Source organism: Rhinolophus ferrumequinum, chromosome 4 (assembly GCF_004115265.2).
Source record: "Rhinolophus ferrumequinum isolate MPI-CBG mRhiFer1 chromosome 4, mRhiFer1_v1.p, whole genome shotgun sequence".
In the NCBI taxonomy this organism is placed as follows: Eukaryota; Metazoa; Chordata; class Mammalia; order Chiroptera; family Rhinolophidae; genus Rhinolophus; species Rhinolophus ferrumequinum.
Window position 1 is genome coordinate 86,585,536 of NC_046287.1, and position 72,089 is coordinate 86,657,624.

The following is a 72,089-nucleotide window of genomic DNA, read 5'->3' on the forward strand; positions in this document are numbered from 1 at the left end:
CTCTTATTCTACATATAGGTTACCTTTTCACTCTGTTGATTGTTTCCTTTGCTGTGCAGAAGCTTTTTGATTTGATGTAGGCCCACCTGTTTATTTTGTTTTTGTTGCCTGTAATTTTGGTGTCATATCCATGAAATCATTGCCAAGACCAGAGTCATGAAACTTCCCCCTATCGCATGTTTTCTTCTACGAGTTTTACAGTTTCAAGTCTCACATTTACAGTTTCAGGTCTCACATTGAAGGCTTTGATCCATTTTGAGTTGATTTTTTGTATGGTGTAAGATATAGGTCCAGTTTCATTTTGTTACATGTGGATATCCAATTTTTCCTATATACCATTTGTTGAAGAGACTGTTCTTTCCCATTGTGTATTTTTGGCACCCTTATTGAAAATTAGTTGACCATATCTTGTAGATTTATTTCTGGGTTCTTTGTTCTGTAGGAATAAAGTTAACTGAGAAGGTAAAAGATTTATATATTAAAAACTACAAAATGTTGATGAGGGAAATTAAACAAGACACAAACAAATGGAAAGCCATCTTGTGTTCATGGATTGGAAGACTTAGTACTGTATTTTTAAAATGTCCATACTATACCCAAAGCTAGCTACAGATTCAATGTAATCCTTATCAAAATTCCAAAGAATTTTCTTTTTACCGAAATAGAAAAAGTAATTCTATAATTCATACAGAACCACAAAAGACCACAAATAGCCAAATCAATCCTAAGGAAGAACAAAGCTTGAGACATCACATTTCCTGACTTCAAAATATATGATGAAGCTGCCATAATCAAAATTGTATGGTACCGGCATAAAGGCAGACATATATACCAAGGGAAAGGGAAAGCCCTTTTCTTCTAATAGAGCAACCAAAAGAAGATCACATCACTTCCACTTACTTTCCATTTGTCAAACTTTGTTACATGACTATACCCTGTTTCAAGGAAGGCTGGGAAATGTAACTTTGATTTTGGGAAACATTTGTTCAGCGAAAGTTGAGAGACGAGAGAATGGTTACTAGGGGATAACCAGCAATCTCTAGCAGGTAAGACTTTACAAGACAATGGGAAACTGTCATTCAATTTAAGTAACTGATAATCTAACAAATTGTATATTAACTGAACCTTGCACAGGTATGTTTTCTTGTCTATGAAATAGAGATGAGAAATGAGAATTAATGTTTACAAGGTATCTGTTAGAGATTCTGGCACATAGTAGGTGGTCAACAACGAAGGGTCCCTTTCTTCTCCTCTTTTTAGAAAGTATGAAACTCTGGCCATTTTATTGGGAAGGCTGTATTGTATAACTAACTGAAGGCTTAAAACCCAAATATTTGCATGGGAATTTCATCTTCTGGCTGGAACACACTCTGAGAGGCAGCAGCTGGAGAGCTTAGATAAATGATTTTGAAAGCTTCTCTCTGAGCATACAGAACTCAGAGAGATTAAAAATAAAATCCATAAGGTAGCAGGAAGTACAGTACATCCAAAGCCTGGTAATCAAGTTAGAAACTTGTGTTATCTTCCAATATACCTGAGTGGAATCAGAAACCCTTAGAGTTGATTTGTTGAGGTCCAATCAGGTATTTATATCTATATAAAACAGTCATTTACCCAGAAGATTAAAAATAAATAAAGGGAACACTGAGACTTTTCTAACCATGGAAAATTTAAAGGCCATTTGTCACTTTCCTGTCATTTTGCCTTACAAAGGGACTTGCAGTCCCCAAGAGCAAGCCTAGTTGTACAAGCTGTGCAGTAGACTGCTGTACCTTTGCTGGAAGGGAAGGTCCAGGTCTTCAGTGGCTAACCCCTTAAACTCTGTTTCAGGGATGGATTTGGGGAATCCTAGAGTTATGGGTTTTATGTCTATTGCCATTAGATATCTAAAGAGAGCTTTTCAGTTTCACAAGGTGTTTTATACACTTTCTTCCAGAAATCCACTCTTTCCTCTGACTTGTCTAAAGACACACAATGCCCAAGTCATCCTCCCAACCCTCCCAGAGAGGTGTATGTAAAAACATGTGTATGTGTAAGAGAGAGAGAGAGAGAGAGAGAGAGAAAGAGAGAGAGAGAGAGAGAGAGAGAGAGAGAGAGTGTTTGAATGCATGTATGTGCTTGTACTACCTTTCAAATGCAGCAAACTCTTGGTAGGTTTCTTGGACAGAATTACTTGATATTTGAAATTTTTATTTTAGTCTTTGACATTATAGACGATTGAATGTTTCATATTTGAATATAGGATTGAGACTTGCTGTGGCAATCATATTTATCATATAGAAAGTTTAATGTCATTCTTAGTTTTTTAACAACATTTTTAATTGTAAATTCATTTGTTTGCATTTTGAAGCCAAAAGAGAAAAAAATGTGTTGGAAAGAACCAGTGTTTTGTTTAAATGCCAGCTTCTCCACTTCCTAGCTTTCTGAGCTTGGGAAAATGATGTAACTTCTCTGTGTAGTTATTTCAACCCTACCACCAGAATGTAAGTTCCATTAAAGCAGACACTTTTGATTACTGCTTTCGATTACTTATGTATCCCCTACATTTAGAATAGAACTTGGATCACAGTATGTTTTCAACAAATATCTGTTGGATGAATCAGTTAAATGGGAATAACAATTCTGTCTCACGTATTTTGAAGATTAAATACGGCACTAGATGCAAAGCACCTGGCCCTGAGTAAGGCTCTTAGTGCTTGTTTAATGGTGGCTGTTGTTATTTGGGGGGTCTCCACTGTTGCACAGTGCTGTGCTGATTAAAACATGGCTTAAATGTAGTTTCCGATCTAATTTTTCAGAAACTAGGATTACTTACTGCCACTGGGAAGAAATTAGCAGAATCTGCACTCATTTTCTACCTGTGACCACCGTACATGGAAACATTCCATCAGCATTCCCCTGAAATTGCTTTTGCAAGGTGATCAGTAACTTCCAGGTTGCTAAACCAATGGCACATTCTCTGTCAGTCCTCACCTCACATGACTTATCAACACCATTGGCACAGTTGGTCATTCTTCCTAAAATGCTTTCTTCACTTGGTGTTTAGGATGCCCACACTTTCTTGAGTTTTGTTCTTCCTCCCTGGTTGTTCCTTCTTGGACTTCTTTGTTTGTTCCCATTTTTCTTCCCAGCGTATGAAGCTAACAGTCCCAGCCCTTTGGTGTCTTCTCGATCTGTATTCTCTCCCTGCGTTGGTCAGGGCCCTAATGGAAAAATCTAGGTAATCTGAGGTGAGTTTAATAATGTGATTTTTGTGACAATGTGAACACAGGTTAGGAGCATTAACAGTCAACAATCCAATAATTCTGGAGTTACAAATGGGGAAGTCTGAGGGGATAGAAACAGGAGTGGTTATTAGAACTCAGAAGGGGTAGCTGAGTGAGCGGGCTGACAAGTGGGAGCGATGGCCTTTGACACAGGGTGAGAGGACAGGTGGGAGGATTGTTCTAGATTAAATGAGAGTAAGACAATATGACAAACAAATGCATGTGTGAGCCTTAACGAGATCCTAGGTTTTTGAAAGTCGGCTATAAAGAACTTTTATTAGGACAATTAGGGAAATTTGAATATGGATTGGTAAATAGTTGATATCATTGAAACAATGTTAAATTTTAGGGGTGCGATTTAAAAAAAATTTGTCTGCTAAACAAAGCCCAAAATGACTCTTGTTTAGCTGGTCTGAGTTCTCTCTACCCTACGTGTCTTAGATGATCCAAGAGCAGATGCACTCTTGATAAATAATATAATGCAGCAAACTACCAGGGACCAGAACCTTATTTTTACAAGGCTCCTATCTTTCATTGGTCATCCAGTCCTCCTGTTCTAACTCATTGCAATTACATTGCTTAGTGGCTGTGGCTGGTAAGCTCAAGAAGGCAGGGCTCTCTGCCTGTGCTCTTCATTGATATACTACAAGTACCTGGAAAAGTGGTACATACTGTGTTTCCCCAAAAATAAGACCTAGCCAAACAATCAGCTCTAATGCGTCTTTTGGAACAAAAATTAATATAAAACCTTGTTTTATTTTACTATAATATAAGACCCCGTCTTATATAATTAATATAATATAATATAATATAATATAATATAATATAATATAATATAATATAATATAATATAATATAATATAATATATAATACCTGGTTTTATTTTATTATAATATAAGACCTAGTCTTATAATATAATATAATATAATACCTGGTATAATATAATATAATACCATCAGCTCTAATAAGTCTTTTGGAGCAAAAATTAATATAAGACCCGGTATTATATTATGTTATAGTATAGTATAGTATATTATACTATATTATATTAGACCAGGTCTTATATTATAGTAAAATAAGACCAGGTCTTATATTAATTTTTGCTCCAAAAGACGCATTAGAGCTGATTGCCTAGGGGTCTTATTTTCAGGCAAACACGGTAGTGCTAGATACATATCTGTTGGCTAAAGGAATGTGGAGTGCACTTATTAGTTCTACTTAGTTATAAATTATTTCTTGAGTTTTCTTTGTGGACAAGCATACCAACTGTGAAAAATGACAGTTTGTATCTTTGTTCCTAGTCCTTGTTACAGATTTAATTTTTCTTACTGTACGGGCAGGCTCACCGGTACAACGTTGACTAGAAGAGCTGGCCTCAGGCCTCATTGCCCTGTTCCTTATTTCAGAGAGAATGCGTTCTCTGATTACCACTAGGAATAGCACTCTTTGTGGGATCTTAGCAGATACCTTTTTAAAAATCAGGTTAAGAATTTCCTTTCTATTTCTAGTTTGCTATGAGGTGTTTTATTATTATTATTAATGTATGGGTATTCCCACTCGTTTTACACCTGCCTTTTTGAGGGATGTTCTAACACCATTGAAAAATTATCTGGTTTCTGGTGCCTCAATTCACCATTCCTCATTAGTTTTCAACGAAGGAAGCCTGTTTCCTGCCTTGTATTTTGTGCACCATAAAGTACGTCAATATGGAGGAGTAAATCAAATTTTTTTAAAATTGGCATTGTGTCAACCCAGTCTGTATGTCACACTATGTTACATGTGAGTTGCCAGGAATTAGACATTCCACGCTATATAAAATGCCTAAAAATGTGAAATATACATTGCATATTCCAAGTCAGCTGACATGGGGCTTTATGATGAGTGAGACCCCAGGTCCTTAGGATCTTTTTCTCTTTTATTGTATGTGAGAATTTCAGTTGCTCCACTTATTATAATAACCCCAAGATCTCAGCACAATGGGATAACAATGACAGCAGCAAAGATTCAGAGGGAGAGAGATTGATTTTTCTTTTTTTGAGTCAATAAAAATTCAACTATAATCTATTTCCTGAAAGGGGCAGCAAGCTGGTCTCTCGCTGTGGCTGGAGGAAGCTTAAGAGTTCAGCAGCTCAGGGTTTCAGAATTCTCTGGACTGGACTCAGCTCTCTTTCGTTTCTTGTCATTTTACACCTCCCACAGCAACCCTCTTACCCTCCCATCCTCATCCTGACAGCTGTTTTTTTCATCACTGTCAGTGAAAACAAGTGTGGTGCTGTCTGAAATCCACAAAAAGCAACGTCTAGGGAAGAAAATATAAATCATATATGTGTGAACCATCACCCTCAAGAGTTGGCATACCATTGACTTGCCTGAGAGTCTGAATTTTCATTTAATGCTGAATATCAGCTTTTAGGTGAATGGGTTGGTGGTGGTGGCAGGGAAGACATAAAAGACAATGGTTTCAGTGACTCAGAACTGGCAAAAGTCTGTGTGTGTGGAGACAGCGATCCATTGTTGGAGTCATTTCGGTACCTAAACAGTCCCCAAGAACAGTAAGAAAAGGGAACCAGCCAGCTTATCAGCATATTGACATACAGTGAAAGTCCCCTTAAATACTCCTCAATTCCCTATGCAGAAGGAGTTGATGAGTAAAGCCACTGTCACAGGAAAAAAAAATTATTTGCCTGAACATTGTCTTTACTGAGCAGGTTCATTCATTTTTCTGGGGAACACACTATCATTTTGTCTCTATCGCACTAAAAGAACCGGCTGGTGCAATAAATTCCCCCAGAACACCCATCAATTCAGTTAAACAACCAGTGGGGAGGAAAAAAAAACCATCAATAACAGTTGTTTCATTGAATTGATGGGTTACTTCACGTCGTTCAGATCCATCGCTGGCCTGTGTGCTCAGTTGCTGCCAGGTCTGTGCAGTGTGGTGTGTGGGGACTTCAGGACCCGGCAGATCTTGCTGGAAGGCTACGAAGTGCCAGGTGACAGAGGATGCAAGTTCACCATGGCCAATAGGTGCTTCTCTGGCTGGGAACGAACTTACTGCGGGGTGCAGCCATTATCATCCTCATGGGCAGCTTACCTCTAGTTTGCATGGCGGTAAATACTCTTAACAGCCACCATTAGCCGAGTACCTTCTGTGACAGAAGCACTTTGCAAATATTATTACTTACCTGTAACAAACCAGTGAGGCAGAAGTTGTCATCCCTCCCTGTTCTTCTATTGCTTCAAAATTTTAGAGAAGTCATTTACTCTGTTAGCCAGCAGTGAGAGGCAGAGGCAGGATTTGAACCCACCTCTGTCCATTGCCAAAGCCACAGTTCTCTTTGGGATACCATCTGCCCCTCATCTGTGCATAGTGTGGTGGCTGGGAGCATAGGTTCTCGAACCGAGCAAAGATGGTTCAAATCCTGGCACCTCTACTTATTGTGGGACCTTGGGCAATTTACTTAACCTTTCTGAATTTCAGTTTTCCCATCCATGGAACCAATGAATACGAAATCTGTTGTATAAGGCCTGGGATATTATAAATGTGGAAAAGGCCAGTTATTATTATTTTTTCCTGAACCATTATTCTTAGTAATACCTATCAGTAAGGGTAGGAACATGCGATTGTTTTAAACTCATGTGATGGGTAAAAACCTTCCTCTTTTTTCATCCTTGCCGCTTACAAATCCTTGGAAAGGTTTTTTGTGAGAGACATAACACAGGTATCAATATTTAATTGCCTACCTCTGAATTTTAGTGAACATTTAGTTCATGGCACACTGGGATTCTACGAAGCTTGCTTTATTCATTCCGCATTTTAAAAATGCCATTTTGTTGTTTCCTCATGCTGTCATGCTCTGCTCCTGCCCAGGCTGGAGATGGGAGTGCAAGGACAAAAGGGCTTTCAACCAAGGGTTTCTGGGGACTGAGGTCCTGAACATCAGGGCTTGGCGGTGCTGGCCTCCCGGACCTGTTTTTGCTGATGGCAGGAGAAATAAATTGAAACTCAGTGATCTGAAGACTTAGAAATCATCTTACGCACTTTTAAGGGTGCAGTTCGGTGATGTTCAGTACATTCACATTATTGTGCAGCCAATCCCAGAACTCTTAGGGAAGCACATCTCTTAAAGGCCACCTCCCCAAATTATTGAAGTTCTAATTTTACTTCCTCGGGGACTATCTTGCGCTTATTCCCAGCATGTACTGAAAACAAAGCCCAGTATCTGTTTCCCTCAACTTTCCCAATAGGTGATGTCTCGTGGCTGTACATTTGAGTCAAAATTGTGAAGTGCGGTGTGACCCACTACCCAAAGCTGTTTGTTTGCAAAATGACCACGTTCTCAGAGACGGCCCGTCAAAAATATCCCCAATCCTGGGGAAACGTGGGGGGTCCCTGCAAACAGGTTCCTAGTAAATAAACATGTGAACAATAACACTTTATCATCTGTTTTTGTCCCACAATCATCTTCAACTCCTGCTGGTGACCGTTTTGGGGAGTCCTGTGAAGGCATTTCAAAAAGGAGGTCTCTTTAAAACTGGTTTTGTATCTATGAAGACTTCACATGTCGAAAGTTTGAGTTTGCTTGTGAAGGATTCTGTTTATACTCATCCATGCAAAGTTCTAATGTGATGTAAAAAGGTATATCTTTATTGTTTTCTGGAGAGTTCTGTTTCTGGGGCTAAAATGTAGACTCTGAAGACAGAGTTGGTGTCTTTTCATTTTTATTATGCCTCGCACTGTCTCAACTCTGCCCAGAAAGCTAAAAAAAGGCATCACCACCCTCGTTCTTACGTCAGTCTTCTTGATTTGTGTGTCTGGCTGGGGCCTGGGGTTGATCAACCAGAACCAGGCTGCCATTGATCAAGCAAAATGATAACCAGGCCAAAGGGTGTGTTCAGCCTGATTGTCCGAAGTTAACATCTCTGGCCTGTCTCAAGGGGCAGAGCCAGAATCATTTTCTAGCTGACTCCATTTGTATCCATATTTCAGATTTGTTAGGTTTCTTTGGCAAACATCATCACCTTTATCATGTTTATTAGTTAGGGAAGATACAGGTGGAAACAGAACTCAAAGGTTTCTCCTATTTCAGACCGTGGCCAGTTCCTATAAAAGAAGACATCTCTCTGCTTTGAAGACATTTCAGAGCAGCCTTCAAATCCAAATTAAAGGATGGGAGCTGTGAACTCTGGAGATCAAGGACCCCATCTAGTGGGGGAAATAGGGAGCTGCCACCGCAGTTAGTGAGTGAAATTAGTAGGACGTTTAAAATTCCTGCCCAGCTCCTCCCGTGGAGCCCACGGGAGGCCTCTGCATAAGCCTGGGTTCCAAATGTCAAGGGTAGCAGCCATTCTCCTTGAGCTTGCATGACAGGAGTGGGCGGTCCAGGACATGCTTTGTCAAGGGAAGGAAAAGGATCTTCCTCTGTGGAGCATGAAGATGCTCCCTGTGCCCTTCTCCAGAGTTAAAGGGAAGCCTGATCAGGAGTCAGGAGGAGTCAGTCAGCCTGTGGGGAGGCTGGGCCATTGGAAGATTCCGGAAATCCCGGAGCCTCAGCATTGGGCAGCACAGGCTCCCGCGGGGAACTGGTAGAGCCGAGGCCTGAAGCCTGCGGGGCATTTGTACCCTCTGAAGGTGCAGGAGTTTTATTCTTCTGTTTCCTGCCCCGTTGGGAGTGGATTCCTGTCAATAAGGCAGAATCCCACCAAACACTGGAGGAAAATCCTTTCCTTCTCATGCAGGAGACCTGATCCCTAGCTGGTCACCTCACCCCCACGGGGCTTTGGAGAGTCCGTGCAGCCTGCTGGCCACATGAGAGTGTCCTGGCTCTTCTCAGGCTGCCTTCCTTTTGGGTAGTATAGCTCCCCTGTGGAGGCTTTTCACTGTCTGTCAGGAAGACTTGTCCTCTGGTTGTCACCATAGTTCTCTGCATGGCACCTGTGTTTTCCTTCCCAGCGCTTATCACAACTTGTCCTAATGTCACATGTCACCATGTTTGTTGTGATCTCCCCACTGGGGCAGAGACTGTGATCTCTGTGTGGCTGGAACCTGTGCAAGGCCTGGCATTGGGGAGGTTCTCTGCGTTTGTAAGAAGGGATGGGCATCTGAGCCTAAAGGCTGGGAGGCTGGATGGCGGAAAAGGCCCCCTTTTCCCCGAGGGAGAGGCGTGAATCCTGGTGTGATTCTTCCCTACTGGAGGTAATACCAGTGGGGCCGTTTACCGAGGTTGTTACGGAAATCACTTGGGTCCACCGTGCTCTGCAAATACAAAGCATTATCAAGTGCTGCTTCATTTCCATTTGCTTAGTTACGTTTACTGTAAATGCCCCTGCTTTCTGGATCCCTTGACTAGGGGAGAAGAGGTGTAAGGTGTGTGTGGGGTGGTGGGGCACCATCTCCCAGAGCCCAGGATCATACAGGGAATCCCAAAAGTCAGTGATGGGAGGACCACGGAGGTCCCCCAACACAGGGCTTCCAACATGTCTGCATGTTAGAATCAACGGAGAAGTTTGTGTGATCGCTTCACACTCAGGTCTCACCCCAGAGGCTCTGATTTAATTGGTTGGCAAGGAGGGGAGGCACAGTTAGGAAACAGTTTTCCAAGTAAGTCTCTCATGAGCCCAAGGCTGAGGACCCTGATGGGACCCACCAAGATTATAGATAAGTAAGCAAAGAGCAGAAGGCTATCTATATATAGTAACTGTCCCTCGAGCACCGTGCACAGGGAGGGACCCTGGCCACAGACACCAGGCAGGATTTGTCCCACAGCCAGAGTCTGAGAGGCCAGTCTCTTGCATTTAGTGTGAGAGAAAGTCTTATTAGATAAGACTGGTAAGACTGGGTCCACATCACACCCTGTCGAAGGTCCAAGAGCAGTTTGTGAACGCCACATAGACTGGAGCAGAAACTGGTGCAGCATATGTGTCTGGGCAGAGCACCTCGCATGGGGACAGGTGGTCAGCACCTGCAACTTCCTGCCTGGCACGGAGCCCCTCCCTAGGCCCTGGGCCTGTTGCTAAAGGTTTTAGAACTCCCAGCTGTGGCAGATGAAGCTGTTTCACTGCTTCCAATAGGGCACTTAAAATTGGTATAAGCCAGGGAAAAGCTGTGGGCTTTCGTGCTGGGCAGAGGATCAAAGCAGGTTGGGAAACTTGGTCAGGTAATGGATACAGGCCAGACAGACACTGAGAAATCCAGAGCCCTTCGCGATTTAGTTTACATTTCAGGGGACACAAGAGGTTTGTTTTGTTCCAGATGGAACACAGCTCAGGGATGTAAAAGGGGGTGAGAAACCCTTCCCGCACCTTTGTCATTGCAGATCACAGCTAGGTTCTCAAAGGTCTTAATTCTGCAGACACCCAGTAATTAGAGGCTCTGAGGTGTAAAGGAAGAGCAGGCCGCTTGTATTTTTTGAAACACTTACTATATAAACAACTGATGAATTCCAAAACAGATGAACAAATTAGTGCATTTTACGAATGCTTTTAACACACATCAAATGTGCAATGCAAGATAATTGCACTGTTTATAAGATAATCATAAGATTTATAAAAGTATGAAATCATAACACACTTCAAGTGTTGTGGTCTGATAATGGGCCACAAATGTAAAGTTGTGTAGTAAACATCTTTTAATTTTGTAGGTGTACCTAGCTCTATAACTGGGTATCTTCGTCTGTTCGGGCTGCTACCCTGTTTCCCTGAAAATAAGACCTAGCCAGACCATTAGCTCTAATGCGTCTTTTGAAGCAAAAATTAATATAAGACCTGGTATTATATTATATTAGACTGGGTCTTATAGTAAAATAAGACTGGGTCTTATATTAATTTTTGCTCCAAAAGACGCATTAGAGCTGATGATCCGGCTAGGTCTTATTTTCAGGGAAACACAGTATAACAAAACAACATTGACTGAGTGGCTTAAACAACAGACATTTATTTCTCACAGTTCTGGAGGCTGGAAGTCCAAGATCTGTGTGCTGGTCAGTTTGGTTCCTGATGAGGCTCTTTTTGGCTTGTAGACAGCCGCCGTTTTGCTAAGCCCTCACATGATGGGGAGAGAGGGAGGGAGGGAGGGTGGGAAGGAGGGAAGGAGAGAGGGAGAGAGAGAGAGAGAGAGAAAGAGAGAGAGAGATCTCCAAGATCTCCAGTGTCTTTTCCTATAAGGACACTGACCCCCATTTCTGAGGGCTCCACCCCCATGACCTAATCATCTCCCAAAGGCCTCAACACTAAATATCATCACATTGGGTGTTAGGGCTTCAATATATGAATTTCAGAGGGACACAATTCAGTCCATAGCATTGGGTGTATCACAGTATTTGGGAATTCTATTAACTGTCTTTATCTTGAGACCCTTTGTGCAGCTTGAGTCTAAGAGTCCCCTGTCCCATCCTCCTCTCCAAGGCCTGTGCTCAGCTTTTATTCTACAAGAACGGAGGACGGAAAATAGGGGAAAAGAGATGGAGCTGGGGGTGCGAGGGGGTCAGGGACACTGTTGATTACATAGATCCTGATACTTTTATACCATAAAATACTGTGTAACACTTAAAAGTGAAGTTGAAGAAAAATATTCAATGAGCTGAGAAAAGGTACAGTCCATAGGGTATTGTTCAGTGACAAAAGCAGGCTTCCAAACTGTGCACACTGAGCCCGTTTCTATAGAAGGCGTATACAAGGTATGATGAAAAATACAGTGAATATTTACATTAAAAAAATTATTATAGTAAAAGACACATTGCCATTAATACACCACAAAATACTACCCCTCACGTTGAACACACTTATCCCATCATTCTTGCCACTTTCTGAAGCAGTTCTGGAAGTCCTCTTTCATGAGTGTCTTTACTTCATCCTCCATTGTGACAATGTGCCATATCACACATCACTTCTGATATGGCAATTTCTGTTAAATAAAAACATTATGGTGTGTCCTCATCCACCTTATTCACTGGACCTGGTTGGCATCGTGCGACCTCTGGCTCTTCCCCAAAGTCAAAATGACCATGAAAGGTAAACGTTTTGAATCGATTCAGGACATTGAGGCAGCCACGACCTCACAACTAAGACAATCATGAAAGAGGACTTCCAGAACTGCTTCAGAAAGGGGCAAGAACGATGGCATAAGTGTGTTTGAAGTGAAGGAGAGTATTTTGAGGGGTTTAATGGCAATGTATCTTTTACTGTAATATATTTTTTAATGTAAACATTCACCATTTTTTTCTGAGCACACATTGTATGTGCCAAAGCATGGAAATGGAGACTAATAATATATGCACCCATCGTGGGCTTTACATGGGATTTTCAGTTTATTTGTTGTGCTTTTCTGAAATTTGTAGAATTTCTATAATGATTATTATTTTTGCAATCAGATAAAAATATATGTTGTTTTAAAATTCTGATATGAAAGAAAGGAAGAAAGAAGAAAAATGGAAGGAAGGAAGGAAGGAAGGAAAGAAGGAGGGAAGGAAGGAAAGCAGGAAGGAAGGAAGGAAGGAAGGAAGGAAGGAAGGAAGGAAGGAAGGAAGGAAGGGAAGAAAGGAGGAAGGGAAAGAGGGAGGGAAGAAGGGAGGGAAGATGGGAAGGAAGAAAAGAGCTCACCCCTCCTTTTGTGCTTGGTTGTTGTTTGTCCCTCTGTCCAGGCACCAAGAAGTGGGAGACAGAAAAGGACAGAGATGTCAGGGATGGAACTGGGGGACACCCAGGGGGCAGAGGAGACACACAGTCCTCAGGTCAGGTCTGTCCCTCTTCCCTTCCCCATCGTGAGATGAGGCAGACATTGTCTGTCTTCTTGGTGGCCCTGGTCACAGCCCTGTCCAGCATGGCAGGACCGTGGAATCCACAGATCAGATTATAGCCTGTGAGTGGTCTGCTGAGCGTCTGGGGTGGGGGAGGGGCTGCACAGCCTCTACATCCAGAGGGCTGTTCAGGGTTTCATTCCATTGCTGAGTGCCTAAAGCCTCAATTATTAGTTATGGAGCATTATTTAGAAGTTCAGCACACGTCATAATTTTGGTTAATTAATCTGTATAAACACATATGTTATTTATCAACATAAATAATTTGCCGAATGAGTTTAATTTTCCACATGCTCTCTCTTACATTGTCAGGATAACCAAGAGTCACACATGTATGTGGCTGTACTACACGCACAGACACACACACAGAGACACACATACACACATATAGACACACACACATACAATTCTCCTCTTTTATGAGTCCAGGTGCCTAACTCTTGCTGCTATTACCCCCGTCTCCCTCCCTTCCAGCTATATTACCATGTCCCTGAGGGGTTTCTTGCCACCAAGAAACCTCAAAGGAGGAGTAGGGGCAGCAAGGAACTGACATGAAGTTTTTCGACAGCCAGGACACAGTGTCACTCCCCACTGTCTTCCCGGTATGAGCATCTTGGGTGCTTGTTGCATGTTTTCTGCATGAATGCATTCTCAACATCGCTTCACTTATGGCCCCTGGGGTTCTGGCCCTGGGAGGTCACCCTCCTGACCTCACACTCCTCCTGGTGTCACTGTGCCTCCCCCAGGGCTGGCGAAGAGGTTTGTCTCTGTCTTGGTGTGCCCTTTTCCCACTAGGTGGCCCTCTTCCTTAGAGGGGTCCAACTCTCGGAGGCTAAGGACCATTTAGGGAGCCTGTCAGTCCTCCGAGGCTGAGGCCCTGGAACCTGCTCTACAGTCAGGCGCTTCTGCAGCCAATGCCCTTTCAGGAGCAGCATTTTACTGTTTCACTTCTTTTGACAGCTCTTTGGAAGGGAACTGACCAAGCCTTCACTCCCAGGGCTAAATGATCTGGAATCTGATTAGTTCAATAACTATTTCTTGAGCCTATGATTCTGGATCCAGGAAGACAAAGATAGGGTCTCTGGAGGATACATACAGCTAGGGTTTTGGATCTAAATTGATCTGGGTTCTTATTATTTCTTATTTGGGAGTGGGTGGAGTATTATCTATGTGTCCCATCAGTAAAATGAAAATAACCCGCCCCAGGGTGGCTGTGAGAATTACATGAGCTAACAGAAGAGAACGGGAAGCCCAGCAGTGAGAGCTGGTTGGTAGGAGGGGCAGGTGACATTTGCTAATGCACGTATCCCCTCTAGCTCCTAGGTCCCCAGTGACCCTGGCCAGGCCTCCGGTAACACAGGGGTCCTCTCTGTCCCCTAAATGCCATTTTAAGGAGCTCATAGCTAATTTATCGCTATTGTCAGGGCTCAACGAGTCAATAAATTGCCTAGACTGATGCCTGGCACATGGGTGGAACTCTGTAACTATTGCTTACTATTCCTTCAAGATGTGTGTAATTTCCCTGCAGACCTTTTCTTTTGCTCTTCCTCTCACCTTTTAAATTCTTCAGACACCTATCACTTGATCCGTACTAAATTTGTCATTTGTCACAACAATCAAATCTGGTCTTGGTCCATTAAAAAAAACACAAACAAACAAAACACTAACAATCACCCACCCCAGTCTTAGTCTGGAACCCCCTTAGCAATCTCCTTCTGTCCTCCTAGGCCCTCTGTTCGCTCGGAGGCCAACTTCCTTCGCCAGGGCGATGATGACAATACTCGCACAAGTCTCTGTTTTGAACCCTGTGAACGGCTCCCTTTTTGCATAGCACCTTCCATTTGCAAATGCATGACTGTTTGCAAATAAAACATCACAGAACCCTGGGTGCCAGGGGACAATTTAAAAAACGGATCAGAAGCTGATGTGTTTTCAAATTAGTACTCAATTTGAGAATATCTTAACTTCAAAGACATAATTTTAACATTCTCTCCTGTATCCCTCTCTCATCACCAGAGCATTAAAATAGTTTTGCCTGAATGCAATGACTCTATTTATTCTTTTTATGTTATTATTAAAGATCCTCTGTAAGACCATTAAATGGCAGTCAACAAGGTTAGAGGGAAATGCTTATTTTATTTAAGTGTTAAGACAAATGGATTTCCTTGGAATTTCTCTTCATGTGAAGTACTAGTTACAACTAATTCCTTACTAAAAGAAAACAATTAAAGCAAGCAGCACAGTGTCTGGTACATATGGTAGGTGCCCAATAGTGACTGTGCCTTGGCTGCAAATTATAAGATGTGAATACACACTTGCAGCTCCATGCAGTCATACACACACAGGCCCACACATACAATTTGGATACACTTGCTAATTTGGACAGGTTTCCTTTCCCTCCAACACATGCTCACCTTTATATCAATGGCAAGGGTTTTCTTGCTCTGCTCTTCAAGCAGGCTAGAACTGGGCTGAGCGTGTGAAGGTGCTGCCCTCTGGTGGAAGTCAGAAGTGTTGGATGCTCAGCCCAATGAAAGAAATTGCAGTACCACAGTAAGAGCTCGGTAAATATTAGCTCATCATGTTGCAGTTGTATTTATTTAATGAATGACAGAGGAAGAGAAGGAGCAGTCAGAGAAGAACCCCCATAAAACCTAAGACAGCGATGAGCACAGAGTAGCCTCCAGTAAGTGTTTGTTGACGGATTAAAAAGATAAGCCTGGGGGGTGGGGAGGTACATGATGTTGATTCACCGACGGGTGGGGCGCTCAGTGCCAGCAACTGAGGTGAGCTGACTGATTCTGCACCAACAGTGAGAATCCTGCTGAATCTTGAAATGTTTCAATATTCACTTTCAGTAATCGCTTAATCCACCCAGCACTGTTACAGAGTGTGAGGCGTCTCTCCATCAGCTCTCTGAGCTAGAAATGCCAGCCATTTTCCACTCAAGGGGAGTTAAAGGATTTAGAGATGAAATATGCATTCTCGAACAGTGCACCCTACACCTCAGACATGTCAATTCAACCAGGCATCAATATTCGATACACAGTAGCAATTTTACTCGGAATCCAAGAAGAGGGAAATATTAATAACATGCTTTATTGGAAGGGGCAAGTGCGGAGCTGAGAATTTAGTCAGAATTTAGTATGTAATTATTGGTCAGAATGGACAGGTCCCTGATACATTTGCTAATCTTCTTGCAAACCTTGAAGTTTTACTGCCTCTAGCTACACCTGTTCCTAATTTACTTGTCACAAATAAGAGTGGCACCTCTGCCCAGGAGAGAGGCTGTCACTGAGTGGAGAGGAGAGACAGGTTGCTAGCGGGTCCTCTTCAGAATCAGAAATAATTTTTTCAGGCCCCCTTTCCCGCTGAGACTTGAGGAGGAAAAGAATAGCAAATCTTACATAAGAGTAGAGGGTTTGCCTACAGAGTGAAAGTAACAGGTTTCTTTGGAGTATGACAAAAAAAAAAAATCCTATTTTACTTTTGGGAAAAATAAAGGAAGATCTAGTATTAAAACCACTCTGCATGTGATACTAATAGGATTTAGGGCACACACAAAGTGAGAAGAGCTGAGGGAGTGAAAGCAGTTAGAAGGTCATAGAAACAGCTAGAAGGGCAGCCTGAAACACCTACAGTGTTTCCCCGAAAATAAGACCTAGCCGGACAATCAGCTCTAAAGCATCTTTTGGAGCAAAAATTAATATAAGACCCAGTCTTATGTTATTTTATATTATATGAGACCTGGTCCTATATTATATTAAAATAAGACTGGGTCTTATATTAATTTTTGCTCCAAAAGACGCTTTAGAGCTGATAGTCCGGCTAGGTCTTATTTTTGGGGAAACATGGTAAGTGGACGTTTCTCTAAAGTTTGGTGGGAAACTGCTACAATTTTCAATAATCTCTGGGAAGTCTCCCACCCAATCTCGTACTTGCCAAAACCCCTAGAAACCATTATAAACCTTGTTTCTGGTTTGGTCCCCGTGACGTCCTAAGGATAACCGTCTCTCCTCAATTCCACCTTCCAAAGCTCAGGCCAGTTCCTCTCATTGGAAATCTAAGCCTGAAATGTACAAGGAAGGGGATTTCGGAAAAGGAAGACCCACTAAGAGGTCGGCAGTAGTAGGGAAAGTTGACAACTGACAACACAACACAACACTAAAACTCCTAAGTTCCTAGATTTACTTCCTCATCATGTAAGACAAGTTATTAATTCATTCATTCAATAAACATTCAGTCCTTTCTGTGTGCCAGGCACTGGGTTAGGCGATGGAGGCAGATTTAACTATGAAGGAAAATAGATTCCTGCCCTGCATGAACCCATAAGGGGAAACTAGAGGTATTAACAAATTATGAGCATGCACAGAAGTTATTAGGGCTGCTTACAAGTAGTCTAGGTCTCCTCCAGGCACATGCTAGAATTGTACTGCCCCACCTGCTTGGAAGTTGGGAGAGGATGTGTGACTTACTTTGATCAATGAAGTGTGCACAGAAATAAAGAGTGTAATTTCACTGGGAAGGTTTAGGAATGAGAACCTTTCACCATGGTCTCTTCTCTCTGCCATGGTAAGCTTATTTGGATGGAGTTTCTGTCAGCCGGAATCCCTGAGCAGAGCCCCCCAGCCAACTGCACTGAACTTGCAATGTGATGGTGAGTGAAATATGTGTAACAAGCCTGGGAGAGTATGGGATTATTTATTACCACAGCAAAACCAGCCCATGCTGACTGACATAAAACACACAAGTGAGCAAGGAGTGCGAGGGTAGCTGGGAAGAGGGAGGGATTGTGGTTTCTGGATTGTCTAACACACTGATCTATCATTCACCACATGTGGCTTTGATTGAACTGACTCTCCTAGAAGATCAAAGAGAGCTGATTAATGAAAGAGAGACAGCAGTGAATTAGACCTCCGAACAAGCCCTCCTTCCTCCCCATTGTACTTTGCAGCCCAGCTGCCTCTCCCTGGTTTGACTTTAGACGATAGTGAACTGATTGATACAAGGTTGCTGGGGATCAGATAAGGACGCATTCTTTAAAAAAATTGTGTTAAAAATGATAATCAGAAACAAGGGTAGAACTGAACGAAAGTACCAAGGATATACGTCCAATTTTAAGACTAGTCAGGAAGCAGGATGCACCACAGATTACCTGGGGTAATTGATAAGCCTTTACCTTGCTGTATCCATAAGACCTATTTACTTAATTAAAGAACAAAACTACAGAACTAGCACTTTATAACAAGATGACGACAGTTTTAAAAAATTATTTTAAAGTTTACAAATGCTTTTATTTTTTGATCTTTTTTTGGTCATCTATTCTGATATATATTCTTTATATAAATATGTAAATAAATATATACAATATTTGTATTATACTGCATTTACTATTTCACATTCTATTTTCTAACCTTCTTTTTCTCTATATACTATAAATATACTATATACTGTAGTATATACTATAACTATTTCCTATGTATTTAAATATGCTTTCTCTACATGACTTAAAAATAACACATTTGTACTTATAACAGAAACAATACATAGTGGGTTTACTACACAGATCTAGGCAAAAAGGAGTATATTGCACCTACTTTTACACTGGAGCTTTTTCACTTGTTACGTTGTGAACATCTTTTTCATATTGTTAATGTTGTTCTAGGGCATCATTTTTAATTCCTGTGCTGTGTTCTATTATATACGCGCACTTTATTTAGCTAAATTTCAGCTGTAAGAAATTTATGGCCAAATATTTGTGCACATGCATGATTTATCTTTTTAGGATGAATTACTAAAAGTAGAATGGTTGGATCCAAATGAATGCCAATTTTAAGGATTTTGATATGTGTTTCTGAACTAAGCCATAGACGTTATTCCAATGTGTACTCTTATTAATAGGGTATTAGGGTATCTTTTTCCTGTCAACTTTTCCCACCCTTGCAACACTAGGTGTTATTTTTCTCAAAGCCTTTTCCAACAAGTGATAAATGTTATTTTAAGTTAAGTGTACTTGGTCTCCAGTGAGGTACGCAATTTGATATAATTTCATTCTTTCCATTGCACAGTTCTAGGTCTCTGGGTTCTGGGTCTGCCTCGTTGAATTCCTTGTCCCTTCCTTCAGGACAGCTCTAGGTTCTCGTAAGTGCAGGTGACTAACTCCTCATCCTGCCTTCAACCTTGAGCTCAGCTACCGACTGCCGCAGCCTGGGAGGCATGAGAATCCTTAAAACCCTTCCTGGGAAGGGCAAGGTAGGGCAAAGTTTATTATGATTATTATTTTACTAAAGAGAAACCAAAGGCTTTCCCAAGGTCACATAGCAATAACTGACAGATCTGAAAACAGAACATAAAGCAACAAGATGAGGGGGGCCTGGGCCCCTGGATTGGCACATGGAGCAGAGGCATCTAGCCACATGCCTTCCTCCACACTGATACACAAGAGAGAAAGAAATGGCACATTATCTCCATTATGGAAGCCAAGCTGATACTCTAACAAATATAATACCCTCCAATTGGAAAGAAAAGGAAATGAGAAAAAAATGGTAGCGGCGAGGAGAGTATGGGAAAGGAAACGGAGCTGCAGGAGAAGATGACAAAAAAAAAACAAAAAACAAAAATGGACAGATAGCTGATCTCATTCCAATCCCCAAAGCACCCTCAGGCTTAGCCTTCCCCTGGGGCTTTGGAAAATCACACCCAACTTTTCTATTCATAGTCATGTAGATGTTTGATAAAGAAACATACAAAGACTATTTTTTTTTGAGTCTTAATACATGCTGCAGTACCTCATGAAAATAATTCAGAATAAAATTATGTCCCTAAATTTCTTTCTAATTATTATATAATTAACTGCTAATTATCCACATTCCTTTCATATTTTGGGAAAAAATGAGACCTATTCCTATAGTGATTTATGACACTTGATTTTGGGTAATGTAATCTATTTTGCCATTAATCTTAGCTGAACGTACTTAGAAGGATAAAGTGGTAGGGTACAGAATACATCCCAAGTGAAATGTAAATAATTTGGAGATTATCCTTAAAAAGAAAAATCTGCTCACTGGCTGCCCTTCACTGAGGTTCTCACCACTTTACCTGGCTCGCCACCATAGCTTCCTGACAGACGGTGGCAGTCAGTTACACTGGTGGTCCCACTGAGTCATGCCTTGTATAGTTCCCCACCCCCCTTCATTCTGTCCTATGATTTGACTTGATCAGTACAATGCAGCAGAAGAACATGGTGGTTATTCCCAGTTTAAGCCTCAAGGCTTGGCAGTTTCTGCCTTTGCACTGTTGGAAGCCCTGAGCAGCTATGTAAGAATTCTGGCTGCCCTGCTCGGGGCACTGTGTGGGGACGGGGAGGCCCTGCTGTCCTGCTCCCAGCTGAGCCCAGCCCCAGCGTACCCACCAGTTGAATTCAGGCACAGGAGTGCCACTGACATGCCCATCAAAAGCCCAGCTAAATTGTAGAATTGTGAGCAAACACAATGATTATTATTTTAAGCCACTAAGTCTTGGGATGGTGTGGACATAGTAATAGGTAAGTGAAGCATTAACTTTTCTAAAATCTTACAGAGCTACTTAAGGTCTCTAGGTAGAATTTTCTCATAACATTATTTGCCACACTGTCTTCTGCTCTAAGATCTTAACCAGTCAGTGTTTGTGGTGGCACAGGTTGTGCACTGTACCAGGGCACCCACCACAGGAGCCAATGGGAACTGCTTGCCTGGCCTTTGCCTAGAGAGGACACTGTTTCTAAATGGCATGAAGATGCCTTACGGGCGCCCAAAGCTGACAAAGAGTATTCAGTCGAATCAAACCCAAAGATGTTGACGTGGCCTCCAAACCTCCTTTAAGTGCTTGATGCCACTTTTGCTCTCCCCTCCAACTTTTTTTTAAATTAAAGTTTATTGGGGTGACAATTGTTAGTAAAGTTACATAGATTTCAAGTGTACAATTCTGTATCACATCATCTATAAATCCCATTGTGTGTTCACCACCCAGAGTCAGTTCTCCTTCCATCACCATATATTTGATCCCCTTTACCCTCATCTACCACCCCCCACCCCCCTTACCCTCTGGTAACCACTAAACTATTGTCTGTGTCTATGAGTTTTTGTTCATTTGTTTGCCTTGTTCTTTTGTTGTTTTCAGTTTTATAACCCACATATCAGTGAAATCATATGGTTCTCGACGTTTTCTTTCTGATTTATTTTGCTTAGCATAATAATCCCAAGATCCATCCATGTGGTCGCAAATGGTACTATTTCATCTTTTCTTATGGCAGAATTGTATTCCATTGTGTATATATACCACAACTTCTTTATCCATTCATCTATCAAAGGACACTTTGGTTGTTTCCATGTCTTCGCCACCGTAAATAAGACTGCAATGAACATTGGAGCACACGTGTCTTTATGGATAAATGTTTTCAGATTTTTTGGGTAGGTACCCAGGAGAGGGATTGCTGGTAATCCCTGGTAGTCATATGGTAATATGACTATGCTGGTAGTCATATGGTAATTCTATTTGTAATTTTTTGAGGAACCTCCACACTGCCTTCCATAGCGGCTGCACCATTCTGTATTCCCACCAACAGTGTATGAGGGTTCCTTTTTCTCCACAGCCTCTCCAACACTTGTTACTATTTGTCTTGTTGATGATAGCCATTTTAACTGGGGTGAGGTGATGTCTCATTGTGGTTTTTATTTGCATTTCTCTGATGAGTAGTGATGTTGAGCATTTTTTTATATGTCTGTTGGTAACCCCTCTAACTTTTTCCAACCCAAACTCTTGTTACTTGTCTTTAGTCTTGGCCCAGCGGAGTTACCCTACCTCCCATCCTCAGATATGTCCATTCTGCCTTCCAAACAGCAGCCGTTCCCAAACTGAGGCTGAACATTGTAGGGGAGGGTTCAAGTGCAGCCAGCAAAACCTCTGTGTACTCAGGCAGCAGGGCATTTTTAGTCTTGTAAACCTCAGGGGGTATGATATTTGCTTACAGGTATATTTTGGGGGGTATTTCCAAGCATGTTAAAGTAAGAAGTGGCAGTGAAGCCATCCACTATTCTGTTTTAGGTCTTCATATGTGGAAGGCCCAGCTCGGGGGGTGGAGGGGCCGAGAGGTTCTCTGCCCCGGAGGCAGTGCTTCATTGGACAAGGGTCCAAAGGCACAGGACAAAGGGAGGCAAAGGAAAGTGGTTTCCAGGGGAAATTCTTTTCCTCACAATTAATAGCACAACCAGAAAGCAAAATGTTCAAATATGCTGTGCAAATGGGCCAACATGACATGGGATATACGTTGTCGAACTTTGTAATCTTACCCTTCGTTAAATATTCAACACTGATGATTCGATCTCTTCCTTTGCTCAGCTTCCCCCTTCTTCCTCTGCATTCCCTCCGCCTTTGTTTCTCTCTCCATCTTCCTTGACTTCTGGGAAGTGGTGACTCACAGTCGCTTTCCTGTCAGGGACACAGCCGAGGGGTTTTCTAGACCTGGACCAGTGAACAGATTGTTTTCTTTGACTCAGGCTTCTTTGTGGGAACTCCAGGTGCAGCCTGGTGGGACTGAAGGTGGATCTACCTTGAGATGCGTGTTCCACTGAGACTATCCCAGATGATACCATAGTAATAGTCAGCGCATGACTGTGGGGGCGGGAGGTGATCAGGTGCTCAGGGGACTTCATGCTGGAAGAGGATGGAATGTCTGGCATGTAGCCCCTCAGCATGTGGGCTGCTTAGGTCAACTAGCATCTCAGGGAAACTCAGCATTATTCAAAGCAGTGGCCTACACTCGCCATTTCTAAGCTGATCACTATTAAGGCTGGCTCACCTCAGCCTGTGATCTCTACAGTTATTGAAGGAGGTCTGCGTACAAACTAGTTGCCTGGGACAATAATTTGGCAACTTGCTGGGAACAGCAAAATAGACGTAGTAGTATTTTTATATTATTGTAAAAATAATAATTGTTACTTTTTATTGAGCAATTGTGACACGTTCCATGTTCTCTATTACCTCACTTAATTATTACAACTCTATGAAATAAATAGTATCTAACTTTTGAAGATGAGAACACTAAAGCTCAGACTTGAAATGACTTTCCTAAGCTGGTAGGTGGCAGACATGTCACCGTGCGCTGACTACTGGGCTGTGAGCATTACCACAGCTCCCGCAATGCAGGCTTGGCTCACCCAGGAGCAGACAGAAAAGCTCCATCAGTCTGCCCAGAGCCTCCAGGGCGCCGCATCACCACAGAGCACATTCTCTGGACTACTATGCCCCTGCCCTGACGTCTTCCCTTTGAGTTTGAAAAATTCTGGAATAAAGCCAACTTTGTTGTGCTGAGTCACCTTACACCAGTTCTCTGGGGTCCTGGTGAAGCCTCAAGGCTCTTGACACTACACAAACAGCACGCCTGGTCTATGTGAGTGAGGAGCACTGCTCCGAGGGCCGGCTCCCTTCCAGTCCACTGTGGGGCTGGTGTGGGAGGGCTGGGCTGGGGGTGAGGACACAGGCCTTTCCCCTTCCCCACTTAGGTGCTTGCCCAGCGTTTCCCATGATGCAAGGGAAGAGTCAAGCCCGGGTACCTGATTTGGGATGGGATGGGCATTTATAATGTCTTTGAAATACATTTTTTTAAGACCATGAGGTGACTTCACACCCATTTCTTCTAGTGATGCCATGAGAAAATCTAAATATGGCATAAAGGCAGTTGCCACTTGGAACAAATTTTCTTGAGCAGAGCTGACAAGTACTTTTGTAGGGAGAAAGCATTCTCTCCCCTGGACTCCCTCAGTAGGAGCTCCAGAGAAAGGGATGGCTTCCAGGACAGAAGGTGAGCGTCAGCGAGCTGGGTCATGGCTGCTGTGAAAGCCCTGTTCCTTAGTGTTCATGAAATATTCTGCAAGTGATGTCACTACAATTTTCTTCATAAGTCTGGCCCCCGGGAAGGCTCTAGCAGGGAGGTAGGAGTGGAGTGGAGAAGAACACATAGGAAGAATACATAGGAAGATAGTTTTATTCTCTTTGCAATCAAGAGGTTTGGTTCTTATGAGGTTCTGGATATGATATAGATTATACTTCATTTTTTAAAAATCTACTTAAAATTTCTAAAAAATCCATGTAGACTAAGTATCATTATAGGCCCACTGGCAAAGCTACTGAGAAAGGTGGTATAGTCACAGTCCCTGGATTCTCTAGGAGGAAATCTTCTCAGTGTTTTTCCATCCTGGGTGCTTAGATATTGTGCCTGTGCAAAGCCAGAGAAATGGGCTGGATAGAGAGCCTCCAGGAGACATTGGAGCATGTGACTTGGCATGTCCGAGGGGCCAGTCTGACCAGCTTCCCTTGAAGCTAGAACACTGGTCTGGGGGCTAGTTTCTCACTGATAAGATTTAGACCTGAGACAGGTCTCCTAAGATCTCCAGGCTCACCTTCTTTATTTGTGAATTGAGGACCAGTCATAATCGTAATGGAAATGATCCTTCTTTCCCAAGAAAGCCATAACACGTCAATAAATTAACCTGTGTGGGAGTGCTTCATCAGCCCTAAAGCACTCTGCGTCAGGTGCAAATGCTTCTACCTCTTTGGGGCCATCTCACCACAGTGTCTAGGAGAACATTTCATGCAGAGGAAGCGCTCAATACAGATGCAGCAATAATGTCCTTTTATAGCTATATTTTAAAAAGCAAAGTTATAGTTCTAGAACAGGATATAAACATTTTTTAATTTAATATTTTGTATCCAAGACCTCTTTGAATATCTGATAAAAACCATCTGATAAAACCATGAACAATTTCTCTCTCTCTAAAAAAATAAACAAACAAAACAAAACCAAAAAAAAAAAAAAAACCGCAGCAAAAATAAACCATGTTAACACATACATCCAATAACATTTTCCATACAATTTCTGGGGGCTCATGGTCTCCTCTAATGTCCTTCTCAGCTCAAGAAAATGCTGTGCTAGAGATTTACAGGCTTCAGCTCTCTGAGTGAAAAAAAATAGGCTGTAGAAAAATGAGTGCAATAATGATGTTTAGCATTTATCTGAGAAAAATCCTAGAGCGAACATCCCTGAGATTCTAATGTTCTCAAATGATGCTTTGGAACAAAATTTGTGTCTGATCATAACTAGTCTATTTAAATGAAAATGTACTCAAGCTAAAGAACAGGTCTGCCCCATATATGTGGCCACCCTCAGCTCACTGAGCCTTTTGTGCAGAAAGTTGTGGTCCAGATACCTGAATCCTTCCGTCTCCACAATGGGCTGCTATCTGGTGACGGTTGTGAGGTCTCGTTACCGGAGGTGAGGCGCCTGCAGGGCGCTCGGATACCTGCTCAGAGCCCAGCTTATCGGGGATCTCCGAGCCTCCTGCCAACTGCCCTGGCTGTGTGCGCCCTGGCCCAGCTCGGGGAACTAGATTTTACCTCAAGCAACACACTGCTTTTGGCTGAGGGGTGTCTTTGCCAAGTAGGATTTCATTTTGGATACAGGAAATTCAGGACCAGGGCCAGCTCAGCCGAGGTGGAAACTTAAAAATCCACACCAAGAGCAAGTCAAACCAAGCGAGACCACTTCCAGCAATGGAAAATGAAAAGGAAAGAAAATAGCTGAGCAGGAAAAGCATTGTCAGCTTTCCCTCTCCAGTTGGACGAGCACAGAAGGTATTTGCCCCAAATGTGCTTAGAACCAGCCAGGGCGCTTGCTTTTGAACTCATGTCTTCAGGTGCTTTATGGCATCTCGGTTATTGGGTGTAAACGTCCGCCTTATGAGAGATGCCCTGGTCGCCCGCCTGACTGAGCCCACACTTGCTGGGATTCCCGAGATCGGAGGCCTCCGGGACGGCAGATGGCGAAAGGCCTGCATGTTGGCTCCTTCACCCCCAGCTAGATCAAGTGGCGCGGCTCAGGCAGCTGGAAGGCACCCACAGAGAGAAATCGAGCAGCATGTTCAGAAAGCTCCATTCCATTTTTAACTCCAGCCCGCAGAGGAAGGCGGAGGTGGCGGAGAGCTCCTACTATGACCGAGCAGCCCCTACGGTGCGGTTGATCCGCAGCAGCTCCATGTACGTGGTCGGGGACCACGGGGAGAAATTCAGCGAGTCCTTAAAGAAATACAAAAGCGCCAGCAGCATGGACACCAGCCTGTACTACCTGCAGCATGAGGGCGACCGGGCGTGGATGTACTCACGCACCCAGGACTGCCTGCAGTACCTGCAGGAGCTGCTGGCCCTGCGGAGGAAATATCTGAGCAGCCTCAATGACCTGAAGCCCAAGCGCGTCCAGGGCTTCTCCTCCACCTCATCCAAATCTTCCAAGGGAGGGAAAAAGGCCCTTGGCCAATCCACCTCCAAAGAAATAAAGGTAAGTGCCATTGAGAAGTGCAAGTGAGATGAGAGATGTTCCAGGAGGCTTCCACGCCGGTTTGAGGCCTGGCCCCTCCAAGCACAGCTTAATTCATCTGTACATTCTGAACAGTGGCTTAGTTGTCCTCAGAGGCTCTTCATTGCCAGTGCCCAGCCTGGGAAGAGGGGCTCGTCCTGTGTTGATTTTCCAACGGGGGAGGCGCAATTCCTGGTGTCCCACAGCGGTTTTGGGGAAGGGCTTGGCCTGTGGGGTCAGAAAGCTCTGCGCTGCATGGTGCTCTGTCCTTTACCGCCCATTTCACGGATGACATTATGCTTGTATGGTGTTCGGATGACAGCACATCATTTCTCAGCAAATTATTGTTGTTATTGTTTTTATGATTGCAATCGTATCTAAAAATCCCAGGAGATGGTGAAATCTTCACATGAAATAGATGTTTTCAAATATCTCGGTGCTTAACCCCATGGGAACCAAATAACTGGAGGATTTGCTCCATCAGGACCCTGTACCCGGGTATTCTGGGGACTTGGGAACAGCCACAAAGAGAATCTGTGCCTCAAAGGAGATTGCATGACAGTTTTGCTGGGCACTGGAGACTTTCAGCTCAAATAGACTAAGCAGGAAATTAGGGAAAGAAATAGCTTGCATTTATCTGCTTGTTTATGCTCATCACAGTGTTTGTACACATTGCCTTTCTTTGAGCACCCCAGTGATTCGTGAGAAGAAGGGGGAAGCAGCTCCCTCTGTGTCACAGAAGAGCAAGCTGAAGCTGGGTGACCTGATTCCGACAGGACCCTCAATTCATTCAGTTCTTCCTTCCTTCATTTCCTCAGTTTTTGTTTTAATGCCTGAAGTTTTAGATTGTTTTGTTTTATATATCCATCAATCGTTTTCCTGATGATGGGACTCTAAGTTGTTCAGAGCAGGCCTGTCTCTCCCATATCCTGGCTGTCTCCCCAGAGTGTCCCACAGGCTGTGCAAGCCCCATTAAGGTTGAATGACATTGGCCTGCTATCAAATCTCCAGGGCTTGGCCTCATCCAACTGGTTTCAACTGTCTGCTTTTTATCCCAGGTGGGAGCAGTTAAAATAATCAATTTAACTCCAAAAGTATGTCAGTGTTGGATCGATACAAAGGGTCCTACTTTTAGGTCCCAGTACTGACCCTCACCATCCAGCTGTAGGCCAGTCACCCTTCTTTTAGGGCCACCTCTGATGACAGGGGGGTGAGGGAGTTGTAGTGGCTTCTGGACTCCCTTCCAGCTTGAGTATCCTGGGTTCTGGCTCTGGTTAGAACCCCCTCTAGGCACTACGTTTTCCTGCAAAATGGAGTCCTTTCTTTGCAGAACCAAGCTCCCTTCCAGCTGTCTGAAGACAGAGAGAGGGTTAGAGGCAGAACAACCAGCTGGCTGAGGAGGAATGCTGTGAGGAGGAGCATGGGCACGACAGAATATAGGGATTTCTTCAGGAGATGCCTCTTACCAGGTTGTAACCAGGAAAGAGTTTGGAAAGGACCTCGCAGTCAGTCAGAACAAGGCCTGAATTTTAACTCTGTATTTACAAATAAAAGCTGTGTGTCTTTGTCAAGTTAAGTTTACCTCTCTGGGCCTCTGTTTCCGTAGTGTACAAATGGAAACAAGAATATACCTTGTGAGGAGGAAGCAAGACCCTGCCTGTGAGAGGACCTGGTACATACTAGGTAGTCCAGTGTTTACTGACAGAAGTGTAAGGCGCAGGAGGCTTTTCAGCAGCCTTTAGACAAGCTGCTGTTCTTCCTCACACCTAAAGAAGGAGCTGTATACTGGGCGTGCCTGAGACATAGTGGGTGTAGGCTCCATGGCCTCCGTGAGGATAGGCTAGCAAGGTGGCTTGTACCTACCTGCCTCTCTGTGAATGCAGGGGCAGGGGACCAGGTGAGCTTCTTTCTTCTGCAATGTCATCACCTTCCTGCATTGGTAGAAAATGCTTGCTGGTGTTCAAGGTTTAGGGCACATAACATTCTTTCCCCTGATCCCCTGTTATGTGCTTAATTGTGATTCCCCCAAATCCTATGTTTAAGTCCTAACCCTGACTACTTCAGAAGATGACCTTATTTGGGAAAAGGGTGATTATAGATATGATTAGTTAGGGTGAGTGCATATTGTTAGGGTGGGCCCCTAATCCGACACCACTGGTGTCCTTATAAGAATGGAAAATAGGGACACATGCATACACACAAGGAGAATGCTGTGTGACGCTTGTAGTTATGTTGTCACAAGCTGAGGAAAGACCAGAAGCAGGGAGAGGGGCCGGAACATCCTTCCTTAGCACTTTCAAAGAAAGCATGACCCTGCTGCCACCCTGATCTCAGACTTCTGGCCTCCAGAACCGTGAGACAATACATTTCTGTTGCGCTAAGCTGCCCAGTTTGTGGTACTTTGTCAGAGCAGCCCTAGGAAATGAATGCACTCCTGGATAGAAGCAGCCTTTTCTCTTCTCAAACATTAGTCTAAACGCGTCTCTGTTCTAGCTTCTACCACGTCCTTTGTGGTTTGTTAGCATGTGTGTCTTCCCCAGTGGACTGCAGTGAGCTTGGTGAGCTCGATGAAGCTGAAAACAGTATCTTTGTCAGTTTTTCTGTCCCCAGAGCACAGCAGTGAGTACTTATGGAGCACTTATGGATGCTTAGTAGACTTAATGTCTGTGGTCATTCATGCTGTAGATCGGGGAGAGCTTGTTTTCATGTAGGGAGTGAGTAGTGTTCCCTGTGGCCTGGACACCATGGCAGCCTCTCCCTCTCTCCTTCCCTCCCTCCCCACAAATACCAGCCCCTGGCCTGGCCCCAGAACCTGAGTTCCTTTATCTGTGTTTCTTTGGGGAAAAGATAGTGGCTTTTAAACCCTTTTGTTTAAAACCCTCACTAAGAAATAGATTTTTAGATGTTGACCCCATTTACCCAAACACACCAAAACAAAGTTTCATGAAATAGACTTATTCCTGTTCTCTGTTTGGTACTCTGATGTTTTTCAAAGTATTCTGTACCTTTTTTTTTTTTAATTGTTGGTCATGTTATACTAATTTGCAAGCTATAGTTTCTCACAGCCTGGAGTAAGGCATTCCAATAGGTTCTGTCACCATGCTAACGTGTGTCTGGGGTATGATGCACTAGGTGCCAAATGGTTTGCCATCCTAGTCCTCTGGAGATGCTGAGAGCCTAGAAGGGCAGCTAGCTACGTGGGTTGATGGAAGGAGGAAGTGAGGTGAGCCTGGGCTAGGTGTGGGAAGACCCCTGGGTCCCTGCCAGGTGGGTCTTGGCCAGGCCCTGTGATAATCTGCTCTTCCTTCAGAATAGGAGGTCATTATAAAAATGAATGAAACACACTTTCTGCAACATTGTTAAATCAAAACAAACAAAAATGTCATATCTGAGCAGTTTTGTGTCAGTGGTGGGCATGAGCTGCAGTTTGAGACTCACTGTTTGGATGACCAAATGTGAAAATTTCCAACACGGTACAAAATTCATGTGGCGGAAACATGGCATATTTGAAATAGTCCTGTCCTGGAATATAGAGTTTCTGAACTGATAGGGCAAGACACCCCGGCCCCCCTGCCCTGGACACCTGGGGTGTTTCTGCCAGCGAAATGGAGCCATGGGTTCTCCTTCACACCCACCTCCCATGCTCCTATGCCAAAGCCCAGGCACAATCAGGAACAATCAGCAGTTATCCCTGATCTCTAGTCATCCTCCAAACCCAGTGTGTTAAGTGTTAGCCCCACTCTGCAGATGAGAAAACGGGGGCTCAGAGACATTCAGTGATTTATGTAAGGTGGTACACCTGATGAAGAGAGAGCCAGGATTTACACCCAGGCTCTGTCGTGCCAGAACTCACACTCTCATTAACGTGCCCACAGTGCTTTTCAATTGGATAACATATTTTGAACTTGTATAGTATATCAGAGGCAAGAGTGTGCACCTCAGGAGGAGGTGAGGATGCTGCTTTGTTCTGCGCATCTGGGCCAGGGAGAGGCATCAGGGAGCTACCTGTCTCCTACCCTGCATGGGTTCTGTGCTAAAGTGAAGCTCCCCCATGAGGCTGCGTGACCTGGGCCTCTCTTTGTCCAGGAGAAACCGGACCGGAAGCAGGATGGGAAGGCATGTTTTAGACTCTTGTCTCTCCACAACCCATGAGTAAAAATTCCTTCTATCTCGACACCTTCTCTTCACATGGCTAACTCTGATTTCATTTTTACTCTTGGTCTCCTTAGCATTGAAATATTGAGTTTGTACTACCTTCTTTTGCACTAGGAAGCAAGCTGGGGGGACAGTGTGTGAGCACTGCTGCAACAGGAACTCCATGATGGGTAGGTATTGTGAAATATTTTCATACTTCCCAACTCATTCTACAAGCTATCAGAGTGAGCCACACACCAGCCGAATAATGGAGCAACAGAAACTAGAAAATTGGAGGAGAAAAAATATCAACAGAAAATCAAGACCACGCAAAAGAATATGCAGCTCATGCAGTTAATTCCGATGCTATGGGTGAACTTTAGAGTTGGCTCTGCACTTTCTGGAAGCTACAATAAAAAGAGAGCTGGACTCGTTTCAAACTTCTGACTATCTAAGAGGAAGAACCATACCCATTGCTTAGGGGAAGTGAGATTTTTCCCAACTTTACATTTCAAAATTTCTCATTTGGGACTCAATACAGGGAACCGTGCGTGATGCGACTTGTAATGCCCTCAGTAACATTTTAGTAACAATTCATCAATAGATGTAACATTCATTCATTCTCTTCTTCATTCCCCAACACATATTTGTTGAGCACACACTATGTGGCAGGAACTATTCTAGATACTGGTAAACAAGTCAAAGTTCCTATTCTCATTGGTGATCATTCTGTGGGAGAGTGAGGCAATGCACCAGCACACATCTTCCTGGTGGCGTTTTCTCAGAGCCCCTGCTGTGACAGCCAAGGGTGCAGCATTGCCTTGGGTCTTAGTGAGGGTCTAGGGAATGCCACCTGAGTATTAGCTTCTGCCGGTGCCTTCTGGATGCAGCTGACAACTCAGATGCCAGAGGCTTGGAGGGACCGCACCTTCTTCTAAGATTTTTTGCAAAATCCTCTGACGATGTGGCTTACCTTATGAAAAAAAAAATGCCTGTAAAAAGCAGAAAGTTGTCTTATTGTGTTTCCTCCTATTTTCTGCCCTCATCCCAGCACCTGGGAAAGCAAAAGCAGTCTGCAATCTGTTTGAGGACATGACTGGGACCTGACTGGCTTCAGCCTCTGCATGTTTCTCCCTGCCTTCTTGTTCCCTCGGAAATTTCTTCAAGCTGCTGGGAAGGGTTATCTTACTTTTCTCTTTTCACTCCTCCTCCTGAACACCACTTTTCTCAACTAGGCGTTTTTTTTGTTTTTGTTTTTTGTTTTTTTACAACAACTTTAAGTCACATGCCATAAAACTTACCCTTTAAAGTGTATAATTGAGTGACTTTTAGTATATTCAGAGTTGTGCAACCTTCGCCACTATCTAATTCCAGAACAATTTCATCACTCATTTCAGCTTCCTTCTGTTGTTGTTGCGGTAAAATAAACATAATATAAAATTTACCTTTTTAAACATAGTACTTCATAGTTCTTTAAATGAGTGCTTTTTAGTGTTCCCAGATTATGGGTAATGAAGTCTGTCACAGTAACGCATTCTTAAGAAGTTACGTGCTTTTCTTTAAATGATTTTATATGAATTTCTTTTAAAGAAAAATGTATACCTTTTCAAATTGTTCATTGTCAGAAAATAACCAGAGTGCTTCACACTAGACTTCCATGAACCTTTCCAAATTACCATTTATATAAACCCATAATAATTCATCAGAAAGACTATTAAACGCTAATTAATATATTTTTAGAAAACTTTAAGAAATGAGTTCCTTCAGAGGTCATGGAAGCTCTAAAAATACATTACCTGGGAATTAGGAGAATTTTTTATCAAACGTTTGACAATTTTTCACTTCTTAAAATACAAAATAGTCTTTTTAAGTAAAAAACCTTAAAATTTATTTTTATATTTACCATTCTAGTCATACTTATAGGTACAATTCAGTGATATTAAGTACATACATAAAGTTGTATAGTCCACCACCATCCATTTCCGGAACTTTTTTGTCATCCCAAACAGAGAGTCCTTATCTATTAAATAATAACTCCTCATTTTCCCACCTCCACCCCTGGTAACCTCTACTGTTCTGTCTCTATGCATTTACCTATTCAAGGAACCTCATATAAATAGAGTCATACTGTATTTGTCCTTTTGTGACTGGCTTTTTTCACCTAGAGTAATGTTTTCAAGGTTCACCCACAGGGTAGCAGAACTTCCTTCCCTTGTGTGCCTGATGAGCTTGGGTTTTGAAGGGAGGTGAAGAGAGAAAGTTTGAGATGATGCTCTGACTCTGACCAAATGCTTGTTGGCATTTGGGGTCCTCACTGAGGGCAGCTCCTCAGACTTTTAGGGCCAGATGAACCAGTAAACAGCCAGCATCCCACTATGAGAGTGGCCATGTAAGTGGAGCCTGGCTTGGGCGGACCACAGAGAAGAGCCTCAGGGAGACTGGCCACGGAACCAGGCTGGCCTGAGGAGGCAGCTGGGCTTTGGCTGCAGCACCCCATGCATCACTGATCGGATGGTCTGGGTATGTATTTTCTGAGGCCAGTCGCCTACCACAGCCAGAAGAAATTTCATTAATTCTCCTGTGGATCATGTAGTTCTGAGTAGTTTGGATTCCTGATTTTCTGCCTGGATGAACTAGCTGCAAAACGTATACCCCTCCTTGCACCACCACCCTCCCCCATCCCCAACTAAAGAAATTCACTTGCTACAAGAAGGATTTAAAAAGGGCCAATGGAATTCTGGGGAATGCCTGCCAAAAGTGATTGATTTTTATTTAAAGTAGTTTTATTCTGACAATAGTTAGCTTTCAGAATCAATTTTCTGTAAAGGCCATTCAATCCTGATTCATGAAATAAGACCACGTCAACAGCAAATAGGAGATTCTTTCTCCTCTAAGGCAGGAGGGTCGTATCCACGTCATCTAAAAGGTTCCAAATTATCCATATATAAATTGCATGTGGGGAGGGAAGCAGGTTCTGGATCTGTTTTAAATAGCTGAGAAATATTTTTCAGATCCATCGGTGAGAATTTCTGCAAACACAGTGATATTAAAATGCAGGTTTTCGGTGAGCATCAATTATGAGGAGGGGGTGGGGGTCTCTATCACTTGGCCTGTATCTGGTGTCCAGAGTTGAAAGGCAGTAAAAAATCAATATGAGTTGCAAACAATATTCCATTATGCTTGGTAGAGTGCTCCACAAATGTCAGATAGTATAATAATGACTGATAGCAGAGCACATAATTCCTGCAGCCCTTCTCAGACCATAGATTGGTAATTATATTTTCCAGTCTATCTTCTAGGCACGTGCTGTTTGCTCAGTCGAGAAGCAATACTTCCTCCTCCCTTTTTCTTCCTCATCACATTCGTTCACCTGGCTAACATCTTGTCTTTTTTAGGCATGCAGAGAAAGCACTTCCCCATTTCTCACATTCATAATCTAATACAGTGGATTTTCCTCCTCCTTTGTCCGACCTGTATCTTAGCGCTCAGCACTCAACACTCAGCACATAGCACTGTAATTATCTGTTCATTTGCTGTTTCTGCACTGGCCATCAGCTCGTTGAGTGGGGGCACCATATTTTACTTATCTTTTTAATCTCCAACCTCTAGCAAGGTTCCAGGCACATAGTAGATGTTCAATAAACCAATAATCAGAGATGTTCCACTGTAATTTAAGAAGGAAAGTGTTACAAAGTTTGATGAAAGATCTGAAAAATAATAGATGTGTGGTTTTCAGTGAGTGGAAAATTCTCTTTTGTTTTTCACAGAGTAGATACAGTTTGAGTATATTCATATGGAATCATATCCTAATGATTAAAATATCCAGGGTGTAATGGCTCAGAGCTCATCATCAAAAGGACATGTTGTTAGGTAAACATTTTTTTTCTGATGATAAGGTTATATTTATTTCCTTATTAAATGAAATTTGTAAAACACAAAAAAATATACAGAAGAAAGTATAAATAACTTAGAATCCTACTATTCAAAGATAATCACTGTAAAATGTTTAGGTGTATTTTTTTCAATCATTTATTTCTTGTATTTTTGCATATATGTTTATTAGGGTTGCCAGATAAAATAAAGGATGACTATTTAAATTTGAATTTTAGATAAACAATAAATTTTTTTTAGTACAATTATTTCCATGCAATATTTGGTATATATTTATACTAAAAATTTATTCATCGTTTATGTGAAATTGAAATTGAATTGCTATTCTATATTTTTATTTGTTAATTTGGCAACTCTAATATATGTATATGTATGAATTTACTAAATTTGGTTCATACTTTTTATAATATATTTTTTGTAGGTTCTTTCCCATTTCATTAACTAGGTTTTGAGAACTGAAGTTTTAACAGCAAAAATTTAACAACTTGTATTCTTCAAACACTTGTTAAAAACTATAAATACATCTTACTCTAGGTCTATAAGGCATTTTTTAGCAGTGATTCCTAGAAGTGTGATTAATGGATCAAAGGTTAAAACTCATTCTTTTTAAAAAATTCTTCTTCATATTGCTTTTTAGAAACATTTTATAATTTATACTTTCATCAACAGTGACTTAGAAAGTCCTTCTAATTGCATTTAATCAGCACCAAGCATTGTCATTAATTTAAAAAGTTTACTGATGTAATATGTAGATAAACTACATTATTTTATGTACTTCTTTTTATTATTGCTTGAGCAAAGAATGACCCTTTTATTTTATCAAACCAATGTGTATTTCTTATTTAATGGATTGCCTGTTTATGTCTTCATAAATTTTCTTTTGGCTTTATTAAAGATTACATGAAATCTTCTTATATTAAGGATATGAGTACATTGTCTGCCATCTGTGTTAAAAATATTTTCTCTAAGTTATTATGTATCTTTGAATTTTATTTGACATTTTCTGATGTATGAGTACTACTGATTTTTATATAGTCAAACATACCAATTTTTGTCTTTGATATTTCTTCCATTGTTTTCGTGCTTAGAAAGTCCTTCTATGTTTCAAGGTCAAATTGCATATTTGCCATTTTTCTCCATTATTAATAGTTTTATTTTTTTAAATAAAACCCCAAGTCTTTTGTCTATCAGTAATTCCTTTTGACACTTAGTAAGAATCCAAGTTGAATTTTTCCCCAATAACAAAGTTTCTCAGATCATTTATTGACAAATCTATCCCTTTTCTCATTGGAATGTGATGTTTCATTTATCGTATGTAAAGATTTTACACTGTGTTTCAAGGATGTTGATTCAATTCTGTAAGTCTGGCTTCTAACAGTTTGATAAATGTGAGCAAAAATTTTTCACTCAGTGTTTTGTTAAAGTGAAATGATCATTTAGATGACACGTACGTGAAGGAGTTACCAGGTGCTAGAAAAGAAAAAACAATGGCCTTAAGATTTTAAAGCTGAGAGAAAAAAAGACTGAGCTTATCAGCCTGTGAATCTAGAGCCTATAAAACCAAAGACAGAAGACGAGCAGCTCTGCTTCTAAAACGACTAATGTTTAGTTATGATAGGCAATACCAAGTTTTAGTTGTACTAGAGTTCGTGACAAACCTCTTGCTTCTTTTTGTCCCTTTGGGCTTATTTTCTTAGCTCCATTATCTACTTCACTGATTTTTTTTCTTCGGTTCTGGCAAATCTACCATTTAGGTTATCTATTGAAAATTTGAATGTGGGTCTGTGTATGTATATATTTAAATTTCAGTGATTATATGTTTTTCCAAGTTGTTTATTTCTGATATGTACAATTCTTGTTTCATAAATCTCCCCTCCCTTTTTTTTCACAAACGCCTATTCAGTTATGGGTGCACATTTCCTTAGGTGATCTAATATAGAAGGGACAAGGTAAATGTCACTTTGGACTTGGTCTTGAATATCCATCGCAAAATTGGCAGAAGGCAAAGAGAATGTATTAGTCAGAGCTTTTAAGGTTTATTCTGAATAGCTTCTTTTAATGTTATTAAATTGCTTGTGGATACATTTGAGCTGTTTTGCATTTAACTTCACCAGCTGAATGATGCAAGGGAAAATTATCTCTCCAATTCAGACTAACTCCACATTTGATCCTGGAAATTTTATCTCAATTGTTGACTTTCAGATTTCCAGGTATTATTAGCTCAAGAGAGTATTATTAGTACTCCATAAAAACAAGGAGTTCAGAGTTCTCAAAATTTGCCAAGTGAAATCCAAAAGTAGACAGTAGCACCGTGCAATGCAAACGGGTTGGAGAATATAAACATTAGGTAATGGCATGGGGACTGTGTACATTCATTCACTCAAGAAATACTTATTACTCTGTACCAGCCGCCAGAATAGGTGCTTAACATTCATAGATGAACAGACAACCCGTCTGCCCTGACGCAGCCCATAGTCTGAAGCTGTCATTCTCAGCCTCACTGCCTGGACCTCACTGTGTGTTTGGGTTCCTAGGAAGAGAAATGGGTGGCATTACAACTATTAATGTTGCGTTTGTGTGTATTGTAAACCTGTCTCATGTAAGCAGCGGCTGGCAGTGAGCATTTAGCGAGTCGTTTCTGTGATGTTGTATGCCAAAGCTATGTCAGAGAAGCACTTAAGGACCACTGGTCTGCTGGGAGCTACGTGGGTACAACACAACGTGCTGGAGCAGACGGTTCACAAGGTCAGATCGTGAGCCTGGAGGGTGTTCCTAGGTCTGTTTGCTGCAATGAGTGAAGGCATCAGAGAGGAGGTGACGTGTAAGTTGGCTCCCTGAAAAGGTGAAGGGGATTGCCAAGGAGGAGAAGAGAGAAGGAGGCAACAGGTTTAGTAGTGGTCCTCTTGACTTTGGGTGCGTTTAGAATGTCACCCTGCCCTAAACTCTGAAAAAAAGTATTGCTGTTTACAACTGGAAGTGCATTTTGTAGAATCCAGATCACTTGTCTACAAATACTGACAGATCCCAGAAGAAACGAATAGATTGGAGAAGACCAGGGACTCCCAAGGCAGGTGAAACCAGCAGGGTGGCAGCTGGTATGAAATACAGAAAAATATCATTAACTGCCTTTGGTGGCACTTAGAAATTAAAATGAGAAATACAGCGGAGCTTCGTTTGGAAAAATGCAAAGGGTTCCATCTGGGCAAAGTAATCTGAGACCCAGGCCTGGTGTGAGAGGGTGGGACAGGGAGGTGTGGAAAATGATCACCCCAAGGCCACTGAAGGTGAAATGTGAAAGGCAAACTGGAGTGGAGTCAGCAATGCAATACAGAGGCTTTCAGAGAAAGTACTTTCTCCCTGGCTGTTGTGGGGCTGCTGGTGAAGGAACATGAGCCCTGTGAAACTCAGGCCTGACCAGGTGCAACAGGATGCAAGCTGCTTGGCGTGCAGTCTTTCCAGAAAAGTACTGAAAATGTCGTGGGCTAGAAAAAAGTCAAGGTTGGGAGGGAAGCAATCCACTTTTACCCAGCGTTCTGAGTTCAGAGGGGGAGGACAATTTTGGATCTCAGCCAGGGGTGTTGATGACAGACGTCTCATTTTGTACAACCACCTCTTTGTGAAGTAGATTATCCCGTGATGTTTATTAGCCCGAGTCTGGAAACGTGAGCCTCGGTTGGTGCGGTCCTCGTGCTCATGGTCTGTGAGTGTTGACCAAGAGAAGGTCCTCACAGAGGAGAGAAAGGCCCATGGAAGCTGTGGGAAGGCTGAAAAAGCTAGACTTAGCCTGGGTTTAAAATAGGACTTGAAAAGGCCCAGAAAGCTCAGACTTGTAGCTTAGCCTTGGTGCGCAGAAAAATCACCACACAATTCATGCGGAGACACTTAAAAGTGTAACTTATCAAGTACGACAGAAGCTCTGTTCACTGAACTGCCTTGCCAGACCACTTGATGCTTCCCATTCTGTCTGTAAAGCATATGCACAGCACGCTGAACACTTACAGTTAGAAGCCTACCGCGAACTAGGGTATTATTGGCAAATCCCAAGATGATACATGTGTAGGCACTAAGTGTAAGAGCAAAAGGTGCTGAACACCCAGAGATCTAACAGTAGGGGACCATAGTTTGTTCCCACAGTGAGTCTGGACAATGAAGAATCATGCAGCTATTCAAAGGGATGAGGCAGACCCTCTATTTACTGCTGTGAAGTAATCCTCAGGATAGAGTCAGTGAAGAAAGCAACGTTCACAGGTGGATATTGTACACTACCTTTTGTTTTCTAACTACGTGGCTAAATACAAATGTAAATATATTTTAAGAAGAAATGATGGAGAGATAAACAAAAAGCTTGGTGTCTAAACAAAATTAAGTCTAGCAGAGATGAAGGCCAAACAGTAAGCCCAGGCAGCAAACAAAACTATATGAGTACAAGCAGAGGGATGCCTCTCTAGGAGGTGATTTGGGTCAGGTTTGGGGGCTGGGAGGGAAAGATAGATGTTGGGTGAACCACATGGCGGGATGCTCTCGTGCCCCCACCGGGAAGGGAGAGGAACAGGGTGGGTGTGGTCCCTTCATCTGGCATCTGTGTGAGCTGAGCGACAACAGGTACACAAGCACACAGGGAGCCTGGGCATCACAATCCAGGAGCTTTTGTCCTCTTTCTTCAGTGACCTGTGTCCTGTCCCCTTGGGTCCTGTCGCTGTGCTCTTGACTTTGTGGAAGCACTCCTGTCGGCTCTTGCAGAGCCAGGGAGGAAGAGTGGTGTTTAAGGTTTGCGTCCTACACCAGACCCTGAGGTAGGAATTCCTGTGACTGTCTCGCTCCCTCCCCCATGTCCCGGTCCCTACAGATCAGTGGTTCTCAACTGCTGTGCTTTAGAATCACTTGATTATCTGAAGTAATTCATCTAGGAGAAGGCCAGATACAGATATTCTTTCAGAGCACCCCAGGAGATTCTGATGTCCAGATGGGATTGGGTTCAACTGCCACAGACTCACCCTGGCAGGGATGAGGGAGAGGCATACCCTCACCGCCTGGTAGGCCTGGCTTTTAGACTCAGTCAGGGGTGGGTGCTTTGTGTGCAGGGAAGGAAGGTGGTGCTAAGTAAGGTAGGAAAGCAATTGTTTGTTCATTTACATTTATTTATGCTCCTACCTCATCCCGTGAAGGGTTTGTGGGGAACTAAGGAAGGCAATTGTGGTAAGGGGTGGGGGAAAGCCCTCTTATGATGACTTGGTCACACAGGTATGGGTCAGCCACAAATAATGTCACCAGTGTGTCCCAATGTCTCACTTTCCAGCCACACCAGGATCCCAAAGTTCTTGTGACAGAAACATGTTTTATAATACTAAAGTTGAATGACTCAATAGAGACTCTGGAAGATGGGAGTCTTCAGTGTTGCCTAAGGAGCTTATCAGTGTCTCTGGGTGAAATTGCCCGGGAAGGCAATCTCTGCTAAGCAAAGCAGAAAGAGTAAGATATGGGAGGGATACCTGAGTCTTGAATCCTAAAGCTTAAAGTTTTGGAAACAATCAACATGTTTGAATATTTGGAATAACTAACAAGTGTGCAGCTAACGGGCCTTTGTCTACCAGTTTTGATGGACAGAGAGTTCAGGGGCTAAACTGGTGATGTATGTGCTAGTGGTTGATTGATTTATTTTTTTAATCTGTAAATGTTGTCCTTGGAGAATGATACTTGAGGAGGGTCAGGAAACCCTCCTAAGAGACCACAGGAAAAGGCTCATGTCAATCAGACTAGTGGTAGGACGCACATTGTTTTTTTAGCCTTTGAGAGTTAAGACAATCTTCTAAACCCTTTCATAAATGAAAGCAACTGCTTCAGGCTGCTCTGAGCTGCTGACCAAAGTCTACTTTCTGGAGATGCTGAGGAATGAACAGCTTAGATCAAATAGTAGGGTGACTCAGACGGATGCAAGACTGAGACCCTATTATTAAGCCAAACACTGATGGTAGTTGCTACTAGAAACTTAGACACATCCTCTCCATGTGGAGATGGATTTTGAGATGCAAAAACCTATGGACCTGCCATTCCTATTAGACAATATCTGTCCTTCCTTTGGGACTCAGTCCAGATTGTGTGGTTTTCTCCATTCTTTGTATCTCTCTCCTCCACTTCACTCACACACACACAAAAATCTCTGAAATGGTATGTGTCTTGGTAGAATGAGGTCAGGTATTGAGGACCATGGAGCTTAGAGGGAAATAGCTCAGGAGAGGAGGGGTCTTCCTCCAGAAAGATCTGCCTCAGTCAAGTCTTAGTGGATGAACAGGAGTCAACCAGATGAGACGTCCAAGGGAGAGGGGCCAGCAAGAAAAAAACAGGGAGGAGAAAAGAACATTGACTGGCCTACAGAGGTGAGCCATCCGGTCATCGGCCTGCAGGAAGCATGCCTGCTGGTCTGGCCTTCTGTGCTCACAGAGACCTTCAACCAGTCCTTCATCCTATTCCCGCATCTTGCTCCCAACCTGATACCTGGTGCTGCCAAGTCTGAAGCATTTTCAGTTCCCAAGGGTCAAAATGTCCCCCTTCTCAGCTGCTTTCACCACCAATGTTGCTCTGGGAGGCCAGTCCCCTCTGCTCTGTTCCATCAATTACCCCTTTTCAACTGCTTCCCAATGGCCAGAAGCTTTTGGAAATCTCTCTTTCACTGATGGCCTCTCCCTTTTTCTCTTCGTCATTGGGGTTTCTATTGTCTCTGCTACTGGCTTTCATTTTAATGGGCTCTTTGAAGAAGGGGAGGGTAACTACATTTGGATAGTTTTCCATTTTTAACAGAAAAGATTGAGGTGCATGTTGTGGTTCTTTAATATTTTCTGTAAGAAGGCTCCTTACTAATAGAAAAGGAATAAAAAAACACCTCTCGATTTAAAAATGTTTTCTAATAGTACAAAATGCATACGTGTCACCCATAGCTTGTACATAAACAGAGATGTCACCCATTTATTTCCCAACATTCCAGTCTATAATTTGATCATATTCATTTTTAATACCATTCTACTTTCAAAATGCCCACGTCAAATAAAAGAACTCTACACCTGGTCAGAATAGCCTGGGTTAACACATATTGTCCCTTTTTTTTTTTCTCCCTGAGTTCTCTTATTTCCTAAATTCATTGGAGAGTGTTTTATTAGTTCCTGCATCGATTCTGTGCCTTTCCTGGTGAGCTCTCCATCAAAGTTCACCGTGGTGCTTGAACTTCCATGATGTCAGACTTGTGACCATTGGTGGACTGTTGTGAAGACGATGACGGAGAATGAGATTGTGAAAGAGAACAAATCAGGGCAGAGCGCAGTTAGGCACTCAGTAGATTTTTTTAACTCTATATTTTATTATTCCTTAGACTTTTGAAACAATTATACTAATATCGCTTCAATTTATTCAATGATTTGAGCCCAAGTTTGGCCACTTTGGGTACCGAAGACTCTTAGGAAGAGTTTCCAACGTATCTTATTCTCCTTTTCCTTCTGTGAGCATTTCATCACCTACCTAAGGAACTGTAAAATCGCCGAGCAGGGAACAGGGGCAAAGAAAGACCAAGTATTTTTTGCCTAATGGTCAATAACAGGTCCTGACTAAGGGAGGCAGATCTTTTCATTCTTTCCCTCTCTCTCCTTGAGATAATTAGAAATCCATTGACCTACAGCAATGGGGATGTAGAGTGTCTCTACCTTTCTTCCACAAGCACTTATTCAAATTTACCTTTTTAAACCCCACAAATTCATAACTTGATGTGCCAGTCTGGAACATTTAATCCTTCTTGGCGGTTGTGGCTGACCTGTGTGAGGGTGCTACGAGGCTGGCTCAGGCAACCTTCTCTCCTTCCCTTCACCTGCAGCAGAAAACAAGCCCAAGGAAATACTCACAATTCAGCGCAGATGTGGAAGAGGCCATAGCTTTTTTTGATTCCATCATCGCAGAGCTGGATACAGAGAAACGGCCGAGGGCTGCTGAGGCAGACCCACAGAATGAAGATGTGGACTTCGATGGTGAGTGCACATCTTGGGGGCAGAAGGTGGGTGGCTTGCAGTCTCTGGCATGGACTTACAAGATGGGCTCTCCGGAATCCCACCTCCCAGCTACAGGGAAAATAATATCTGCAAGCCAGAAGCTGGCCCTGGACTTGCTCTTCCCTTTGGGGTCCCCGCTTTAGTTGTTTCTGCTGCCACTGCCCCAGCCTGCCCCTTCAACACGTGGGGCCATAGCTGGACAAAAACTCCTTCCCTGTGGTCTACTTGTCACAGCTGAGACAGGGTAGGCCTTTTGTAAGGTTCCATAAGGGAAAGCCATAGGAACATGATTAAACAAAGGCATTAGGTGGGGAGTCATTGTTAAATGGGTAGAGAGATAGAATTTCAGTTTTGCAAGGTGAAAAAGTTCTGGAGCTCTCTCCCTCAACAAAGCAAATATACTCAACATTACTGAACTGCGCACTAAAAGATGACTAAAGTGGTACATTTTATGTTATGTTTATTTGGTCATAATTTTTTTTAAAAAAAGAAGGAAAAAGGACAAACTATATTTTAAAATCCAGCATCTGACCCTACCTGAGCTAGCTTGGCCCTGGGGCAGCACTGGTGGCTGGACCCGAGGCTGATCCATGCCCACTTTGTCACCCGTCTGCACCCCTCCCCCCAGCACTCCCTCTGTGGTCCTCAGGGTCACCGCACTGTGAGCATGTGTAGGGCAGGAGATGGCCTGGGGGGTGGCCCAGGCCCAGCCTGGATCACTGGAGGAAGTGAGGTGAGGGCTGAGGACGATGCTTTCCTCCTCGTCAAGATGTGTCACTGGCTTTCTCCTGGTGGAGAGCAAAGAATTCAACCAGTTCATGAGTTGAGCCCACTTTTAAATTCCATTACTCTACTGTTAGTTTCTTTATTTTTGACTTGCCTTGCCATGGCATAATTAATGATTTTATTCAGGGGTTACTGGCCCCTGGTTAATGAGGTAACAGCTTTCCGTACCAGTATTAAATAATTCTTGAGTGTTTTATCTAACGTTCAACAGATTACATTCTTGTGGTTTGTTGTTGTTCTGGCCCCAGAGTCTTTTATCTGTGAGTTTTTGGTTCTCGCTGAGTTCTGGGGACTGTCATAAGTTACTCCCACTCCCCAATCTCACTGTATCCTGCAGGGCCATCTGCCGCCCTCCGCTCCCACCGCAGCCCCTTCAGTCCTTGACAAAAAGCAGCACTCTCCCCAGGACTCTGGGAATCCAGGACATTGATGAAGGACAACGAAATCTACTGAGGACAAAAATGTCATCTTCATAGTTATAACTGTGAAAATGACTATATGGTTTTTCTCTGATTACAACAGTAACAGTTCATTGAGTCAAACAACACACTAAAATATAAAGAAGAAAGTAAAGAATATGACCTGTAATACTACCACCTGGAGATAATAATTGCTGCTAACATTTTGGTGTATGTCCTTTCAAAAAGGTTTTAAACACACAGATTCATTTTTAAAAAAAACAAAACAAAAACAAAACAACAAAAATAGGATCTCTTTGCTATTTTGTCATCTGCTCTTTTCACCGAAGAATTTACAATACATCATGGGCATCTTTTCAAGTTAGTAAATACAGATCAATGTCCTTATTTTTAATGGACACACAATATTCCATTGTATTCATACACCATAATTGCAGAGTCAAATCAGTGCCTTTGCTTGGCCCTCCAGTGCTTTCTAAGACTTTGCTATGAATTTTCTACACATTTGTTGCTGAGTCCTCAGCCCACTCTCTGTTGACTTCTGCTGCTCCTGACTGCTAGTCCTCCTTCTGGGGGCCCTGCTTCTCTCCTCCAGTGGCCACCAGCTCCCGCGAGCACAGCCTGCACTCCAACTGGATCCTGCGGGCTCCTCGCCGGCACTCTGACGACATGGCTGTGCATACGGTGCACACAGCAGATGGCCAGTTTCGAAGGAGCACAGAGCGCAGGACCATCGGCATTCAGAGGCGACTCGAGAGGCATCCCATTTACTTGCCCAAGGCTGTGGAAGGGGCATTCAGCACCTTGAAATTCAAGCCTAAAGCCTGCAAAAAAGAGTAAGTGCTTGGACCACGCAGTATAACCAGGATGTTATCATGTCCTCCAGACTCTTGGGTTATTCTTAAGGTACCTTGAGTCCCTATCCTACATGCCACATATATATATACCGGGAGTGCCAAAAAATGTATACAAGTGGACACTTTGGTCAGCATTGCTCAAGCAGTAGTTCGCCATAATCAGAAGTGTCTGGACTCGGATGGTAACCACTTTGAGCACGACTTATAATTGTAGAAGTCAAACGTGACTTGTATTCGTCTTTTATTATCACTATATATCGAGTATTACAATTTTAATATAGTTTTCCTTTCTTAAAATGTGTATACTTTTTTTTTGCACCAGATATATATACTATTCTAGCCTGGTTCACTGCTGTCCCCACTTCTGTCACTTTAGGTCTCTATTTGCCTCCCTTTCTCTGGCCCACTTAGTCCTCGTACTGTGTGATATCCTCTTTCCTTTTCTCCCCTAACTGCTACTGACACACTGTGTGCTACACACCTTTAATGAGAGTTTGGGGTTGAAGAGGGCATAGCACCAAGAGGAAACCAACATCAAACCGATTAGATGCCCCTCCCTTAGAAAGGCATTGGCCAGGCTCAGATGGAGAACTTGCTGGCTGGACCTGTCTTGCCATCTTGCCACCATTTCTTGGCCCCTCTCGGCCCCAATCTCTCCAGGTCCTCCTCTCCCAAGACAAGTTACATCTCTAGCCCAAAATTCCTGTGACCCAGTTATTCAGAACAGTAAGTCCTCTCTTGCTGTGGCCAACCTAGGCCACTCTGGGGGTACCTCACCTTTCACAATAGAAGGGCCCATCGAGGCTCATCCACTTGTTTTTCTTTGTTTCTGCAAGAGCCATTCAACTCTGATGGATTCAGGGGTTTCTAAATAGCATTTTCCTGCCACAGTTGTGGACTATGTACTGGACCCAGCCCTCAATATCAACCCTTCTCCTTCAAGGCCAGCTCGAGGTCCAGCTGAGGTCTATGCACAACCCCAGTGCTGACACTGCTTTGTCCTCCACAAGGCCCAGCACTGGGGGAGTATCTGATGGTCTCCACTGCAGATGTGAATAAGAGCATCCCTTCTCAGTGTGGCTGGCCAAGCCAAACTTAACCCCTCTGCTGCCTTCCTCCCTTCCAGCCTGGGGAGCTCCAGACGGATCCTCTTCAACTTCTCGGGAGAAGACGTGGAATGGGATGGGGAGCTCTTTGAGCTGGAGCAGCTGACATCTCTGGGGGAGGACTGCTACGAGACAGAGAACCCCAAAGGGCAGTGGCTGCTTCGAGAGCGGCTCTGGGAGAGGCCAGTGTCCTGACTCCCTCGGCTCTTCAGCCCGGCTCGGGCTGGATCTCTGAGAAGCTGTCTGCTTTCAGTGCAGCATGGAAGTTTAGAAGAGTTTAAAATGGAAACTGTAACAAAGTCAAACCTATGGTCACACTGCTGGTACCCAGTTAGTGCCAAACAACCTGCGGCCTCCCCAACATCCTGCCTTTGGAGACTTTGGGAGCTGGGCTTTCCCTACACAGGCAGGTTAGCAGGTAGTAACTGCCTGGCTGGTCTTCAATGGCAGAAAGAAAGGAAAGCCTTGAGTGGGAGTGTCCAGGCTCACTCCCTTGCCTCCCCTGGCTGTTCCTAGTTCTCCTTGCATCTATCCAAGTGGCTGCTAGCATTGTGCTCATCACAGGGAACAAAGCCACCCAGGGATCTGGGCCAAGTTTTTCGAAGAGGCAGCTCCTCTCTACGGGGCTCAGAAACACTTTGGGTACATACTGAGATTGCCTTTTTTTGTGTGCAGAACGCAGTTCAAGAAGCAGCTCCTTTTACCCTAACCTTTTCCACCATGTTCTGGGAACTTCTGCTGGATTAGGCTACAGAAGAGGCCAGTGCCCTGGCAGTGGAATGGAAGAAGGAACGTGTCGGAGCCATGTCGTGAGACCACACTATCTCCCCCAGCTCCAAACCTCATCTCCACTTCTCATAGGCGGTTTGCTGGGGAAGGAGGGAGATGAAGCGGTGCTTTCCCCCCTAATTCTCCCCATAAAATCCTTATAGATACCCAGGTAACCAGTTTATGACAGGCTGTGCTTCTCCCTTGTACCAATTAAGGGGGAAATCAGAATCATTAAGTTCTTTTGGACTAGGAAGGATTTCTGTATTTCAGCAATTGTATTTGAATCAGAATTACATTTTCAATATAGTGTTCGCATTTGTCATATATATATTGTTTTGCATTTTTGCTTATACTTACGCCGGCTCAAGTTTAAGAAGTGCCGGTTTGCAGAATACACTGCACTCTGACCTATTTCTTCTGACATTTTCTTAAAAAAAAAAAAGAAAAAGAAATCACCTGGGGGTGGGAGAAGGCTGCCTGCCCATGAATACAAGAGGGCTAACAGGAGTAAGGGAGGGAGACAGACTAGGAAAAACCAGTAATTTAAATTAAGCCAAGAATGTTCTAGGCTAAGGTCTCTCCAAGAACTAAATAAAGCTTCCTTTCTGCCAGGCCCATGTAATGACATTCTTATTGTTCAGTTTTTTAAGAAAGAACCTTTTAGTTATGTGAACCTGACTGCCTGAATCTAAGGATTTATAATTCCTCTCAGAAAAAAAAAAAAAAAATTCCTAATACTTACGTGGCATTCTTAGAAATTTTATGGAAACACATTTTCAGAATGAAAATATACTGGAAATGTTTTAATGCTTGTCTTTATTATTTGTTGAGTGCCAATGTCAATGTTTGGGAGGTTTCTTTCATTTTGTTGCTTATACTAAGCTCGCTATACAGCCAGAAGCTTAATTGAAAAATAAATGTTTGGGAGATTTGTTTTATAAACTGCATTAAAGCACACCAAGTTAACATCACCATGTATCTTTCTTTTCCCCAAATGTGGCTTTGTTTTGAAGTCCCACAAATGAAAGTCACTGATGAGGGTAAACTCAAAATGAAGGTCTCTTGACTGTGTTTCTTATCAAACTACAGTTTATCATAAACGGACCCTGACACAATGTGGTGAAGACACTGTGTACATTTTGCTTTAACAGATAAGAAAAAAATAAACATGATAGAGAGGATGTTTGGAGTCTTGATTTTTTTTTAAAGCATTTATTACTATGGGACATGAAGCTATGTTTTTCTCTTTTGCTTCATGTTTTGTAAATTTTTATCTTTAATGAGACTATACACGACTGTCTGAAAAATTCCGTGATTCAGAAACGTGAGGCTGGCTTGCCATTGGGATGATTGTAAGTCTTTGAAATTGGTGATAAACCCTAGGATGTGGGTTCTCTCTGGGGAATACTGAGATGGTGTCTGCTGGGGTTTCGAGATAAAGGAAGGTTAGTTCAGTAAAACAGCTGATTGATTCTTTTCCCCTTTGAAACGACCAGTTATTCGATCAGCTGGTCTTTGTGGAATTATGTTAGTGGCTCTAGTTTTCCCAGAACTGTCTCAGTTTTGATATATGAAAATCTGCCGAGACAGAACGTCCCTAGACAGAATGTCCAAAAAGAAGTTGTGAGTCCCTGGCATCTGGCTTGTTCTTTAGCTTTTGGTTGCTAGCTCTCCCCTCGCCCGTCCCCCACCCCCACCCCCATAAAATATCTTCTCTTTCATGGAGAAAGATACATGGGGTCCTTTAGTTTGAACTGTGTATTCCAGCCCTTTTCCTGGTTGCTAGGCAACTGAGAACATGGTTGCCAGGACAGAGCTTTCTGGTGCCTACTCTTAGACACAGATCCCGGAGTGGGTCTAAGAGGAGACTGCGCTTCCTTCATCATCGATGGCCTTTTTATGGTGGATTCGTTTCCTGTTGCTGCTGTAACAAATTACCACATATTTAAGGGCTTAAAACAACCCAAACTTATTCTTTTATAGTCTGGAAGTCATAAGAACCAAAATAAGTCAAAGTGGGGGCAGAAGTAGCTTCCTCTGTAGGCTTTGAGGAGTGAATCCACTTCCTTGTCTTTGTCAGCTTCCAAAAGCTGCTTGTGTTCTTTAGCTTGTGACTCCTTCCTTGCATCACCCCCAAACTTTTGCTTCTGTTGTCACATTTCCACCTACTCACTTTGATTCCCTACCTTTTTATTAGGACCTTTGTGATCATGTCAGTCCCACCTGGCAAATCCAGGATAATCTCTCCATCTCAGGATCCTTAATTTAATCAAAGCCACAAAGTCCTTTTTGCCATATAAGGTAATAGTCAAGGGCCACAGAGGATGCCAAAGACCCCTGAATATTCTCTTTGAGAATTTAACCATGTTTTGTTTTTTCATGTATTTGTCATTTGACAAAGAGTGTTGAACATGTACTGTGTCCCAGCCTTGTGTCACGGGATATAATACAAACAGTGCCACACAGCGCTTTCAGTCTGGTGGGACAAAAGACATTAATTAAAGGATTATACCAATACACATGAATCCAAATTGTGGTAAGTGCTGTGAGCGGGGCCCAGGGTGTCATGGGGAACTCGTGTGACGGGGATCTGAGCTAGTCAGGGCAGGGTGGCTTGGGGAGGACTTTCTGGATCTCACATTGCTTCATTTGTCGCACTCAAATACTCAAATGTCACCTCCTCAGAGTGCCTTTCCCTAAGGCCTATTTCAATCATCACTGTCTGTAATCTCTACTGGGCTATAGTGGACTGTGCTTCCCATGATCTAACACACAATGACACACACACACTCACAGAAACATACCTCTATGCTCCCAGTAGATTGTGAGTTCCACATGGACAGTAGCGTAGTCTGTTCTGTTCACGCCGCATCCACAGCGCTGGTACCGAGCCTACACCAACAACTGTTTGTTGACTGAGTTGCATTAAATGATTGACAAGTTGCATAAATGAATGAAGTGACAATGAGTTGAGATCTGTACGTGAATATGAGGCATCAAAAGGTAAAGGGTTGGGGACTGCAGAGAGAGATTCAGGCTGAGATAATGTCGGGCAAACGGTCTATGGCTTATTAGAGGGAGTTCAGAGATGTCATTAAGTTATTCCTGAGGTATTATTGAGTACCCGTATTGGCCCTGAGAGGAGAACAAGAAGGAAAGAACCTACCTTCAGAGCTTATACATTTTGAGGGAGAGGTGTACAGGCAATAAGCAATCATACATTCTATGCATACGTATTTGTATATAATAAAGTGTCAGGTAATGATATATGCTATGGAGCAAAATAGAGAAAGGGCTAGAGCGTGGAGAGGCAGGAGGTGGAAAAGCCTCTGAGAGGAGCGGATAGGACAGAGGTCTGCCAGGGAGGGATTGAGACCAGGGGAGGAACTGGCAGAGCAAAGGAAGGCACCAACGCCAAGGCCCTAGGCAGGATGGCATCGGGGGACCTTTAGGACACAGAGGTCCTTGGAGGGTCCTGAGCAGGAGAGTAACATCATCTGATTTAGTTTCTGAAAGATGATTCTGGCTATTGGGTGGGGATTTGACTGCAGAGTCAAAAGGAAAACTTGGGGAACAAGTTGGGTGGCTCTGCAGTTGTCCAGACCAGGTGGTGGTGATTGGGGCCTGGATGGGAGGCTTGGTGACTCAGACGACGGGGTTTAGGATAAACTCTAAAGTGGGACTTACAGGCATTTAGGCTTCCTGGGAGTTAGACATGGAGCTACAGGGTTTGGTGAGAAGAGGAACCAGCGACTGGAGGTACCATTTACTAAGCTAAGTAAGAAAGGGGCTGGTTAGCGGGGTTTTTGTTGTTGGTGGTGGTGGTTTTTTTGGGGATGGTGAGGATGAAAATCAAAAGTTCTGCTTTGGATACATTAACATAGAGCTTTCTGTAGACCTCCAGGTGGTAAATGAGCCACCTGTGTGTAGAGTTCCGATTGGATCCGAGTTACAAAAGTGGGAGCTGTCAGTATAGAGACGGAATCTGAAGGCATGGGAAGGTGCGGTCCCTGGGTCCTGAGTGGAGCTCTAAGAGGGCAGTGAGATGGAGGATGGGCCCGGAGGACCCTGACATACAGGCTAGGAACAGAAAGAACATGGGCGGTGTGAGGAACAGCAGGCCAATGAGGGGAAGAAAGGCTCCAAGGTTGGGGGAACAGAGCACAGGTAGTGAGGGAGGGTGTTCACGGCCTGCAGGCCACTCTTATCAAAGCCAGGTGAGGAAAGCAGTCTGGATTTGATTCTCAATGGTATTGTCTGTGTCCAGAATGCTCACTGACCCTGCCCACAAGACACAGCTCCAGATCTTTTTTGGTTGCTTCTAAAACTCAAGCCCTCCTGAGAAGCCGCTGAGTGTAATGGACCAGGCCCGTGGGGACTTCACTGGCAGGTACAGTGACTTAGGCACCCCTGCCCCTGAGTGGCCTCTGGCCTGCACCAGGTGGGGGTGGGGTGGGGTGGGATGGGTTCAGGCCCCACTGCGCCACCTCACCCAATGAGCAAACAATTCACTCTCACCTGGTGGCCCTCTGTGGACCTGGAGCCTGGAGTGTGTGAGGTGGGCAGGTGACTGAGGCGTGTAAAAGTGGGCAGGTGACTTAGGCTATCTATCTACACCTCGTGTTTCTCAAATGGGAGTTGGCATGATAATACTAGTTCTTAATTTGCGGTGTTATACAGGTGAGGGTTAAATGATTTATACCTTTAAAGTGACGGGTCCATCGTAAGTGATAACTACTGTCATATAAAAGGATGACGATTTGCTATCACTTAGGATAGTCACAAATGGCTATACAGGGAAATTCTGAAATGTTTTGGACATAACTGGAAAATGTATTGCCTCCTAAGAAAAACTGTTTGGAAGAAGACAGCACTGAACCAACATAAGGTTAAGAGCGGCCTCTGCAGTCAGGGGTCTGGTGGAAATCTCCGCTCCGCCCCCCACTACTGGGTGGTATTGGGTGTGATTACTGTTGTCACATCTCAGTTTCCTGATTGTAAAGTCTCCTTCGTGGGGTGTTATGAGCACCTTATACCATTGTGCTCATATTCTGCAGTGTCAGACCCACAGCAAGCACGCAGTAACTATTGCAATCAGTATTATTATGGACTTTGGGAAAACATCCGAGTATAATTATTGCCTGTTGGTTACCATGTGACAATCCTTTATCGTCACGTCTCCTCTACATATGCAAATGCATGACTTATTTGCAGCTTTTCCAGAATTAAATGGAAGTATAGTTAGGTTAGGTTTGAAGGTTGCTGAATTTGATCTTAATGGGCCCTAATGGAAGATCATAGCCCCCATTTTACACTGAGGGGAACTGCCACTCAGGGAAGACGAATGGCTTTTTCATGATTAATCATCACCTCGGGTACCAGTACTAGAGCGAGGACTCGGTCCTGGGTCCCATCCTCTGAGATTCTTCCACCTAATCAGGATGTGTGGGCTGATCAAAGCCACATACAAGGCCTCCCTTGTGGTGGAGGAATTACCAGCCGCCTGTTGGTATGTGGTGATTTGGCCACACGGTGGCGCCTCACGCCTAGCAATTCCTCTGTTCCGCGTTATGTATCTTTGAGGATTTGAAATTCAAACGGAAAAAGGAAAAAAAAAAGAGGCGTGTCCTTGCTTAGAACGGAACAGATCCCAGTGCCAGAGGGGCTGTTAGGGACAGTAGAGGCGAGCTGGAATCAACGACTGAGGGAAAGCCTTGGATCATGCTGGTTGCATCAGTCGTAAGGGGAAGGCTACGGTTTGAAATCAAAGGACCCAGAGTTCCACATTCAGAGCCCATTTTTCAGGGTTTTCCCATAACATTGCAGCAACTTCACGTACAAAGTTAAACATCACCTACCAGCGTGATGGATGACAGAAAGGTGGCCCACATGAGCCAGAATTTTGACTTGACTGGAAAAAGCGACTTTTTTTTCTGAAGATATTACCTGACTCCAGGTGAGTCTTCCAGAAAAAAGAGAGGGGTCGTTACCCTTCATTTTCACTTTTTTTTTTAAATTGGAGGCTGTATAGAACATGGGCCAGAGTTTGAATACCAACTCTAATTTTGAACACTAACTGGTTTTGGAACCTGAAGAAAGCTTCTTAACTTCTGACCTTGATGTTGTCATCTTCAGAGAGGATAAATGGTAATAGGACCTACTTTATAGGATTGTGGTAAGGATGAATTAATGTTAAGTTGAATCAAGTGAAATTATTGACATTCCGTGACCCAAATGAGTGACAATTTCATGAGGTTCATGCTAACAGTACTTTGTGCCCAGTACATAGTGAGGCTTGGTTAGAAGTGAGCTGTTAGCACAGCTAGCATACAACAAGCACTTCGTATGAACATTTAGAAAATAAACTGCCCTGTCTTCTAGAAATTCTTTTCCTGAAAATTCTTACTGCTAGGTGACTCTTGTTTCTGTGTGCTCAAGTTCCAAATGTGAAAATGTGCCTGAAAGAAATCTGGCGCTATATCACAGCTTTACCTTTAGCCAAGTCCTCCCTAGCTCAAACCATCTTTCAATGAGATATTAGTCCCATCAAGGGAGAAAATCAAGGCCAACCCAGTACTACCTGTAATGTTAGTAAAGTTGAGCTCACTTTCATCCCCTTTCCTTCACCATTCAGAGCTTCTCGGAGAGCTCTCTACATCTTGGACTGGTACTGAAATTTAGCTCTCTCAGTCTCTCTGATGCATGCACATCAAAGGTTATCTCTTCTACATCTCAGTCCCTCCTAGCAAGCCAGGAGAATACTAACTAATCTCATTACCCAAGGAAATAGATACTATTTTCATTTTGGTAGAAGTGTTCAAAGCTGTAGCCCAAAACAAGGAGAATTTCAGACACCTGGCAGGCCAGGTGGGGTATTTTTCATCAGAAGGGCCTCTGGGAACCCAGCTGGGGCCACATCCCACCTCCTGGTCCTGCTGCTTTAGTCCCTGGTTGGAAGCTGCTGGCAGCTCAAAGCTAGGAAGCCTGAGGCAGTCTGGGAGTGACAAACTGAGGCAGTCTAAGAGTCCCCTCCAAGAGTAAGGCAGCTACAGTGGTAGAAGTGCAAAAATAAACAAACGAAAATTATGTGGTGGTTGTATTTCATCCAAGAGAATTTTCTTCCCAGATACTCTTTCCTTGAACTCTCCCTCTTATTTCCCCCAACTGTAGAGATTTACTCTCATAACCTCCCTATGGCATCTCACCTTTCCCCCCTGGTCATATGAAAAATAAAAGGCTTGTGTTTCTCATTGCACAGCAGACCTAAACCACAGGAGATCGGCGGTGTCTTTCGGCTCTCACTAGATAGCACAGGATATGTACCAAACGAGGCTGCGTCTTTACAGTGACGTACCTAACTTGGGGAGCAAGCGTTGAACTCTGATGCAACAAACATGGGTTAAAAGTTAAGAAGCCAGACACAGAGGAGAAGATACTGAATGATTCGATTTATGTGAAGTTCAAGAGCAAGCAAAACTAATCTATAGAGATAGTGACGAGCACAGTGGTTGTTGGGGTGGTAGAATGATGGAGATGGGGCCGCAGGGAACTTTCTGCCATGATGGAGACGTTCTACTTCTTTATTAGGGTGGGAGTTACACAAGAGTAGACATTTGTCAAAGTGCATAGAACTGCGCACAGAAGACCAACGTGGCCCTCAGAGCAACGCTCACAACGAGGCAGGAGGGCAGAGAAGGGACTTTCCGTACACTGTAAGTTCCTCGCTAGGCTGTCTACACAATTGACAAACGGAAAACGCCAGTCAATTTTCCAGACTGTTGCAAAATCCAGGGACATTTTTCTTCACGCACGCACTGCCTATGTCTTTTCAAATGTTTACAGAGTATTTACAAAAAGTAGTCCTTTGGGTGGCGGTTGTAATTAGGAAAACTGGCAGCGAAAATTAACACATACCATAAAAGAGGGATAATTGCTCCACCGCCATATACAATATTATTATCAAATGGCATTCACCAAGGAATCCAATTGGTCCGTACCAGCTCAATCTTGTTGTCCTAGGAAAGATCTCCCTTCCTTGTTACCCTGAGGATGAAGCTGCCATGGCCCACGAATTACATGCCATATGGTACTTAACATCAGAATCAAAATGAGCTTGTGCTTTTTGTGTGAGATGCTGAAATTTATTAGAAAATCAGAAAGCCTAATTTCCACCAAGTTCCTGAGACCTGCCATCTGCTGCATGAGAAAGAAAATGGAGATTTTTTAGAAACCATTTACTTATTGTGAAATGTGAGCGTGCTGGTGTGTTTGAAAAAGCAAAGTTGGGGGCTGCGTGGGGAGTGGGGACGTTTATAAGAGAGAACCAGAGCAAGCCCACTTGGCAGGGGCGAAAGAAGACTGTCAGCTGAATGGTGGCAAAGGCTTGGGAAGCATAATTATGGAAATCACCTGTCCCAGGGCCTTTTTTCTCCTCCTGACCACATGTTCCTTCCATACAAGAATAGTACATACCGTGTTTCCCCCAAAATAAGACCTAGCCGGATAACTAGCTCTAATGTGTCTTTTGGAACAAAAATTAATGTATGACCCGGTCTTCCATATAAGACTGGGTCTTACATTAATTTTTGCTCCAAATCAGCATTAGAGCTGATGGTCCGGCTAGGTCTTATTTTCGGGAAAACACATTAGAGAGGCCAGCTTTTGAGAATAAGCAAAGCCTCCATTTCAGAAAGGAAGAAGAGGGGGCTTAACCAGTCTCTCTGAATACTAGGTCTCTCCATGAGGGCACCCTTTCATGTAAGTGCAAGTAAGACAGGAGGGAACAGACTAGGGAGACAAAAGAGGCTTGATGGATAGAGAGGAGATGCAGAAAGAGGCGGAGGCAAGAGTGGAGCGGGATCTGAAGGGGGGGCAGGGGCAGTGCAGGAGTGCCTCTTGGGAAGGGAGAAGTCTTTCAACAAATTGTTTGGGATTTTACTGTATGTGTTGGGTATTGGGGATACAAAGATAAAGATGCTTTGAACTTGAAGGAGGGCATTCATTTCAGGAGACTGCCTTAGTCTCTGGCATTATTGGGTTTAGGAGATGCTGTTTTGACCACGAGTCATACCCCCTCGGCTGTGGCTGTCCTATATATCTTCAGAGCACTGAGCCGGGAGGGCTCACCTAAGCCCTTGGTTTTATTGCATCTGTTTATTTTTACTCTTGTGTTTATCCCACAGCTGGCGTGTCTATTGGAATTGTTGTAGGCAACACTCGCTGGACCTGGTTCGTGGCTGGGTTTCTCACCGCCTATCACATTGCTCAGGATTTAGACCTCTAGCAAACAGCCTACCTGAGCCTGACAGGGAGTGGTGAGGGGAGGGGAGGCTTTAAGGCACCAGGGAATTTCACATTATAACATTATAGAGTCAAGCTCTGGTCAGAGCAGGCCATTCTTGGACCATATCCAAGGAGGTTTAATTAAAGAACTAAGAAGACGTCTCGATAGGCAATCTCATCTATAAGGCCGTCTTCCAGCAGGATCCCAGGGGCATCGTCAAGGTCAAGTTCAGAGTCAGGAGTGCTCTGGGCCAAGTGGGCCAGACTAGCCACCTGAGAGCACAGCTGACCCGCAGCCTCCCCATGCTCCTCGTGCTGCCGTTGCACCGGTAGATGGCCAAAAGTGAAATGTCAAATGAAAAGATAAATGACTTTGCAAAAGCCTGCCAGGTTTTAGGAATCCCGGCCTCCCACTTAAGCCAATCAAGGAAAGGAAGCATCAAGGAAAGAATGCTTCATGGATAGTCAGACGCCAGCCTCTCTAAGGAGGAACGGAGTGGGAGAAGGAGCAAAGAGTTTCTGCATTTGCAGCAAGATTAAGTGGGAAGTGACGCTAAGCCCCAGGGTCAGGCATGATCAGGGTGTGCTTGTCCTCTAAGCCTTCTCCCACAAGAGGGTGGTAAACGCAGAGGCCCTCCCGTCCCCTAGTGCTCTGAGGGTCTCCATGCCAGGCCCAGGGGGCTCCATGCTGGCAGAATGGTGCTGCTGCTGTGTTGGCATCTCAGAGAGAAGTTCAGGTTTCAGGCTGGCCTCTGCCCCGGGGTTTAGCATCAGCAATGTGCATCCTGGGTCGCCTGGCAGCAGGGCCCACATTCGCTGGCAGGGCAGCCTTACTTTTTACTCCCTTGGTGGTGACAGGCCCAATAGTTAGCTTCTTGTCTGGAGGCCAGCGGTGAGCTCCTGATCTCCCTGGGGACCACCTGAACCTCTACAAGACAAGCTTCTGGAGATGCTGGGGATTCTCCCGCATGACTCGGGGCTGCCAGGGCGTTCAGGAGCTCAGTGCTTCTCTGGGATTGCCTGGGCCTGAAGACGGCTGCCGCGGCAACATGGTAAACAGCTCTCAGCGTCCTCTGTACCGACTTCCCCTCAGCTTCCATTGTTGAGGCCTATTGCTCAAAATACATTTTATCTAAGAATGGCTATCATTTCCTGAGCACTTCTGACGTGCCACGTGCCTCGTACCTATTATCTCATTGAATCCTCACTATAACCCTGTGAGGTGGGGACCATTTTCACCTTCAGTTTCCAGGTGAAATAACTGAAGATGAATGAGATTTGGTGAAGGGCCAGGGTCAAACAGCTGGTGAGACGTGGGATCGGCAATCAACTTTCGTAGTCTGACTCTAGAACCATTATTTTATAACCTCAACAACAGTCCTCCAAAAGAATAAGTACTGTTATTTCCAGTTTAGCTCATGAGCAGACAGGGCTCAGAGAGGTTCGGTAACTTACCTAAAGCCACACAGCTACAAGGCACAGAGAAAGAAACCCGTCTAGCTCCAGAGCCCAAGCCATTTCCTCAAGTCCCACCCGACTCTGGACTCACTGAAGCTATATTACACCCCCCAGCCAACAGATGGCAGGCACAGTAGGTAGGATTCAGTATGGAATGTGCAAAGTCATGTTTATAAGAGACAGATTTAGGTAAATCTTAACATTTTTGGACTTAAAAAAAAAATTCATTCTTTTGAACAGTGATTTTTTTTTCCCAGGGGTATCACAACTACTACTCAAGTAGCCCTGAAATATTTGAGTGCCATCAGCCAACATGAGTTGCTACCTTCCTGATCATCTAACTAGTTTAACAGCACTAGCTCCTGAGTGTTGGAGAACCTGAGGACTGTCTGTCATTCTTGCCCATCCCTCAAATGTGTAAAGAGTGTGTCTTACGGAGAATCCCTTCAACCTGGTGTATAAGAAGCAAATATAAAACGCCTATGGCATACGCTAAACAATTATGTGGGACCAGCCTGTAAGTTGTCTCTTTTTTGCTCTGTCCGGAGGCAGAGAAAGTTCCCTGATTTCAGCACCCAGGAGAAGGGCATATTTATAATCAGTTGCTCTCTGACCTATATGCTCAGGGTTCGCTAATGATTCACTGTGTCACTGGCTTCAGGAACCGTTGAACACCAAAGACCAAGTGCTGTCATATGTCTCACTGATCCCCAATTCATCAAACTGAGAAATGTTATCCCCTGTGGTTGTAACCCAGCAGCAGAACAATGAGTCCCCTGTGCGTTGGTTTCCTTTGTCACACACTAGAAGGGGGTCACGAGCACCCAGGGCTTAGGCAGTAGCCATGGTGTTTTCCTCTGACTCGGCACTCTTTTGCAAATATAGCTAGGATAAACAATATCTTTGTTAACATTGGATTGATTTTTTTAAATGACTGGAGGTATTTAAAGATTTTCATGAGTTCAGACTAGAGGCTTGGATTTAGTACTTATTTATTCAAGTATTTATTAAATACCTACTATGTGCCAGGTACTGTCTTGGCATGTTAGTCGAAATATAGACAAATTACACTTGCTTCCTGACCTCGAGAAGCTTGTAATTTATAATAGCAAAGGAGAAGAAAACAACTTATATGTAAAAATAATATAAATGTATATACATATATGTGTGTGTGTGTGTAAGTGTGGGTGTATGTGTTGATAGAAAGAGAAAGAGAGAGAGAGAAGGGAAGAAAGAAATACAGACCATGTGATATTTTAACAGAATAATCCTGTGGTGATGAGGACACAGAGGGGCCAAGCAGTTCTAGAGAGTTCTAGAGAGTGCTTTAAATCTCAGGCAAAGGTTCAGTCTTGTAAATGGGTCACATATGGGGGAAGGTAGAGGCAAGAAAAAGATGGAGAAAAGGGAGAAGGCTTATATCCCTTTTGGCTGTGGAAGCACAACCAAAGAGGGTATGCCTTCTGTTCCCAGGAAAGAGCTGCTCGAGTTTAGACCTCTCTCCTTCCTCTCGGCATTGACTTCTTTCCCTTTAAGAAACCCTCATATGTGAAAATCCAAACTTACAAATCTTGAGCCTGATATTTGTGATAGAAGGATTTTTCACTTTATGAATATATCTTTTTAAAACTGAGTTCTCTTGGTGCTTTCAAATATAATCCAATCATCCACAGGCCCCTAGTCTGTGTGTTGTAGAAAGTGAGGTGGCCTGCGTGGGTTGTACTGCCCTTCACTAAGCAGAGGCATTTATGGGCCCTCTATTTTTATTAATTTTTTTTTCTTTAATCTGAAGGAGGGAATGAAAGAGGATCACAGATTAATGAACAATTCTAATAGAAAATTCTTTCTGTTAATCCCAGTGCTCTTTATTGTTTTTTCCTCCCCCTTTATTTTCCTCCACTTTTTCTGTCTTCCTCCAGGTGAGTGACATTCTCGTCCCCACCTACAAGCAACCCCTTTGCCCCTGTTGTGATTTTGAACTCTGTTCTGGCTCAACAATTCCCTGTTTCAGAGAAGACTATAAAGAACCACTTCTAATGTTGATCTGATTTCAAATTTAGTTCCTATGTATTCTCTATGGAAATGACTTTATCCCAAGTCAGAAATCAGTACAGTTTATAACTAGTAAAAACTCACGAGAAATAAAGAAAAGATATAATTTGTTTCTCCAAGAGGACGCCATGGCACTTGTCTTAAAAGGGACCACTCCAATGTCTATTACAGGGGATTTCATGCTTAGTTATCCATGGTTTTCCTCTTGTTTTGTGTTCTAGCATGGATTCATCAACACCTGTCTGCAATCCCTTGTGATAGAGAATTTCGTGAAGAGACGTGGGAAAAATTAAAGTAAGTACATTAAAGGAAAGGTGAAGAATTCCTGGTACCACTGGTAAGTCTCCAATTCTTTGAGGGTTACGGGTTTTCACTAACCTTTCGATTAAGCCAGTTAGTTAGTTGTTACTAAGGAGATCAATTTAAATATCTTAAACATATAAGTGATACAGAAAAACCTGCTATACCCTATCTGTCTCAGTCCTTAAAACCAGCCTTAAAACAGGGTCCCAATATGAATATTACCAATGTTACTCTAACTTTTATTTCATAAATGAATTCTTACTTGCTCTTTTTAATTGCAGTAAAAAGAAGTAACTGCATTATTTCCATTGCAGCCAAATGGAGCAGCCAAAGCCCCACAGAAGTGGGAATATCCCTTTTGAGTTTAGCCAGAATCCCTCCATAGGTGTTCTTTAGGTAACTGTTACAGTGTTTCTTCTCTGCCTCCCTCTGGTAAACCCTTCACACTGCTATTTACATCTTCATCTAGTCACCTGTCTGATTCCAGTAATCTTGTGCTATCCCTCTGGATGAGGTTGGAGGGGTCTCCGAAATCATGTGGTCCTATGAAGAAGGAGGAATAAAACTATATGGACAAATGATAAGCTTTCTTAGTTAATCAATGACATGCAAATGAAAACAATTAGGTGCTGCTTTGCCTTCAAGTAAATCTTCAAAAACTTTAAATGATAACAACCAATTCCAGTTAAAAGGCAGCAAAATGGGTAATTGCTGATGGCATTGTAAATTAGTGCAGCCCTTTTGCAAAGCAACTCAACAACATGTACAAAAAGTTTTGAAAACGATGAAATCCTTTGAAGTAGTAATTTCTACCTTGAGAATTTATTCTCAAAAATCTATTCCCACAAAAACACACATACCTATAATATATATATATATATAGTCAAGCAATTAAGTTCACGAACTCATTCTAGAAAACATGCTACGTACCTCATTGCTGAATATCACTGCAGTCACCTTCGAAGTACTCCCCTTGGGAAGCTATGCATCGACGCCAGCGCCTAGTCCACCTTCAAAGCAATTTTGGAACTCTTTTTCTGGAATGGACATCAGAGCTGTCGTCATATTACCCTTGATGTCCTGAATGTCATCAAAATGTCTTCCTTTCAATATTTCCTTTATCTTTGGGTAAAGAAAGAAGTCATTGGGGGCCAGATCAGGTGAGTAGGGAGGATGTTCCAATACAGTTATTTGTTTACAGGCTAAAAACTCCCGCACAGACAGTACCATGTGAGCTGGTGCATTGTCGTGATGCAAGAGCCATGAATTGTTGGTGGAAAGTTCAGGTCGTCTAACTTTTTCATGCAGACTTTTCAGCACTTCCAAATAGTAAACTTGGTTAACTGTCCAGTTGGTACAAATTCATAATGAATAATCCCTCTGATATCAAAAAAGGTTAGTTATATCGTTGCAACAAGTTCACAAACTTAATTGTCAGACCTCGGGCACGTGTGCGTGTGTGTGTGTGTGTTTGTGTGTGTGTATGTTTATGTATGCAATGTAACGTAGCCTTATATTTATAAATAAAGAAAATTTGTCTTTAATGTTCAGAACAAACCAACAGACAGTGGAATAGTAAAAGCAATAGGCATCATTACATGTGATGATTGCAAACATCACTAAGGAGCCTATACAATTTTATGACAATATTAAGTAAAAAAAAAAAAAGAAAAAACAACAACAACAAACAAAACAAATCAACTCCACTCCCCAAAACAAGACACAAACTTCCATAGCCACTGGGTAGATCATGCAAATGAAAAAAGAGAAGGACCAAAATAATAACAGTAATTGAATTAGAAAGATGAAATGCTGGATGACTGGCTTTTTTCTAATACTTATTTTTCTAATTTTTATGTTTTCATTGTTTTTGTAATGTACAAACAACTCAAAATTTTTTGTGCAATCTTCCCCTCACCCCATTCTACTCCCATTTTACAAATAATAATTCGAGCTGAGAGTGCAGGAGACTTGGAAACATGAGACTGAATGGAGGAGGAGCCACAGCCTCAGCCCCGAGCTGCACGGTGTCACACAGGTGTGCCTTGGTTCCCTTATTCTAGGGAAGGGCAACCTCAGGCTATTTCCATAGGCTCTCTGGGATAACTCACTTAGAGTGTCACAGTATGGGTGGGAAAAAGAAGCTCTGGCTTCATAGAGGCAAAGAATCCTTATTTCCCAGTATTTCAAGGAAGAATGCTGAGTAATGATCAGAGAAAGCTTGGACTGGTGGGTGCTTGAGAGATCATCTAGCCATGATCTCCTCATTTTACTGGTGAGAAAAATGAGGCCTAGAGATTCAGTGCCTTGCCCGGGATTACACAGCAAGTGGGCGACAGGGCCAGACGCAATGTCAGTATCTTGAAGGGCTCTGAGAGTTTTTTTTAATGACTATTATTTTGTAAAAGATAAACTCAGTAAGAAAGGGAAAGAAAAAAAAAGTGTCATATGAAGCACTTATTTTGGGTCCAGGCTTCTTCCATAATGGTCTTATTAAAACCTAAGAAGAACACTGCAAGGTCGGTTATTGTCCCTTTTCACCCCAGAGGAAACTGAGTCCCAGAGGGACAGTCACTGAGGCCACACAGTTAAGTAACAGGGCTGGGACTTGGGGGACACCTGCCTGTGACCACAAAGGCTTCTCTTTCAAACGGGCCACACTGCCTGGGGGAAGGAAGAGCCACTGGCAACAGGACTGAATTTCCAGTCATACCAAGTCTCCGGGTGAAGAGAGAAGGGCATCTCTTTAAACACATATTTACTGAGCTGTCATAGTATGCCTGGTACTGTTACAAACACGGGGGGATTAATGAATCAATTAAGCCGTGTTGCCTGGATGGTTTTATAATCTGCAGAAACATCACACATGTACCTGGGACATAGGAACTAGATGCTGGAACCCAAGTCAAATGGGAAACTGGGATCATCTGCTCTGTCACAAACTGGACAGGAGCAGGTCAGTCTGCCAGAGGGTCAGCTGCCCCTGCCTGCATGCAGTCAGTCTTAGGAGGAGGAGGAAGGGAAAGGTGGTGAGCCCAGACTGGCCACCCGGCAGACATTGTGGGTTGGGGTGGGAACTAACTTGGGAAATAGGACATTTGCACTGTCAGAAGTCACTGGATATGGCTGCAAGTCCCTAGGAAGTCACAGTTGGTTTCAGCAGGGGCTCTGGAGCTACAGTGCCTGGGTGGAAGTTCAGATGCATTGCTTATAGTCCCGTATGACCCCTGGCAAGTACTTGACCACTCTGTGACTCAGGTGTTTCATCATAAAGTAGTGATAATAAAATTAACTAACTTCATAGGACTTGTTGCAAGTGATAAAAGAAATAAAACAAACAAGACTCTTAGGAAAAAAATGCCCGGTCAGTGGTGAGCACTGAACAAATGTACGCTGTGTTATTGAAGTCAATGCTCACTATTTGCTTATTTTCCAGATGCTGGTCCTCAGGTAGGGTAGGGAGAGGTGCAGAGCACTAGGGTATGGACCTCACTGGACTGGATTTGAGCCCTGGCTCTGCTGCTTGGAACTGTGTGTCCCTGAGCAGGTTGCTTCACCTCTCTGAAGCTGTTATTGATAAAAGGGGAATTGTGCACCTATCTTCTAGGGTCGAGGAGAGGATTGAATGGGAAAACCTACCTCAAAGTACATAGTAGGTACCCAGTATGTGTTGTTCCCCTCTCGGTAAGGTATAACATGAACATCTGACTATATTTGACATTGATGGGCACCACTTGGCTGCTGGTCAGATACAGTTATCCTTCCATCTTGATGGCAGATGTTCCTCAAAGGTGTCCTCTTTGCCCAGAGGAGACCTGGCTTCCTAAAATTTGCATCATTTGGTGCCTCTGCTCCTTCTTTTGGAGTGGTCTTCCTAATATCCAGTGTGGGCATTATCCAGCCCTGCCTTGAGAACCTTCATAAACACTAGTGGCCAGCCAGCTGTGAAAGGGAAGGATGGACTTTTGTTGATTGATTTTTGACTCGTGATCCTTGTACCATCTGAACTCTGGTTAGGCCTTTTAGCGTCAGCTCGGCTGGTGGCCCAGAAGAGTATGTCCTGACTGGCTGAGACGTCAGGGCTCTGGAAATACCTGGAAATAACCAGGAATAGCTGGAGCACTTAGACAAGAGTGGAGGTAAAACAACAAGGTGTTCAGTCTGCCTAGGCAGCTGAGATGCTCTGTTTAAAGAAGGCCTCTTGCCCTCCCCTACATTAGGGAGCAGATGTAGCGTGGCCAGCTACCAGAACATTGACTGGCTGAGATGCTCAACATATCTTTGTAAATTTAGGAAAAAAATGCCTCTTCATGAGTAAGTGGATGGAAGAGACTTTTTCCATTTTGGATCCTTGGTGCAACCTCACTGAAAGGAATGGCTCATTTTCTCTTCTGCTTCTAAAGGGGCAGTTCTCATAGCATTCCCAAACAACACTCTAAGGTGATAAGAACATTTGAACGAGGGGTGTAAAAGTGTGCAAGGGAATTAGAGAAACAAGTCCGGGAACGCAGAACCCAGTGGGGCCCTATCCTGGTCTGCGTCGCTAGGTTTTACATCTTTAATCATGAAGTGCCAATTTTCTGCTTCACTGAGTCTCAAAGGATATGTTTGTATATGCAGCACTAGACATTTATGTGATTGCATTGAAAATGCATCTTTAAATCAAAAGCTGAGCCTATCTAATAAGTTCAACCAGCTATGAAAATTGCATCATATCAGAGCTTGTTAAAACAAACAAACAAACAAAAAACCCTGTATTGCAGAAAACTCAATCCGTAAATGCAAATCAAGCTTATTTGCTGTGCAAAAGGATTTGCTTCAGGCTGCATTTAATAACAAGTTCCCTGGTACTTTTAAAATAGAATTTTAGCTAGAAAAGAGAAACCCATCAATTCCTACATGAATTTTAAGAAGAAATGATTAGGTAAAATGAAGTATGTCTCCAAACTTCATGACATAAATTTTACTTTATAGGAAATAATCAGAAACAGATGTTTCTCCTCCTTTGCCTGCATTGTTTATTTCCCTCTTGTATAACCTAGATTTATAGCTTTCTCATTATGTGAACCACTCTTTTATAATCTCCTGGCTAAAACCTTTATCAAGACTTAACAATGAGAAGCAACTAATAGGTTGGGACGACTGAGGCCTCAGGAGTCAGATAAACCTTTACATTTTGCCTGTCTCATTTACTAGCTGTTTGACTTGAGCAAGTTTATTTATTCAACAAGTATTTATTTAGCTCCTAGTATATGCTAAACAGAATTCCTGGCACTGGGAATAGTGGTGAAAGGAACAGACAAGGGTGCTTTTTTCTGGGAATGTTTATTTCAATGTGGGGTGGCAGACAATAAACAAGTAAATTTTAGAAATAAAAATCTTTCAGGTTGTGCTAAGCACTATAAACATATAGGGTACTTGATAGTGACCAGGGAGAGAAGATGCCAGTTTCCCTGAGGTGGTCAGAAAAGGCTTCTCTGCAAAGATGATATTTGCGTTGAAAGCAGGAAGGAGACAGCTTTGAGTCAGAAAAATACGTGTTTTCCAGGCAGAGAGAACAGCAAGTGTAAAGGTCCCGAGATGGGGTTGAATTTGGTGAATTTGAGAAGAAAATTCATTATGACTGGAGTACCATGAGTCAGAGTCTGGTAGGAGATGAAAGTGGAGAAGTCGTTAAGGGTCAGAATATATAGGTAAGAGTTGACATTATACTGAATCGGTGACTGCAGTGGGTTACTGAGGTCTCTGAGCTTTGGTGTCCTTACTTCTAAATAGGGATAATAACCTCATCTACTTGTGAGGATTGGGGTGACTAACACAGGTGAAGCGTCTGGTGCTTTGGTTGTAGAACTTAATCCAGAATTTTGTTTGTAAGGAACCACAATTCACTAAAGTTTACAAGAGTTAGTAGAAGGATTCAGGGGACTCACAGAGCTCAACTGTGGAAAGTGCAGAGACCGAGAGGAAATGGAAGCTCAGTCGGCCTCTGTCCATTTCTGTGCCTCTCTTCATATTTACTCTGTTTTCCTGGCTCTCTCTGAAAGTCTCTTCATTTCTAGAGATCACCATCATCTGATTGGCTCAGTTTCTCAGTGTCTCAATTCCAGACACCTGAGACAGAGGATCTGATGGGCCGACTTTGGTCAGGTACTCATACCTAGCCCAATCAGGTGGACTTTAGAGGGGAGGGTCCCTAAAAAGAGTTTATAAATAGACTTCGTGATTGGCATGTCTTCTCCACCTATAAACGAATGCATGGAGTCAGAATGAGTGGTTGGATGATCTATGTGTGTATGAATGGAAGATGAATCAGCGAGTGATTGACAGATGGATGAGCTGCAAGCCCAATCCATTTAGGAGGGAGGTGGATGGGCTGGCATGGCTTCTCTCAGTGTCAGGGGTTCTTAATTGTAGGTTCATGGATGGGCTTCAGAGGCTCTGAGAACCTCTGAAATCATCTATGAAAATGTGTACATCTGTCTACATGTGTTTTCTGGAGAAAGGGTCCATAGTAATCATCAGATTCCCCAAGAGCTCTATGACCTTAAAGTTCAAGGATCCCTGCCTATACATTCTTGGAATTTTTGTTCTTACTAAATAAATGCTCCTAACATTCTGACATCTTGAAAAGCATCCCTTCAAATACACTGAAAAAACAATTTGAGCCAGAAAAGGATGGTTCCCATTCATTCTCCTTCTGCTATATACCTCCTCTGTTCCATTGACCTACTATGTCTCTTTCCCCTTTCTTAAAAAGAACCCGCTGCCTCCAAGTTCTCTACTTTTCCTACAAATAAAATCTAGCTAAAACGTAGCCAAAAGAAGAGAGTTTCTACTTTTTAACCTTATCAGGGAATGCTGTCCGTCTCCCCCTCCTACTGCATTCCTAGCCATGAATGTGGTCATTGATTTTTCTGGTTGCCTAAAATCATAGGTTATCAGAATTAGAAGAGCCCTGAGGAATCCATTTCGTTAGGATATCTCAACTGAGGGAACTTACTCCCTAAAAGATCATATCAGAATATCCAAGGGCTTAGGAAATTTTAAAAATATATTTAACTTCATGATATTATTATGTATATGAAATAGAAATTGTTTTTTTAATAAAGCCCATTGAAAGTAAAGATTGACAAATATTTTTGTTTAGTAGGAATATATGGAAGATAAATTTAGCAGGAGTAAAAACTGATGTTATAAGGAAACTGAACTTACATGATTTAGAGAGATCCTTTTTAAAAAGGAGTATAAATTACAAATAAAAAATTTAGTTACAGAAATGAATACTTCTTTCAGAGGAGAAAAAATGTATAAACCTGACAGATTAACATCAAAAACCCTAAAGGTAACATTTATTTATTATTGCTATCATTAATTAGCTATCTGACCCACTTTTATCATATTTTTTTCCTTGCATCTTTGGCTGCTTTTGGTTTACTCATTCATATGACAATGATTTAATCAGATCATTTTTCCATAAAGACAATAGATGAATATTCCTTTAACAAGGCTGGTTGAAAATTGTTTTTATTGTATTTTATTTTTATTGATAGCTTAGGCAATTTTTTTCTGCACATCCATAACTTTCTCAGCAGTTTGTTTGCAGAGATGTGCTTCTTTCCTGGTGGTAAGTCCTGGGAGAACACTAGCCCTTGATCTCACTCTGACATGTCTCACTCCTCTGCCCCCATCTTCCTGCTGCTGTTTTAGGGAAAGTTCTCTGAGAATGAGAGAATTGTGGCCTCTCCTTTGGAGGTCATGTTAAGGTCTGGATGCTGTTTTGGGAGGGTCACATTAAGGTCTGTGTGCTTGTTGAGTCTACCAGGGGGAGGTGGCTCTGGGGACTGGGTGGCCTGCCATCAGGTCATACAGGGTGACAACTCCCACCCTCCAGGCTGGGAATAGTTCCAAAGTAGAGGGGGCTGAGCAGGGCTGCTTTCCGGAAGCTCGTAGCTTCATTAGCTCCCAAAGCAAATCTGATTCACTGTGGGTTTAATTAGAAGTTCTCAAAACATTTTGGACTTAGGGAGCTTTTTTGCTCTGAAAAGTTATTGAAGACCCCAAAGAACTTTTATCTATTAGTATTCACTATATTAAAAACGAGAGCTGAGACATTTTTAAAATGGTTATTTATTAATTCATCTAAAAATAACAACAAACTTATTACATGGCGGCATAAATAACATACTTTATATGTTAAAATATTTTTATATGTTTCATATGAAAAATAACTATTATCCAAATAAAAAATTAGTGAGAAGAGTGACTTTATTTTACATTTTCACAAGTCTCTTTAATTTTTGACTTACTAGAAGATAGCAGAGTTCTATTTTCTGCGTTCTCTGTTGTGATTGATGTTTTTTTGTTGAAATACATGGAGAAAATATAGAAGGAGGAAGTACTTTAATACTCTTTTCAGATAGTTCTGGAGATTTTTTTTAAACCTCTTGAAAGCTCCCCCAGTGGTAGTTTCTCAAACATCAGTTATAGTGTTGAGTGGGAGATGACACCAATGAGCTTTTGCACACTCCATTACATGAAAATCCTGTGGCCTGTGTTACACATTGAAATAAGTCTTTTACCATCACTTGGTACTATCATGCACTAGTCATTTGGAAAATATTGGCTCACTGAGTTATGCAGATCTTATGAATGTTGACATAATACAATGTACAATATCAAATCATATTTGTCAATATCACCACACTCTCATCAAAGCCTCTAAGAATTGGGAAACTAATGAGCTCACAGTAGCAGATGCAAGTTTACAAAATTCCAATTTTCACTTGAGAGCTTGAGTTTTATCATTGGCAACAAATTCTGTCAGTTATTTTCCTTAAATGACAAGCAACTTTGTGTTTTTTTAAAAAAAGAAAATGTTGTCTGCCAAATATTGAAGTCTGAGTAACGGTTGTTCATCTGTCAGAGACTCTTTCAAATAGAAATGATGCTCCATGAAAAAAAGGGCTAATTCAGCTCACAAAAGCAATCGCTTTTCCTCGAGGTGACCATCCGCATTCCTGTGTACAACAGAAATGTCGTATGTATGGATTTCCCAGTTCCTTACACGTCTTGTTCAAAACATGTGTACTCAGGGCTGAGATTTAATAAAGTTGACAATTTTTACTGCTTCGTTGAGGACAATCTGAAGGGAAACGGGCTTTTTTTTTCTTTTTTAACTGCAAGTGTGTGGCAGCGAAGAATACAAGGCCTACTTAGTACAGATTAGTGCCGTGGCACCAACAGTTTTACCCACCAATGCTTTCGTACAACTAGGACACATGTCAATCAGTGAAAAAGGCAAATAATGTCTTAATTTTCTAAGAAAATAGTTTTGACCTTATGGACACCTAAAAGCATCTTAGGGACTACCAGGGATTCTATGGGACACATCTTGAGATCTGCTGGTTGAAGTACCAGCATCTTTCTCAGCAAATCACATCATGTATTGGCTGGGGAGAGTGGAAGGGAGGTTAGGGGAAGGTTGTACATCAAAATCTCCATGGAAACATTGATCTAACCCAATACTGCTCTTGTCAAGATGAAGAAACGAGGCACAGTGAGATTAGATCTAAGTCATCCAACTCAACTGTGGTAGAGCCAGGATTCACTCCCAGATGTTTTTACTCACCCATAGTGAACATGTATGCCTCTGTCAAGTGAGGTCTCTCACATCTCCTAAATTCTCTTATAAATACCTATCACGCTCCTATTGTGGGTCAGTCACAATGCTAGGTATTGAAGATGTAAAATCAAATGACATTTGCCTGCCTTTTGGGACTCTGAAGTCTAAAACCATGTGGCCAGGTCAATCAAAGGTTGTATGTGCAGCCAGAACTAAGACAGGTACATTTAGGGAGACTCAGGTGCTCATCGGACGGATGCCTGGATCTGACTGTTACTCAGATCAAACAGCCTAGGTGATTCCTAGGCTGAGTTGGGAAGGAGGAACGGAAGTTAGCCAGATAAGAGGGAGGGCCCTTCCTGTGGAGGGAGAGTCCATGGGAAGGTTGGGAGGAAGGAACTGCCTGGCTGTCGCAGGAACTTTGAGTAGAATGGATAATGGGGATGACTGGAGGTGACAGGGGCTTGGTGCAGGTGGAAGACTGTCTGTGAGAACCAGGAAGTCTGGACTTTATTGTGAAAGCCTTGGGGAGCTGGAGAAGCCCTCTGGAGAACTGGCTAGCATGACGGTTGGTGCTGCTTCTAAATACCAGGTGGTCACGACACCAGGACAAGCCCTTCAACGGTCACCTTCCTCGACTACATCTTGAGTCACAGGGTGACACACATCTTTGTTACGTGAATGCCCACCTACCAGAAGGGAGCTCTTGAAGGAACAATTGCCCGTGACTAAGAACTGATCCATTTTCTTGGCCTGCAACTTGCTGTAAACTACTATTTTTCTGTGGGCTTTATGGCTCCCCCCAGACTTTTAGAAACCATGATATAAGTTTAGTAATGGTGAACAATGTAAGATCTATACTTTTTAATCGGTTGCTTTGGCAGATTGAATCCTAGGAAGTGTTCTGAGCAGTGATTTCCAAACCTGGGGAGTCATCTGAGACAGTAGTTAAAAAATATAGATTTCCAGACACCAGCACCAGAGCCCAGGAATCTGTATGTTTATTTCGTTCCCTAAGTTATTCTGGAACAGGCAACCTAGTCCTGGTTTCCTGCCCAGATATCTTGGGTATCACTAGTTAGAATTAACTAAAGAAGAACATACATTTAATGGCTGATTGTTCAGTTAAATATTGATTCATCACGTCTTCTGACTATGTGTCTATATGACTACCTATGCGGTCAGCATTTTTTGTGTTACACGAAATGCACTTCTCTTGTCTTTGTGTGAGCTGGAAACATCAAACTTACTTTATTGCCCACATGTGTTGCTTTTCCAATCCTCAATCTCTTCAAAATGTTTTCTGATGGTCCTTTTTCTTTCCCTCCCTTCTTCTTATCACAGGCTTTGTTATCCCATTAGAAAGGTATCAATTGGTTTATTTTTTTAAAATCTTGGTGAACATATTGTTCCAGTGAAGTGGTCTGAATGACTATATATGCAAATGTGCACTGAGTCTGTGGGAAGTGCTATATGCAAGATCATGGCGATAAATAAACAAGGCTGACAATCCCTGTGTAATCATAACAGTCTGGGCTTGTCTGGCATTCCAGAAACGTGCCACATATATACAAACCAAATAAATATTTGACACTAAAGTATTATCAGTTCAACTTACAGGAAAGGAGAGGCTGCCAGCCCCGGACAGGGATGAATGGCTGGTCCCACCAGAGGCCTGGGGAAAGCCATAGAGTTCGTTTCCAAGGGTCCTGGAGATGATATAATCCTTCTGGGGCCTTCAGAACAAATTACGACAACATGTCAAGTTTAAACTTGGGTCTTGCCCATGCTATTTCTATGTTGCTTGTAAGCACAGAAGGAGGACACACATTGTCACACAGGCCCACAGGCCCTGCGGAGGTGGGAGGAAGGTGATACCAACATGGCAAGAAGAAGTCACTCAAGTGAGTGATGTTGTTTAATAGCATCTCCTGTCTTCCCTGGGCTCACGTCCAGCTTCTCTGAACAGCTGCATCTGATGATGCTTAGAGACCCCTGTACAGACATGGACCAAAACAGGAAATCTTGCAAATGGGTCAAACTCAGAAAGCTTCTTGTTCAGTGACGTTCAACGGTGTGGGCAGGACCTCTAGGGCTGTTTCAGAATCCCCAGTGAATGTGTGTGTGGGGGGCAACATGGATTTAAAAAGAGGTGGAGGAACACTGATCTCACCACCACCTCCCTTATTTTACAGAGAAGGAAGTCAAGGCGCAGAGAGTGGAAGTGCTTTTCCCTCTGAGCTCATTTGTGTCGGGCACAGGCCTGGACCCCCCGTCTCCTGACGCCTAGCCCCACACCACCTTTATGATCTCATCACTATGGAAGCTGCTCCTTGCCTCGTGTGTTCTCCTCACTTTCTTTGAGCTCTTTCACGTCTGTTATCCTATTTTATCCTCATCAATACTCCAGTCAGAAATGCGGGACTGGGAGTATCACCCCATTTTACAGTGAGGAAGATGAATTCCAGAAAGATAAAGGAGTGTGCAGCCCAGGAGAAAATAAAGACTTAAGAGTGAATCAGGATCCTCAAATATTAGAGGGCTTGGTAACTGGAGGCGGGACCAGTCTGATCTGCATTTCCCCAGAAGGCAGAACTAGGACCAATCAGTGAAACTGCAGTGGCAAAATGCAGGAGTTCTGTGGACGTTGGAGCTCAGAGCCCGGGTCTTTCGCTTGTCAACTGGGTGATCCTGGCAAGACACTTACCTCTCTGAGCATCCGTTTCCTCAACAGTAAAAAAGATGGTCAGAAGTAATCGGTCATCTTTTTGGTCACAGGAGATGCTCAATAAATAGAAGGTGTTATTAGGGTCCAGAAGCAGGTTTCAGTTGAACATAAGAAAGAACTTTCAATCAAAGAAAACAGTCTGTAAGTGGAATATGCTGCCTTCAAGAGCAGTGAGCTTCTTGTCACTGGAAGCATTGAAGAGGCAACT

The 72,089-nt window shown here is 42.9% G+C and overlaps 1 protein-coding gene across 2 annotated transcripts; it reads left to right on the plus strand.

Moving 5' to 3' along the window:
• Nucleotides 1-25,713: 25,713 nt before the first annotated feature.
• Nucleotides 25,714-47,617, plus strand: C4H13orf42 (chromosome 4 C13orf42 homolog). Of its 2 annotated transcripts, none has more exons than XM_033104614.1 (4): nt 25,714-26,427; nt 42,326-42,476; nt 44,298-44,538; nt 45,686-47,617. In XM_033104614.1, exons 1-4 carry the CDS (start codon nt 26,011-26,013, stop codon nt 45,858-45,860), a joined length of 984 nt encoding a protein of 327 aa, XP_032960505.1. In that variant the 5' UTR covers nt 25,714-26,010; the 3' UTR covers nt 45,861-47,617. The 2 variants fall into 2 exon arrangements, with proteins under 2 accessions (XP_032960505.1, XP_032960506.1); XM_033104615.1 differs by having other exon boundaries at nt 42,329-42,476.
• The last annotated feature ends 24,472 nt before the right edge of the window (nt 47,618-72,089 follow it).

Excerpts from the sequence above, each read along its gene's own strand:
- C4H13orf42 (XM_033104614.1), top strand. The coding sequence starts at position 26,011 with ATGTTCAGAAAGCTCCATTCCATTTTTAACTCCAGCCCGCAGAGGAAG. Across the intron at positions 26,428-42,325 it reads CCACCTCCAAAGAAATAAAG|CAGAAAACAAGCCCAAGGAA; the intron begins GTAAGTGCCATT and ends CTTCACCTGCAG. Across the intron at positions 42,477-44,297 it reads TGAAGATGTGGACTTCGATG|TGGCCACCAGCTCCCGCGAG; the intron begins GTGAGTGCACAT and ends TCTCTCCTCCAG.